At 44.1% G+C, this 72,089-nt stretch overlaps 1 protein-coding gene and 1 pseudogene across 1 annotated transcript; both read left to right on the top strand.

Annotated features, from left to right (window-relative positions):
* The first annotated feature begins 1,405 nt into the window (after positions 1–1,405).
* On the top strand, positions 1,406–38,954 carry LOC129865524 (ATP-sensitive inward rectifier potassium channel 10-like). The gene is made up of 6 exons (XM_055938387.1): positions 1,406–2,002; positions 7,494–7,865; positions 8,097–8,308; positions 9,089–9,220; positions 9,435–9,612; positions 31,826–38,954. Exons 2-6 carry the CDS (start codon positions 7,502–7,504, stop codon positions 32,239–32,241), a joined length of 1,302 nt encoding a protein of 433 aa, XP_055794362.1. The 5' UTR covers positions 1,406–2,002; positions 7,494–7,501; the 3' UTR covers positions 32,242–38,954.
* Positions 38,955–65,578: 26,624 nt separating this feature from the next.
* Positions 65,579–72,089, top strand: part of LOC129865525 (SLAM family member 9-like) — an 8,263-nt pseudogene continuing 1,752 nt past the window's right edge.

The raw sequence follows: 72,089 nt of genomic DNA on the forward strand, positions 1-72,089 counted from the left end.
ACAGCCGGGTGATACCAGTATGTTAGAAGGGATGGACACAGACTCCACCACTGAGCTGACCCCTGCATGTGAAGAACCAAAGGCTGAGGTCAAGTCAGAGACCATGAAGTTCATCCAGACGATCAGACAGACAGCTGAACAGCTACAGGAGAGCCTGGACGATCTGAGTGACATCATCTCATTCATTCCTTAGAGGACTGGTCCTTAGACAACTGAGACTACTCAGTTTTGTTGATCGTAAAAGACGCAGAAACAAGAAATAGAACAGAAACACAGGTATTGGCAGTGTGACTGACACCCTGATAGGCCCACAGCTTGTAATCACGAGCAAATTCCTTTTTCCATTCTCAAATTCTTGCACAATACATCCACAGGTACACCTCCAATTGACTCAAATTATGTCAATTAGCCTATCAGAAGCTTCTAAAGCCATGACATCATTTTCTGGAATTTTCCAAGCTGTTTAAAGGCACAGTCAACTTAGTGTATGTAAACTTCTGACCCACTGGAATTGTGATACAGTGAATTATAAGTGAAATAATCTGTCTGTAAACAATTGTTGGGAAAATTGCTTGTGTCATACACAAGGTAAATGTCCTAACCGACTTGGCAAAACTATAGTTTGCTAACAAGAAATTTGTGGAGTGGTTGAAAAACGAGTTTTAATGACTCCAACCTAAGTGTATGTAAACCCCCGACTTCAACTTTACACACAAGCACACTCTTTAGGGGCCCCCGTGCCCGGATGAGGGAGCCCCGCACTCAGCGGGATGTAGACTACAGGATGGAACAACACTTGTTGGCAGGTGGGTGGATCCATGAGAGTGATGCGCATGTGAAAAAGGTCCAGCCAGGGACGCTCAGCTGGGGCACGCGGTAAACTCAGCTCTCGCCGAAACAAACGTGTCCTTTTATTTTTCCGAGAAGCAGGATTCTATAAGAGAGGAGATCAATATGAGCATGTAATAGATATTTCACTGTTCTGGGTAGGCATAAGTGTCCAGTCGTCTTATTTGCTATGATGTCCTCGCAGTAGGAGCACGTGTAGGCAAGCGTTTCTCTCCTTGCAGGGCGGACATGACATGGCCTCACAGAGCGAAGCGAACATTTTTCAGTCAAACCATTGGCCAACTTTGCCGAACTAAAAAATTGCGAGGAACCAAGGCCACAATAAAGTGTATTTTGTTACTTCTGATTTGTAACTACCCGCATGCTTTCTAATAGTGTAATAACTTCCAGGCTTGTAATCTTAACCATCAGACATTTACATGAGAAAGTTGACAAAGGCTGAACAGTTGAGGAACCCTCAACAAGGGACCCATTTACAGTGTACAGTCAGGGAAGGAGAGAGAGAGAGAGAGAGAGTGAGAGATAGAGCGAGAGGGCGGGAGGAGAAACTGGGAGGAGAGTTGAATTAATGGATTAAAATGTCCTGAGTGCAGCTGAGTGACTGAATAGGCTACTTTTTCCTTTATAAAGAGAGACAGGAGAAAATGTCAGTGAAGAGAGACACTCCAACTTCTCCATGAACCCGAGAACCATCACAGCTTTAGATTCAACGGGGACATTGAAACTATTTTATTACATAATAACTCTGTAACATACGATCGGAACCGGTACCGACTGACAATTCAGCTTCAGAGCAACCGCTGACTTGTGTTTGGTAGCCTAAATTCGGTCTTAGCTCCTGAAACTTAATTTGATTTGAACTTTTTGTAACAACTGTAATGTGGTTAGGCCTATTCGAGTTACAATGGAAATATGTAGAACTGTAATCAGGAGCGAAATCTGTAGACAATGAACGTTGGGTCTTGTGAACATCCGTGTGAGAGAACTGTCAACAAGTGCGCATCGCTTCAATGCATGAGGTCGTACCGATAGACCAAAAAAGGCAAATAGCCAACTTGCTCATTCCGCTACATCAATTTCTTTTCATGGTTTTCGGGCGATACAAACAACTTTTTCCAAGTCTCAAAATTGCATTCAACAATTGCAACAAAAGGTGAGTGATGACCGGCACATTAATCAATAGATCTAAATTCCATTTGTTTCTACTACTAGATCATCATTCCCATATCTTAATGCATCGCCACGTCGTTATGATAGTGACAGAGCAACAGGATGTGGTGACTTCTCACATGAGCGACAGCAGGGATAGTTAGATATATGGCCTATATATAAAGGTCAGCACTCGCTTGATGAAGAGTTATTAAGTAAATTTTTTTTTATGTGTGCATGTTCCACCCTCTTCATGAGAAATAACCGTAGAATGAAGAAATAAACAATTGGAATGCTACTTTGGCTTGGTATTGCGAAGAGAACATAAGCAGAGAGAGCACAGGTGCATCCACACAGAGAGAACAGGATGAGCATATGAGCATGGTCCCGTGTGGCTCAGTTGGTAGCGCATGGCGCTTGCAACGCCAGGGTTGTGGGTTCAATTCCCACGGGGGGACCAGGGTTCAATTCCCACGGGGGGACCAGGATGAATATGTATGAACGTTCCAATTTGTAAGTCGCTCTGGATAAGAGTGTCTGCTAAATGATATAAAATGTAAAAAATGTAAATATCAGTGCTACAGATGTAGAATCTTAATTTGAGCCAGTTTGTTACAGAAGGAAAATAATCCTGCAGGAACAGTAAATATGAATTATTATGTGGGTTATAATGAATGGGCATTTTTTGTAGAGGTTGATACATTTTTGTTAGGGCAAATCAAAAAACGTAGAAGCTTTTTTTAAACCTTGAATACACTACAAGTTTGCATTTCCTGCCGTGCAGGAAAACTCTCAGCAACAAAAGAGTGATCAAATTAAGAGCCTACATCTGCACTGAGTCGGCTACAGGTGAGTGTTTTTTACAGTAGCCCACTGTGTCTGTGGCATTTATAAGAGGGGCTGCAGTTTGTGAACACCTGCATGCGTCTAAATGACCATTTGGATGCTGGAATCTTTTTTCTTCCTTCTCTCCATCACCCCTTAATAATAAGTCTGTCCGTTTTCTAGTCACCTTCGCAGCGTTGACTACACAGTCAATCCATAGAACGACGTATTTAGTGACACTATTTGATCTGAATGGGTCCTACAGGTGTTAAATGAATCATTTCTGTCGACTTGGTTGAATATGTTTAGGAATCAATCCTCACTTTGCTGGAGGCTGTTTCTGGAGTTTCGGTTAAAAACAGTCGCAGCATTACTGCAGCCTCGTGTCTAAAGGGGAAAAGAAAAGTGTTAGATACTGTCTTTTAGTGTAGACAGTACCCCCCCCCCCCCCAAAGATGCGGACTCCGGCGGCAAAACTAAACCTATAGGGGTGGGTCTGGGTGGGCATCTGTCCACGGTGGCGGCTCTGGCTCTGGACGTTTTCCCCACCCCACCATAGTCAATCCCCGCTTCCGTAGCCTCCTCCCAATGGCCACCCTCCGAATTAACCCACCTGGATTAAGGGACAGCACCGGACTAAGGGGCAACACCGGAATGAGGGGCAGCACCGGACTGAGAGGCAGCACCGGACTGTCTAACGGCTCTGGCTGGTCATGGCTTGCTGACGGCTCTGGCTGCTCATGGCTGGCTGATCGCTCTGGCTGCTCATGGCTGGCCGACGGCTCTGGCTGCTCATGGCTGGCCGACGGCTCTGGCTGCTCATGGCTGGCCGACGGCTCTGGCTGCTCATGGCTGGCCGACGGCTCTGGCTGCTCATGGCTGGCGGACGGCTCTGGCTGCTCATGGCTGGCGGACGGCTCTGGCTGCTCATGGCTGGCGGACGGCTCTGGCTGCTCATGGCTGGCGGGCGGCTCTGGCTGCTCATGTCTGTCGAACGGCTCTGGCTGCTCATGGCTGGCGGACGGCTCTGGCTGCTCATGGCTGGCGGACGGCTCTGGCTGCACGGAAGGCTCCTCACACTGCACCAGAGAATCCCAGACGGGCTCCGGCCTTGTCCCTGGGTCGATCGCCCACCTGTCGATCTCCTCCCACGTAGTGTAGTCCAGATTTTGCTCCTGCTTCCGTGCTGCCTCCTCATACCGCCGCCGCTCGGCTTTAGCTGCCTCCAGCTCTTCACGAGGGCGGCGATATTCTCAAGGTTGTGCCCATGGTCCTTTACCGTCCAGTATTTCCTCCCATGTCCAGAAATCCTGCGATCGCTGCTGCTGCTTTTTCCCACGCTGCTTGATCCTTGGTTGGTGGGTGATTCTGTAACGGTTGTTCTCCTCCTCGTCTGAGGAGGAGCATGGATTGGACCAAAACGCAGCTGGTGATGAATACATGTTGATTTATTAAACAAGACGAACACGAAGCACACTTGAATAACTACAAAACAACAAAACGACGTAGACAGACCTGAACATGAGAACTTATAGAACACAAAGGACGCACGAACAGGAACCGACTAAAACAAACAAAACAGTCCCGTGTGGTAACAACACTGACACGGAAGACAATCACCCACAAACAGACTGTGTGAACAGCCTACCTTTATATGGTTCTCAATCAGAGGAAACATCAAACACCTGCCCCTGATTGAGAACCATATAAGGCTAATTACCAATGAACCTAAACATAGAAACACATAACATAGACTGCCCACCCAGCTCACGTCCTGACCAACTAAACAAAGCTAAACAAAGGAAAATAAGGTCAGGAACGTGACAGAAGTAGGGGTGCTGATAAATCAGAATAAAAGCAGCTTTATTTTTCACAATATTAGTGTACTGGGCCTTTATTACTCCTGTATGAGCAGACAAAAATAGTTGTCAGCAGCGCGGGGGGAAAAAATGACTCTCCCCCCACTCCCCCATCGACAAAAAACAATCTTTAGGGTTTTCCAGGTGTCATATAGAGTGGTTGTTGAAAGCCTGTGGAGGGTAAATAAGACTCTCACAAACGTATCCTCATCAAACAGGCTGGTGCATAGTGCGGCACTAATCTCCACTTCTGGACAAGTTTTATTTTGGTTGGAGAAGTTGTTGTTCTGTTTGCATGGGTTGCTCGGAGGTCGTTGGAGTGTTGTGTACAGGTTGGGGATTTTGGTAAGGTGAACCCACAGGGGAAGGAAGGAGTGTGGTGAAGTGCACCGCTCAGGACTACTAATGAGCATCTTTTTGTCACCGATCTGTTTTAATACACCTTCTCTCGCTCTCTCATGGATTCTATCTCTCTCTCCACATATCTTTCTCTCCTTTGGATTCTCGCTCTTGCTCCCTCTCTCTCTCTCTCAATCCTCTTTCCCTTTCGCTGCCCCCTCACACTCTCAAACATTATACTCACATATGATCACACAGTCACACACACACACACACACACACACACACACACACACACACACACACACACACACACACACACACACACACACACACACACACACACACACACACACACACACACACACTTTCTCCCCCCCTCTCTCACTCAGTCGTATTTTTCAATGGTGGCTTTTGTCCCTTTCATCTACTCTCTAAACAAAGGATTCTTGTGCACACGGGACAGAGGGAGATAGAGAGAGGGAGGAAGAGAGATTATAGTCGAGAGGAAGACACAGAAGTGTTAAAAGGAATACTGAAGTGAGCGGAAATAATTGTAACAGTTTGGTCTATGACAATGATAAACACACACTCACATGATAAAGTGTCACAAACATTGTTTCGGGAAAAGTTAACGTTGGTATAGCCCATTGAGATGGCTGTGTAGTGTACGTCCCCATATATGTGAGTGTGTGTTTACTGTATGTGTGGGAGGGGCCTCAGTAAGGTTCAGAGGTCAGCTGTGAATGCACTTAGCCTATCACAAGTCACAAGTGCCTCCTCACCCCCCATCTTAGTATTCTGAGCACAGAAATTTAAACAGATCCCTATTCATACTCACAGTGAGCTCCAGCACCAGAGAGAAAGGGAGGGAGGGAGGGAGGGAGGGAGGAATAGAGTAAGCGAGTGGGGACACACAGAGAGAAAGGTCAGAAAGGAGAGTGTGTATCAGAGTGCCAGTTCTCTGGCTTTGCTATGGTTGGTTACTTTTTATTGGATCCGGAAAGCAGAGGCAGGAAGAGACAAAAGGACCGTTTAGCCAAGAAAGAGGGCGAGAGTGTGAGAGTAAATGAAAGAAGAAGAGAGAGAGAGAGAGAGAGAGAGAGAGAGAGAGAGAGAGAGAGAGAGAGAGAGAGAGAGAGAGAGAGAGAGAGAGAGAGAGAGAGAGAGAGAGAGGATACAGAAGGACGTCCAGAAGGATGCTCGGGCCAAAGTCACACACAAACAACAAGTATCCATATCCACAAGGAGAAAAACATGCCTCTTACTAGCCCTGATAACACACAAGCTATATTCTCCGGCTTCCACAAACCACACCACGTAATTAATTCTCTGACACAGAAACACATTTATTGGGAGGTGAAAATAAGCTCAATAAGTGACAGCTGTATAAGGACCTAATGAATGTCCCATTTGAGCTGCACATGGTAGTAGACTACCGGGGTAGTGTGGGTCTAATCCTCAAAGTAATCAACTATTATAGGCCCACGTTAGGGTAATTGTTTGAGGTCTTATGAAAGTCCACAACCACTAAAAGTGTAAAGCAGACGATTATTTATTTTTTATTTTAATCGCTAAAGAAGCGATAATGAAAGAGATGGGATTGAAGCACATTTGGGATTGAAACACATTTGGGATTAAAGCACATTTGGGATTGAAGCACATTTGTAAACGGTTGATCCAGCATCTCTCATTCATGGATATTTCTTTGTCTTTATTTGTTACTTTTATTTCTTATTCTTATTTTTTTTAGGTATATATTTTTTTTAAACTGCACTGTTGGTTAGGGTTTGTAAGTAAGCATTTCACTGTAAGGTCTAGTCCTGTTGTATTCGGCGCATGTGACAAATACAATTTGATTTGATTTGATACTACATGCTGCTTTTCTATTCCAGTTTTTGGATGGGGAATAAGTAAGCCTTGTTTCTGTTCCTCTCGATCCAGCCAGCCTGATGTGCTGCAGACACAGGAGTCCCTTAGCACTATATAGGGGTTTTTTTCATGTGAAAAGACAGCTGCAACTTCACTCTGAAAGGGGGATTTTACTTTGAAGGGGAGCTGCTGCTCCATCTGAAAAGAGAAGGACGAAGAGAACGAGTAAGAGAGAGTTTTAAATGGACCACCTTGGACAGCAACAGGCCTGCCTCTGTCCACTTGAAAAATGTTATTGTGTGTCACATTTATAATCTCTCTCTCTTTCTCTCTCCCCCTCTCCACGTCTTCCTCTCCCCCCTAAAATGTTCCACTCCTGTCATATCTTTCATTCATCCCCTTATCAACTTTTCTCCTCCTTTATTCCTTTCCTATTCTCCCCTTTCTCACAAACCCCATCTTTTCAACTTGTTTTTCATAAACTTTATCTCTTCGTCTTTCTGACCCCCTCGCCCTCTTCACCCCTCTCCCTCACACTCCTTTTCCTCCCACTTTGCCACTCAATCTCCCCCTCAACCATTTCCCTCTCCGCCCACAAAGCTGCAGCCATGACCTCGGCCACTCCCCCGTCCTCACGTGGCTCCTCCCCCGAGAAGGTGTGTCACTCAATGACGCAGACGGAGGTTCTGAAGCCGCTGCTGGGGTCGGTGGGGGTGGCGGCAGGGGAGGCAGCGACAACGGTCTGTGCGCTCCGACGGAGACGGCGTGTTCTCTCCAAGGACGGGCACAGCAACGTGCGCATCGAGCATGTGAGCGGGCGCGGGGCGCTGTACCTGCGTGACATCTGGACGACCTTCCTGGACATGCAGTGGCGCTACAAGCTCTTCCTGTTCTCGGCCACCTTCGCCGGGACCTGGTTCCTGTTCGGGGTTCTGTGGTACCTGGTGGCGCTGGTGCACGGAGACCTGCTAGGTGAGGATGGAGGGAGGGGAAAGGGGGAGCAGAGGGTGGAGAGAGCAGGGGCGGAGAAAGAGAGAGAAGGAGATAGAGAACGTAAGTCAAGAAGAGGAAGAATAAGAGCGGTCCTTAGTTTAGCCCTTTCTCGTGTCATATCAACAGTTTGTTCTTAAACCACCTTGTATATCAAACAGTCTGCTCAGAACCTCGCCTCTTTCCCTGTATCTCTGCTCTCCCTCCCTCCAGAGTTTGACCCGCCGTCCAACCACACCCCGTGTGTGATGCAGGTGCAGACCCTAACGGGGGCGTTCCTCTTCTCGCTGGAGTCCCAGACCACCATTGGCTACGGCTTCCGTTGCATCACAGAGGAATGTCCTGCTGCCATCATCCTCCTCATCCTCCAGCTTGTCATTACCATGGTTCTGGAGATCTTCATCACAGGAACCTTCCTCGCCAAGGTACCTCACCGTGTCCTGGGCATATCAATATCATGGTTACTATTACCATCCCATTCATTAATAAAGCCTAGCACCACACTACACTCAACAGTTTCTTGTGTACATCAAGAATGGTCCACCATCCAAAGGACATCCAGCCAACTTGACACAACTGTGGGACGCACTGGAGTCAACATGGGCCGGCATCCCTGTCGAACGCTTTCGACGCCTTGTAGTCCATGCCCCGGACGAACTGAGGCTGCTCTGAGGGCAAAATGGGGTGCAACTCAATATTAGGGGTTCCTAATATTTTGTACACTCAGCGTACAATACTATGAAACATTTGAACTTTGGATCGACACACATGACCAGTGTTCGGTAATATAGTCTAGCCCCCATATGCACTGCATCCATACGTCCAACACACAACAGTACAACTATATCCACTGGCCCCACTCAGCACTGGACTCCTGTGTTAACAACAGTGTTAATTATCCTCCCCTTTCCTCTCCTCTCCCCTCTTATCTACGAGGGTCAGGGTTATCATTCTGGCCCCTCAATAATAAGACGTACAAGCCCTTTCTTTATATTTCACTCTGTTATCTATGTGTGTGTGTTGGGGCTGGAGGTTAAAATGGGAAGTGCATGCCATAGACTGTATGTATTGGTAAGGAGACTGACGGCAGGTTGTTAACAGCCTAACAAATAAACAGGATATGTTACAGATAGCATTGTGGGTAGTGTAGTTCACCATGCTACACTGTGTGGCTCTGACACACTCTTCCCCCCCATCTTCCTCAGGTGGCACGGCCCAAGAAGAGAGGCGAGACAGTGAAGTTCAGCCAGCACGCCGTGGTGTCCAATCACGAGGGCCGACCCTGCCTCATGATCCGAGTGGCCAACATGCGCAAGAGCCTGTTACTGGGCTGCTCGGTAAAGACAGTGTGTGTGTGTGTGTGTGTGTGTGTGTGTGTGTGTGTGTGTGTGTGTGTGTGTTAGTGATTGAGTTTGAGTATTACAAACAGAAAAAATATTTCATGAAAAAATGGATCACCATGATAGATATAGGTTGTTGTCATGTTAAGCTTCTTCAGGATTCTCACTCATGTACCGCCACAATTTAATAGGACTCCATTTTGGCTCCCAGGTAACAGGGAAGTTGCTCCAGACATCCCAGACCAAGGAGGGGGATACGGTACGACTGGACCAGGGGAACGTTCACCGCCAGGTGGACATGTCCAGCGACAGCCCCTTCCTCATCCTCCCACTCACCTTCTACCACATCATTGATGCCAGCAGCCCGCTCAGAGCCTGGGCCGCCAAGGGTACGAGTCTCAATAACGTTGAAACTTTTACCGCAGTGGGCTAAATCAGGGTCACACAGAGTGTTTCTGGGTAGTCTTAAACACATCTACTGGGCCTCCCGGGTGGCGCAGTGGTCTAGGGCACTGCATCGCAGTGCTAACTGGGCCACCAGAGTCTCTGGGTTCGCGCCCAGGCTCTGTCGCAGCCGGCCGCGACCGGGATGTCCGTGGGGCGACGCACAATTGGCATAGCGTCGTCCGGGGTAGGGAGGGTTTGGCCGGTAGGGATATCCTTGTCTCATCGCGCTCCAGCGACTCCTGTGGCGGGCCGGGCGCAGTGCGTGCCAACCAAGGGGGCCAGGTACACGGTGTTTCCTCCGACACATTGTGCGGCTGGCTTCCGGGTTGGAGGCGCACTGTGTTAAGAAGCAGTACGGCTGGTTGGGTTGTGCTTCGGAGGACGCATGGCTTTCGACCTTCGTCTCTCCCGAGCCCGTACGGGAGTTGTAGCGATGAGACAAGGTAGTAATTACTAGTGATTGGATACCACGAAAATTGGGGAGAAAATGGGATAAAAAAAAATAATAATAAAAAAAAGAAAAACACATCTACTGGTGAAACAAAAGTACACACCTCACACACATGGTTATGGGCTTTAAAAAAAGAAGACACCTGTACCATGTCAGATATAGAGTTGAAATGTATTCAATTTTGAGTTTGCATCTCAATATTACACTTTATCTACATCGCAGAAGAGTGAACTATAACAAAACAGTTTGACATAGAAACACAGGATTTTAGACGTTTTCAAAAAAATAAAACCAAATCTTGATGAATTGTGAAAAATATGAATAACATTCAACACACAAGGCCAAGGAGTGGTCATTGACTGCAGGGAAAGGGCTACCATTATGGTTTCCTTAGTGCATGTTTGACGAGTAACCTTGCCTGAAACCTGAAGAGTTATTAGAGTTGTGTATTCTTGTTCTATAGGTCCCATTTTATGTCAAGTGTCCTTAAAGCCATGTCTTGGGAGTGCTATAGTAGGCAGGCGCATGGTGTAGTTACAGGTACAGTGTAGTGTTCTTGTTCCCAGGGTGCTGGTGTAGCAGTGGTTTTGGGTTTAGTGAACGACAGCACTGTACAGTCGGTGTAAAGCAGGTGAAGTTGTTACTATCGTTTCCATCTCACATGTCTTGATCCTCAATGGGAGGAGAGGGTCCGTTGGGGTGTGGGAACTGAAACCAACCTGTGTGGAGAGAAAGAGAAGGCTGAATTTAGGAGTTTAGAGTTTGGTGTTGTGCTGGAGAGAGAGTTCATGGCAGTAGAGGGATGGGGGAGCATGTTTGTGTGTGTGTGTCTGTGTGTGTGCATGCATTCTGTATGTGTGTATATGCGTACTGAATGTTTATGTGTGTATTCTTACATACTATGTGTGTGTTTTGAGGGACCGCATCGGGAGACGGTTCTCTCTGTGTGTGTGTGTGTGTGTGTGTGTGTTTGTGGAATGTGTGTGTAAGTGGGTGCCAGGGTGTCTCATTAGAAGACAATGGGGTACAGTCCGATACAGTGAGGGTTGGGGGATCCTGTTACAGGAGGACAGGCCTCTCATCACCACTAACCACAGGGTTATTACCGACCCACTCTGATTGCTGATCTACCTCTACACTGCTCTACCTCTCCACTACTACGCTGCTCTACCTCTCCACTACTACGCTGCTCCACCTCTCCACTACTACGCTGCTCTACCTCTCCACTCCTCTGATACTGACTCTCACTCCTATCTCTCCACTCCTTCCCTGCTCTACCTCTCCACTCCTCTCTCTCCATTCCTTCACTGCTCTACCTCTTCACTCCTCCCTGATACTGACTCTCACTCCTATCTCTCCACTCCTTCCCTGCTCTACCTCTCCACTCCTCTCGGATACTGACTCTCCTTCCTATCTCTCCACTCCTCTCTGATACTGACTCTCACTCCTATCTCTCCACTCCTTCACTGCTCTACCTCTCCACTCCTATCTCTCCACTCCTTCCCTGCTCTACCTCTCCACTCCTCTCGGATACTGACTCTCCTTCCTATCTCTCCACTCCTCTCTGATACTGACTCTCACTCCTATCTCTCCACTCCTTCCCTGCTCTACCTCTCCACTCCTCTCGGATACTGACTCTCCTTCCTATCTCTCCACTCCTCTCTGATACTGACTCTCACTCCTATCTCTCCACTCCTTCCCTGCTCTACCTCTCCACTCCTCTCTGATACTGACTCCTTCCTATCTCTCCACTCCTCTCTGATACTGACTCCTATCTCTCCACTCCTTCCCTGCTCTACCTCTCCACTCCTCTCCTTCACTGCTCTACCTCTCCACTCCTCCCTGATACCGACTCTCACTTCTATCTCTCCACTCCTTCACTGCTCTACCTCTCCACTCCTATCTCTCCACTCCTTCACTGCTCTACCTCTCCACTCCTCCCTGATACTGACTCTCACTCCTTTCTCTCCACTCCTTCACTGCTCTACCTCTCCACTCCTCTCTGATACTGACTCTCACTCCTATCTCTCCACTCCTTCCCTGCTCTACCTCTCAACTCCTCTCTGATACTGACTCTCACTCCTATCTCTCCACTCCTTCACTGCTCTACCTCTCCACTCCTCCCTGATACCGACTCTCACTCCTATCTCTCCACTCCTTCCCTGCTCTACCTCTCCACTCCTCCCTGATACTGACTCTCACTCCTATCTCTCCACTCCTTCACTGCTCTACCTCTCCACTCCTCTTATACTGACTCTCACTTCTCTGTTTTATCTGCAGCACTGTGTGGTATGTATGTATGCTTATCTCTCTACATCTCTCTTCCTGTGCACCCTATCCTTCTCTACTCATCAAAGCAGTTCTCTTTCTCTCTCTATTTCCTGTCTATCATGATTTTCTGTCTAGTTGAGCCGCCAGACTCCTCCTGTTAAATTGACTGTGCTCAGATTATATGGTATTGTATTACTGTACACTTAATAAGGCTTTTTAATGATGCCTGATCCCAGATAACACTCCACTTTGCTTTAGCTTCACGCGGTGTACCTTGAAAATGTAAGTAATATCTGAAAAAAATGTAATACTATATAAAAGTAGCATGCATAATACTACTATTAGAAGTATCATAATACTAATAGTACATAATACTACAGTCATTTCCCCTGCAGTATCTATGGATCTAGCTTCTAGTATGGCTTCCTCTCACAGTAGCTCTGCTCGCAACTCCCCATGGTGCATTTTTGTAGATATATCTGGACCTCTTTGCACTGGAAAGGAGTTACCATGAATTTGACAGTAATTTTCAGGCATCTCGGTGGCAAGTAAAATTCTCTGTTGGACCCTTGCCTGTCCTGACTCCGAGCCCGCCTGCCTGACCACTCTGCCAGCCCCTGAGCCTGCCTGCCGACCTGTACCTTTAACCCCCTCTGGATTATCGACCTCTGCCTTACCCTGACCCTGAGGCTGCCTGCCTGCCATCCGGTACCGTTGCCCCACCTCTGGTTTACTGACCCCTGCCTGCCTTGACCTGTCTATTGCCTGCCCCTGTTGGAATATTAAACTATTGTTTATTCGATGTAGTCTTACCGTCATACCTGATCGTACAAACTGGCCATGACTGACCCAGCAGACCCGGACCAGATGCGCAACGCCATCTCCTCCCAAAGAGCCTCCATTGGTAGGCACGAGGAATTTCTTTGTGGGCTGATGGATGGGGTCCAAACATTGGCTGAGCGCCATGACCTGGCGTTGGACATGCTGCTGGAGCAATTCCGCGGGCGTCTGGGTGGCAACCTGCCACGGTGGTAACCCCACCGCCCCTCAGCAACTCGGCGGTTAGCAGCACCACCCCACCGGCCACTCCACCTTCCCGGTAGCCTCGGTTACCTCCTCCGGAGCGCTTTAAGGGAGAGCCGAGCACCTGTCGGGCGTTTCTAGCTCGGTGTGCCCTCATTTTTGAGCTTCAGCCCTCCTCCTTCCCCTCGGATCGCTCCAAAATAGCCTACCTCAACATGCTGATGTCTGGAAGGGCTCTCGCCTGGGCTACCGTTCATATGGGAACCGGCTATATGCGCGAGCCTGGAGGGGTTCGTGGGAGAGGTGAGGAAGGTCTTTGATGCCCCGTTCTCTGCGAGAGAAAATGCCCAGAAGCTAATCCAGCTCTGGCAGGATGCCCGCACTGTGGCCGACTATGCGGTGGGTTTCCGTACTTTGGCAGCGGAGAGTGTGTGGAACTCGGAAGCACTGTTCGACATGTTCCTGCACGGCGTCTCGAGGAGGTTAAAGATAAGCTTGAGGCTCGGGAGATACCCACAGATTTTGACCACCCTCATCTCTTTGACCATCCACATCGATGGGCGATTGCAGGAACGACGGATGGAGAGGAAATTCGGAATCCCATGTCCAGGGATTCCACCTCGCCTCCGAGTCATCCCTGAAGTCCCCGATGGTCCCGTGGCCAAGAGAACCCAAGATTTCCCAACCTTCCTCGAGAGTCACCAAGGAGGGACGAGGCACTGTTTCCCGAGCCCGTGCAACTAGGAATGGCTGGGCTGTCGCCAGCGGAACGGCAACACCAGATCAGCACAAGGAGCTGTCTGGATTGCGAGAGTTTGTCATTTTGTGTCTTTCTACCTGATAAAAGACCAGGCTCATGGGTAGGAGTGAGTACTCTGGTGGGCCATATGGGGAAGTTTTCTGCTTCCCTTACTCGTACCCTGTCATTCTGCTGTGGGGAAACCAATCAGAAACTCTCCGGGTCCTTATTGACTCCGGGGCTGATGAGAGCTTTTTGGACACCGCACTGGCTTCTAAGCTGAACATCCCCATTCAGCTACTCTCCATTCCCGTGGATGTTAGAGCGTTGGTCGATCTATAGGTCGGATCACCCATAACACCACTCCCATCAAGCTACGTGTGTCAGGGAATCACAGCGAGACCATTCAGTTCCTGCTCATCAAGTCCCCCCAGATCTCAGTGGTTTTGTGATTCTCCTGGCTCCAGCGACACAACCCACTCATCAACAGGTCTACGGGTGCCATCATGGGCTGGAGTCTGTTCTGCCACGCCCATTGTCTGAAGTCAGTGCAACCTGCCCCGGGGACAAATTCCTGGGTCCTCAGAGGTGGTTCTTGATCTCTCAATTATTCCCACGGAGTACCAGGATCTCCGGGATGTGTTCAGCAAGACTAGGGCCACTTCCCTTCCGGCGCACCGCCCGTATGACTGCGGGATTGACCTTCTCCCTAGCACCATGCCCTCCCGGAGGAGTCTGTACGGAGGACTACATTGGGGACTCCCTAGCTACTGGATTTATCTGTTCCTCTTCCTCTTCCTCTCCCACTGACGCAGGGTTCTTCTTCATGGAGAGGAGAAGACCCTGTGCCCATGCATTGACTACCTGGGACTCAGTGACATCACTGTAAAGAACCGTTATCCGCTACCACTAATTTCCTCGGCCTTCGAGTCGCTCCATGGGGCCACTGTGTTCTCCAAGCTGGATCTACGTAACGCCTACCACCTGTTGTGGATACGAGAGGGGGACGAGTGGAAGACCGCGTTCAACACGGCCAGCGGCCACTACGAATATCTGGTCATGCCCTTAAGCCTCAGCAACACCCCTGCCGTGTTCCAGGCTCTGGTGAATGATGTTCTCCGCAACATGGTGAACCGTTTTGTCTTTGTCTACATTGATGACATCCTCATCTTCTCCCGCTCCCCCCAAGAACACGTGCTCTATGTCCGGCAGGTTCTCCAGCGCCTTCTGAAGAACCAGTTGTTTGTTAAGGCGGAAAAGTGCAAGTTTCATCGCTCCACCATTCCCTTTCTGGGCTACATCATCTCTGCTGGGTGCGTCAAGATGGATCCCAAGAAGGTGAAAGTGGTGGTGGATTGGCCTCAGCCTATGTCTAGGGTGCAGCTGCAACACTTCCTGTGGTTCGCCAACTTTTATCACCCTTTTATCTGGGGTTACAGCACCCAGGCCTCCCCCCTGTCTGCCCTCACCTCTACTAAGTTTCCGTTCACGTTGTGCATGGCTGCGAACCGGGCATTAAGCTGCATCCCTGTGCTTTCTTCTCCCACCGCCTCACCACCACGGAGAGGAATTACGATGTGGGGAATCGGGAGCTTCTCGCGATGAAGATGGCATTTGGAGGAATGGATGCACTGGCTTGAAGGGGCGGAACATCCGTTCATTGTGTTGGACCGACCACAAAACCTGGAGTATCTCCGCACTGCTAAGCGCCTCAACTCCAGGCAGGTGAGATGGGCCCTGCTCTTTACCCGGTTCAATTTTTCCCTTTCCTACCGGCCGGGGTCCAAAAACATCAAGCCGGATGCCCTGTCTCGCTGCTATAACCCCATAGCTACCACCCCGGAGCCCGAGACAATCCTTCCCACCTCGTGCCTGGCGACGGCACTCAGCTGAGGTATCGGGAAACAGGTCTGGGAGGCGCAGCGGTCCCAGTGAACCCTGGGGGGTCCAGATAACCGGAAGTTTGTGCCTGACGCTGTCCACTCCGCGGTCCTGGACTGGGCCCATTCCTCCAGGCTTGCCTGCCAGCCGGGCTCCCGGCAGACCCTGGCCTTTGTGCGACAATGCTTTTGGTGGCCTACCATGGTTCCCGACGTTGCCGCCGCCTGCACGGTCTGTGCGCGAAACAAAACTCCTCGCCTAATTCCAGCTGGCCTCTTCCAACCTCTGCCTGTCCCTCATCGCCCCTGGTCTCACATCTCTTGGACGTTGTCACAGGTCTTCCACCATCTGCTGGCAACACCGCCATCCTGACCGTGGTGGATCGTTTTTCCATGGCTGCCCACTTAATTCCTCTCCCCAAGTTACCCTCTGCCAAGGAGATGGCCCAGCTCATGGTGCAGCACGTCTCCGCCAACACCACCACCTGGAGCGCAGCAGCTGGTGTGGGTGGAATATGCCCGCAACACACTCACCTGATCAGCCACGGGCCTATCACCGTTTGAGTGTTACCTGGGGTCACAGCGCCCGCTCTTCCCTGAGCAGGAACAGGAGGTCGGCATACCTTTTGCCAAGATGTTCGTCCGTTGCTGTCGTCGTATCTGGAGGAGAGCCCGGTCGGTCCTCCTCAAGACCACCTCCAGGTATCTACGATAAGCGGGTCACCATCAGCCGGGTCCCCGGTATTATCTCGGGCAGAAGGTATGGCTATCCACCCGGGATCTGCCCCTCCCGCAAACTCTCCCCCCAGTTTATCGGCCCGTTCCCAATCACCAAGATCATTAGCCCCTCTGCTGTTCGTCTTCTGTTGCCCCGTACCCTTCGTATACATTCCACCTTTCATGTGTCCATAGTCAAATCCTCGTCTCACAGCCCTTTGTCTCCCGTTTTTCCAGTCTATCTTTTCTCGCCCTCCTGGATTTTGACCCTTGCCTGTCCTGACTCAGAGTCCGCCTGCCTGACCACTCTGCCTTACCCTGACCCTGAGTCAGCCTGCCTTCCGGTACCGTTGCCCCACCTCTGGTTTACTGACCCCTGCCTGCCTTGACCTGTCTATTGTCTGCCCCTGCTGGAATATTAAACTATTGTTTACTTGACGTGGTCTGCATTTGGGTCTTACCTTCATACCTGATAGACACGCTCTATGTTTGAATAAAATCACCTGGCAGTGGCTGGGTGGAGGTGGCAGTTGTGGTAGCCACTGCTCTGTCCAGGGTTGGCAAAGGGGTTGTTGCTGGGAAAACTGGGAACCGTGCAGATGCTGGGGCCGGGACTGTAAACCATGGATTGGTGCTGGGACTGGGAAATAGGAACCGAGATCCAGGAACAAGGATTTGGTGCAGGAGACGGGTCCGGATCTGTAGAGGGGAGGAAGGACAACCTGAGGAGCAAGCAGACACACAAGCAAGCCCTAAACCCGGAGGTCAGTGGTGGTACTCCCTTGTGGCCTGCTCGCTCCGGCTGAAGATCTGATGTTTGGTTTTTCCTCGCACCTTTTCCATGTTCTGGTGTTGGGACAAGTGCTAGTGATGGGTTGCTGGCGCTGCTTTGACCATTTCAATGCAGAGGTGCGGGTCATTTGTGTTGTTGGGTGCTTCTTGGCTGTTGACAGGTCTTGGCATGCCTCCCACTGACTGCCTGGGGGAGGGTGATGCAGTATGAGGGGTGAAGGCAGCTCCGTGTCCGGGAGATCTGGGGCAGTAAGGGGATGGGAGGAGGGATCTGGGCCTGTAAGGTCAATAGGGACAAGGGGGTAGGGGGTAGGTCAGGTACAGTAAGGACCAGGGGGGATGGATCAGGGATGGTAAAGAGTGGAGGGAGGTAGGGGGAATGGAGACAGGTATTAGAGGGGAAGCCGGTTTCTTTGAAGGGATAACCTGTTTGGGATAGGGGGCAGCATTTTCACGTTCGGATGAAAAGCGTGGCCAGAGTAAACTTCCTGCTACTCAGGCCCAGAAACGAATATATGCATATTATAGTAGATTTGGATAGAAAACACTCTGAAGTTTCTAAAACTGTTTGAATGATGTCTGTGAGTATAACAGAACTCATATGGCAGGCAAAAACCTGAGAAAAATCCAACCAGGAAGTGGGAAATCTGAGGTTTGTAGTTTTTCAACTCATTGCCTTTCTAATATACAGTGTCTATGGGGTCATATTGCACTTCCTAAGGCTTTCACTAGATGTCAACAGTCTTTAAAACCTTGTTTGAGGCTTCTACTGTGAAGGAGGAGATAATGAGAGCTGTTTCAACCAGATGTCTGGCAGAGTGCCATGAGCTGGTCACACGCATGGCCGTGAGAGCGACCTGCATTCCATTGCATTTCTAAAGACAAAGGAATTCTCCGGTTGAAAGATTATTGAAGATTTATGTTAAAAACATCCTAAAGATTGATTCTATACATCAAAAACAAATGAGGACCAAGGCAATCTTCATATAATTAATTTAGTCATTCTTTTTGATGACCAATTTACCCCTTTTACCAAAGAGCACCTTCTGTCTACCAAATGTACTATTGTGTACTTTAATAGCGCTTCCCTTCCACCTCTTTCTACTGATTCTATACATCGTTTGACATGTTTCTACGAATATAACTGAACTGTTATATAACTTTTTGGACTTTTTGTCTGAACTTTCAGCTGGACTTGCCCGCGCCTCCTGAGTTTGGATTGTGAACTGAACGCGCTAACAAAAAGGAGGTATTTGGACATAAATGATGTACTTTATCGAACAAAACAAACATTTATTGTGTAACTGGGATTCCTTTGAGTGCATTCTGATGAAGGTCATCAAAGGCAAGTGAATATTTATAATGCTATTTCTGACTTCTGTTGACTCCACAACATGGCGGGTACCTGTATGGCTTGTTTTTGTGTCTGAGCGCCTTACTCAGATTATCGCATGGTGTGCTTTTTCCGTATTTTTGAAATCTGACACAGCGGTTGCATTAAGGAGAAGTATATATTTAATTCTGTGCATAACAGTTTTATATTTTATCAAAGTTTATGATGAGTATTTCTGTAAATTCATGTGGCTCTGAAAATTTGGCGGATGTTTTCGAGGCACAACATTACTGACCATAACGCGCCAATGTAAACTGAGATTTCTGGATATAAATATGAACTTTATCGAACAAAACATAAATTTATTGTGTAACATGAAGTCCTATGAGTGCCATCTGATGAAGATCAAAGGTTAGTGATGAATTTGATCTCTATTTCTGCTTTTTGTGACTCCTCTCTTTGGCTGGAAAATGGCTGTATGTGTTTTCGTGACTAGGCTCTGACCTAACATAATCATATGGTGTGCTTTCGCTGTAAAGTATTTTTGAAATCGGACACGATGGGTAGATTAACAAGAAGTTAAGCTTTAATTTGGTGTATTGCACTTGTGAATGTATGAAAGTGAAAAATGTCAAAAAATATTTTTGAATTTCGCGCTCTGCCTTTTCAGCGGAATGTTGTCGAGGGGTTCCAAGAAGAAAAGGAGCTTTGGGGGTTGGGTTTGTTGGAGTTTGGGTTCTAGTGTGGTCTTCTTGTCTGGTATCTTGTTGGTGTTTGGTTTTGTTGTTTTCTTCCTCTTGCTTTTGGTGACTTGTGTCCAGTTTGGATGGCTCCGTTGGGGATGGCCGCCGTTTTAGCTGTACTATTCTTTGTGTTCTTTTGCACTGTTTTAAACTTTTTTGTACATAATGTTTCCATCATTTCCTATGACTGAAAAAAGCTTTTTGACATTAGAACAGTTATTACTCACCTCGGTCTGGACAAAGATTTTTTCTTTAATGAGGCGGACGCGAAGGATATACTGCTCTTCCCAGACCAGGCCCAAATGAGGAGACACAGCTACAGGGGTCGGCAAGCCAGATGCCTGGCGAGAGTATTTAAAAAAATATATATTTCACCTTTATTTAACCAGGTAGGCCAGTTGAGAACAAGTTGAGACCTGGCCAAGATAAAGCAAAGCATTGCGACAAAAACAACAACACAGAGTTACACATAAACAAACGTACAGTCAATAACACAGTATGTGGATAATCCGCCTCTACCCCCATTCGACTGGCGAACGTGCAATCACTGGAGAATAAACTGGATGCGTGCCGTTCGAGATAATTGTATCAACAGGACATTACAAATGGTAAAATCCTGTTTCACCGCGTCGTGGCTGAACAAGGACATAGATAATATACAGTTAGCTGGGTTTTCTGTGCATTGGCAAAACAGAACAGCAGCCTCCAGTAAGATCAGGGGGGTGGTCTGTGTCTCTTTATTAACAACAGCTGGTGCACTCTTTCTAAAAACTGCACTCCATGATCTGTAAAAGGCCACAAACAAGAAATTGCTCACCTAGAGGCTGAGCTCCTAGTGGTCGGGGACTTTAATGCAGGAAAATTGAAATCCGTTTAATCTAATTTCTACCAGCATGTCAAATAAATCTCTAACTCATCTTTACCCCACACAGAGACGCGTACAAAGCTCTCCCTTGCCCTCCATTTGTCAAATCAGACCATAACTCTATCCTCCTGATTCTTGCTTACAAGCAAAAACTCAAACAGGTAGTACCAGTTATGCGCTAAATATGTAAGTGGTCCGATGAAGTGGATGCTAAGCTACAGAACTGTTTTGCTGACACTGACTGGAATATGTTCCGGGATTCATCTGATAGCATTGAGGAGTATACCACATCAGTCACCGGGTTCATTAATAAGTGCATCGACGTCGGCAACACAGTGACCGTACGTACATATCCCAACCAGAAGCCATGGATTACAGGCAACATTCGCACTGAGCTAAAGGATAGAGCTACCGATTTCAACGAGTGGGACACTAACCTGGACGCTTATAATTAATCCTGCTACGCCCTATGATGAACCATCAAACAGGCAAAGCATCAATACAGGACTAAGATCAAATTCTACTACACTGGCTCTGATGCTCGTCGGATGTGGCAGGGCTTGCAAACTATCGCTGACTACAAGTAGAAACACAGCCGTGAGCTGCCCAGTGACAAGCCTATCAGACGAGCTAAATGCCTTCTATTCTCGCTTCGAGGTAAGCAACACTGAACCATGCATGAGAGCATCGGCTGTTCTGGACAACTGTGTGATCTCGCTCTTCGTAGCCGATGTGAGTAAGCAGGTTAAACTGGGTAACATTCACGAGGCCGCAGGGCCAGATGGATTACCAGGACGCATACTCAGAGCATTCGTTGACCAGCCAGCAAGTGTCTTCACTGACATTTTCAATACCTACATGTTTCAAGCTGACCACCGTAGTCCCTGTGCCCAAGAACATCAAGGTAACCTGCCTAAATGACTACTGTCCCGTAGCACTCACTTCTGTAGCCATGAAATGCTTTGAAACTGGTCATGGCTCACATCAACAACTATCATCCCAGAAACCCTGGACCCACTCCAATTTGCATACCGCCCCAACAGATCCACAGACAACGCAATCTCTATTGCACTTCACACAGCCCTTTCCCACCTGGACAAAAGGAACACCTATGTGAGAATGCTGTTCATTGACTACAGCTCAGCCTTCAACACCATAGTGCCCTCCAAGCTCATCACTAAGCCAAGGACCCTGGGATGAACACCTCCCTCTGCAACTGGATCCTGGACTTCCTGATGGGCCGCCCCCAGGTGGTGAGGGTAGTCAACAACACATCCGCCACAAAGCCTCTCAACACAAGGGCCTCTCAGGGGTGCGTGCTTAACCCCCTCTTGTACTTCCTGTTCACCCACGACTGCGTGGCCATGCACGACTCCAACACCATCATTAAGTTTTCAGATGACACGACGGTGGTAGGCCTGATCACCGACAACGGTGAGACAACCTATAGGGATGAGGTCAGAGACCTGGCAGTGTGGTGCGAGGACAACAATTTCTTCCTCAATGTGAGCAAGACAAAGGAGCTGATTGTGGACTACGAGAAAAGGAGGGCAGAGCATGGCCCCATTTACATGGAGGTCAAGATCTTCAAGTTCCTTGGGGCCCACATCACTAAGTACTTATCATGGTCCAAACACACTAACACAGTCATGAGGAAGAGGGCACGACAACGTCTATTCCCCATCAGGAGGCTGAAAGGATTTGCCTTAGGCCCTCAGATTCCCCAAAATTTCTTTCGCACCATCGAAAGCATCCTGACTGGTTGCATCACCGCTTGATATCCGACTGCAAGGCGCTACAGTGCGTTCGGTCCAGTACATCACTGGGATTGAGATCTGCCATCCAGGACCTCTATACCAGGCTGTGTCAGAAGAAGGCCCTAAAAATTGTCATAGACTCCAGCCACCAATGTCATAGACTGTTCTCTCTGCAACCATGCGTCAAGCAGTACCAGAGCGCCAAGTCTAGGAAAAAAGGCTCCTTAACAGCTTCTACCCCCAAGCCATAAGACTGCTGAACAGTTAATCAAAGGGCTACCAGGACTATTTTCATTGACCCCCTTATTTTATTCTTATCTACTATCATTTAATTTGCACTGTTTCTCTTGCACAGGCTCGATGTACACTCACTGTACTCTAACCACACACCCACGTATACTACACTGACAATCCAACACACACACACACACACTGCTGCTACTTTCTGTTTATTATCTATGCAGTGTCACTTTGCCTCTTCAACTACCTCATACCCCTGCACATTGACTCGGTACTGGTACCCCTTGTACTCGATATAGCCTCATTATAGTTATAGTTATTTTTATTGTGTTACTATTTTTTCCTTTAGTTTATTTATTTTTTTGAAACTCTGGATTTTTGGTTAAGGAGCTCGGAAGTAAGCATTTCACAGTATTCGGTGCATGTGACAAATAAAATTTGATTTGAGGTTGGGTCGTCATCACCGTCTGAAAAAGGGGGTTGTGAGGTGAGGCGTTCTTCCGGCTCACCATTGTCTAGGAGTTTGGAAGGGTTGGAGGCAGGGCCATAACCAGGGTTAACCAGGGTTTGAGTTATAGTGAGGTCTCGAAGGGGGGAAGGTGGCATTTTTTTGGAAAAGCTAATTTCCTGCATTTCTTTACAATAAAGAAACGCTAAAATGCTACATGGAGAACAGCAAAAACAAGCAAAAATGACCCCAGCAGTTATCACCTTGGCTGCTGTATGTTCATTCACCTCAGTCGATCTACAAACACATAGCTTATTATCTATACAATTAGAATGTTATCTTCTACTGCCTCTGAAACCCGGATCCGGGATCCCCCCCACACACTGATTAGCATAGCTAGCATAGCTTCACAAGTAGATAGTAGCATCTAAATATCATTAAATCACAAGTCCAAGACACCAGATGAAAAATACAGATCTTGTGAATAAAGCCACCATTTCAGATTTTTAAAATGTTTTACAGGGAAGACAAAATATGTAAATCTATTAGCTAAACACGTTAGCAAAATACACCACTTTTCTAACTCCATCAGTTTCTTACTACTTCAGGTGCTATCACCAATTCGGCTAAACTAAGATATTGATAGCCACTAACCAAGAAAAAAACTCTTCAGATGACAGTCTGATAACATATTCATGGTATAGGATAGTTTTTGTTAGAAAAAAGTGCATATTTCAGGTAGAAATCACAGTTCTACATTGCAGCTGCAATCTGAAATAGTGTTGGAAGCAGCCGGAATAATTACTGAGACCGACGTCAATTACCAAAAGAATCTTCCTAAAACACTTCAGAAAAATAGACAGCCTACAGCAATCGAAAGACACAGATCTTGTGAATCCAGAGAATATTTCAGATTTTCTAAGTGTTTTACAGCGAAAACACAATATAGCATTATATGAGCGTACCACAATAGCCAGAATCACAACCGCATTTACCAGCTGTAAATGTTAGCGATCGTAACAACCCAACAAAAGATATATAATTTGACTAACCTTGATATAACTCATCAGATGACAGACCTGTAACATCATATTACACAATGCATATAGCTTTTGTTCGAAAATGTGGATATTTAGCAGCACAAATCGTGGTTATACTATGTAATCACTACAAACATTGCATGTATTCTGGCCGGCGCCATTTTGGATTAGCGCCTATTCTTATAAAAATACTATTCATAAACTTGACTAAAAAATATAAGTTGGACAACAATCGAAAGATAAATTAGTTCTTAATGCAATCGCTATGTTAGATTTTTAAAATTAACGTTACTAGACATATAGTGTGCGTTGCAGCCAGACCAGTGCCTGCAAAAGTGGCGCGCAAACACTATGACATTTTTCCAAATAAATACATAATAACATCATAAATAGTTCCTACTTTTGGACGAGCTTCCATCAGTATCTTGGGCAATGTGTCTTTTCTTCAAAAGAATAGTTGCTTTGTTGTAAAACGTCCTCTTCACCTTTGGAACTAGCTGCTACCATTAGCTATGTCGCACACACATGCCCAAATCCTCAAACTAGATACAAAGGAAATTCAGAAAAATAGCACTATACTCGCATAAACTGATATAAATCGGTTTCAAATAACATCGTTATGATGTTTCTAACACCTATATTTAATTAAATTACAGACGGATACATCTCTGGTCGATAACTGAGCGTTCCAAAATTTCATCCTGAGTTCTTGCCCTGCGCCACGACGAACGAGACAAAGAAAGGTACTCTCGTTCCATCCGGCTTTATAACCTCGGACAGCTACGTAGACAGACCATTCCACTTCTCATTGGTTACTGACATCCAGGGGAAGGCGGGTGCAGTTCAATTCCAGCCATAGGATATACACAGGCTTTAAAACTGAACCCAGATCAGAGGATAATTCTCAGACCTTCGCAAGTCATGTCAGGATTTTTGCTGTAGAGGGCGTTCTGGGTCACCCACAGACATAATTAAAACGGTTTTAGAAACTAGGCAGTGTTTTCTATCCAATATTAGTAAGGATATGCATATTGTACGATCAAGAATTGAGCAATAGGCCGTTTAATTTGGAGACTAAAATATGCTAATGCAGAACAGCACCCCCTATAGTTGCAAGAAGTTATACCCCTGTACGGGGGGAAATATGAGAAATGATTCAGCGACTGTTCAGTCAGTTGTAATGATGAATTGCATAAAATCCTCAACTCTTTACATAGATATCTCTTTTCTCAAATTACATAGCATTGACATTTGTTTTCCTAGGCATTACTAATCAAGCGCTGCACAAACAGACATCAATGGAGCACACAAATTGTCGTATTATTACATTCACATTAATTATTCGAATATTACTTATGATTCTGAATTAATATCAGTGATTTAGTGGTAAAAAAAGTGGCTAATGGATAAGACGAACAACAACCGATATAAACTAAAACGTACACATTTTTAGGACTGTATTGTGTACAAGATGGCACCGGAGGAGATGGCCGCCGTTTTACGGTCTCATAACCAATTGTGCTATTATGTGTTTTTTTTTGCGAAATTTGTAAATTATTTTGTACATAATGTTTCTGCTACCGTATCTTACGGCAGAAAAGAGCTTCTGGATATCAGGACAGCGATCACTCACCTCGGATTAGACAAAGATTTTTCAACAACAACAACAAGCAGGACTCACAGGATATCCTCCAAACACCCCACAGGGCCGACATCCCAATTATTCGCAAAAGGAAGCGACGCAGAGGACGAAGAGACGGATGCCTCGTCCGGACCCGCAGAAGGCGAGTGGGAAAGCTGCCGTTACCGTCAATACAACTCGCCAACGTGGATCATTGGACAATAAACTAGACGAGGTACGATCACGAATATCCTACCAACGGGACAACAAAAACTGTAATATCCTATGTTTCACGGAATCGTGGCTGAATGACGACATGGATATTCAGCTAGCGGGTTATATGCTGCACCGGCAAGATAGAAGAGCACACTCCGGTAAGACGAGGGGATGTGGTCTGTGCATATTTGTAAACAACAGCTGGTGCACGAAATCTAAGGAAGTCTCTAGATTTTGCTTGCCTGAAGTAGAGTATATTGTGATAAATTGCAGGCCACACTACTTGCCTAGAGAGTTCTCAACTATACTTTTCGTGGCTGTTTATTTACCACCACAAACAGATGCTGGCACTAAGACCGCACTCAGTCAGCTGTATAAGGAAATAAGCAAACAGGAAACCACTCACCCAGAGGCGGCGCTCCTAGTGGCCTGAGACTTTAATGCAGGGAAACATAAATCAGTTCTACCAAATCTCTATCAACATGTTAAATGTGCAACCAGAGGGGAAAAAATTCTAGATCACCTGTACTCCACACACAGAGATGCGTACAAAGCTCTCCCTCGCCCTCCATTTGGCAAATCCGACCACAATTCTATCCTCCTGATTCCTGCTTACAAGCAAAAAAGTAAAGCTGGAAGCACAAGTGTCTCGGTCTATAAAAAAATGGTCAGATGAAGCAGATGCTAAACTACAGGACTGTTTTGCTATCACAGACTGGAACATGTTCCGGGATTCTTCTGATGACATTGAGGAATACACCACATCAGTCACGGGCTTTACCAATAAGTGCATTGAGGACGTTGTCCCCACAGTGACTGTATGTACGTACCCCAAACAGAAGCCATGGATTACAGGCAACATTCACACTGAGCTAAAGGGTAGAGCTGCCGCTTTCCAGGTACGGGACTCAAACCCGGAAGCTTACAAGAAATCCCACTATGCCCTGCGACGAACCATCAAACAGGCAAAGCGTCAGTACAGGGCTAAGATTGAATCAAACTACACCGGCTCTGACGCTCGTCGGATGTGGCAGGGCTTGCAAACTATTACAGACTACAAAGGAAGCACAGCCGCGAGCTGCCCAGTGACACGAGCCTACCAGACGAGCTAAACCACTTCTATACTCGCTTCGAGTCAAGCAACACTGAGGCATGCATGAGAGCATCAGCTGTTCCGGATGGCTGTGTGATCACGCTCTCAGTAGCCGACGTGAGTAAGACCCTTAAACAGGTCAACATACACAAGGCTGCGGGGCCAGACGGATTACCAGGACATGTGCTCCGGGCATGTGCTGACCAACTGGCAGGTGTCTTCACTGACATTTTCAACATGTCCCTGATTGAGTCTGTAATACCAACATGCTTCAAGCAGACCACCATTGTCCCTGTGCCCAAGAACACAAAGGCAACCTGCCTAAATGACTACAGACCCGTAGCCCTCACGTCCGTAGCCATGAAGTGCTTTGAAAGGCTGGTAATGGCTCACATCAACACCATTATCCCAGAAACCATAGACCAACTCCAATTTGCATACCGCCCAAACAGATCCACAGATGATGCCATCTCTATTGCACTCCACACTGCCCTTTCCCACCTGGACAAAAGGAACACCTATGTGAGAATGCTATTCATTGACTACAGCTCAGCGTTCAACAGCATAGTACCCTCAAAGCTCATCACTAAGCTAAGGAACCTGGGACTAAACACCTCCCTCTGCAACTGGATCCTGGACTTCCTGACGGGCCGCCCCCAGGTGGTGAGGGTTGGTAGCAACACATCTGCTACGCTGATCCTCAACACTGGCTCTCAGGTTGAGAGCGTCAAATTCCTTGGTGTCCACATCAATAACAAACTAGAATGGTCCAAAACACACCAAGACAGTCGTGAAGAGGGCACGACAAAGCCTATTCCCCCCCAGGAAACTAAAAAGATTTGGCATGGGTCGTGAGATCCTCAAAAGGTTCTACAGCTGCAACATCGAGAGCATCCTGACCGGTTGCATCACTGCCTGGTATGGCAATTGCTCGGCCTCCGACCGCAAGGCACTTCAGATGGTAGTGCGTACGGCCCAGTACATCACTGGGGCAAAGCTGCCTGCCATCCAGGACCTCTACATCATGCGGTGTCAGAGGAAGGCCCTAAAAATTGTCAAAGACCCCAGCCACCCCAGTCATAGACTGTTCTCTCTACTACCGCATGGCAAGCGGTACCGGAGTGGCAAGTCTAGGACAAAAAGGCTTCTCAACAGTTTTTACCCCCAAGCTATAAGACTCCTGAACAGGTAACCAAATGGTTACCCGGAATATTTGCATTGTGTGCCCCTCCCAACCCCTCTTTTACACTGCTGCTACTCTCTGTTTATCTTATATGTATAGTCACTTTAACTATACATTCATGTACGTACTACCTCAATTGGCCCGACCAACCAGTGCTCCCGCACATTGGCTAACCAGGCTATCTGCATTGTGTCCCACCACCCGCCAACCCCTCTTTTTACGCTACTGCTACTCTCTGTTCATCATATATGCATAGTCACTTTAACCATACCTCAATAAGCCTGACTAACCGGTGTCTGTATTTAGCCTTGCTACTCTTATTTTCAAATGTCTTTTTACTGTTGATTTATTTCTTTACTTACCTACACACACACTCACACACAACACACACACACATTTTTCGCACTATTGGTTAGAGCATGTAAGTAAGCATTTCACTGTAAGGTCTACACCTGTTGTATTCGGCGCACGTGACAAATACACTTTGATTTGATTTTGATTTGAAGATAGGCCATGTGGAGATGTTCATATTGAAACACATTGTTCTATAAGATTAGTACAGATTTTCTCAGTGACCCCACATGGGGCACCGACCCCAAGTTTGGGAACCACTGTACTAACCTCTTTCTCTGCTTTCTCCCTCTCTCTGTCTCCTCTGCTTCCTCCTGCTTGCATGGCAGCCTGCCTCAGCCTCACCACTGAGCACCACATCACTGTCTGTCTCAGTAGCCTACTTTGTTATGCAAAGTAATTATGAGAACTTAGTAACCAATTTATTTATCCTGCTGAGGCAGGCTCTGTTTCAAGTTAGCTTCTTACTTCATCCTTCTAGCTAGCTAAGTAATACTCGCCAGAGCCTTTGCCGGCAGCTAGCCATCTGACTGACATACAGTTGAAGTCGGAAGTTTACATACACCTCAGCCAAATACATTTCAACTCAGTTTTTCACAATTCCTGACATTTAATCCTAATAAAAATGCCCTCTCTTAGGTCAGTTAGGCTCACCACTTTATTTAAGAATGTAAAATGTCAGAATAATAGTAGAGAGAATGATTTCTCTCAGCTTTTATTTCTATCATCACATTCCCAGTGGGTCAGAAGTTTACATACACTCAATTAGTATTTGGTAGCATTGCCTTTAAATTGTTTAACTTGGGTCAAACGTTTTGGGTAGCCTTCCACAAGCTTCCCACAATAAGTTGGGTGAATTTTGGCCCATTCCTCCTGACAGAGCTGGTGTAACTGAGTCAGGTTTGTAGGCCTCCTTGCTCGCACATGCATTTTCAGGTCTGCCCACACATTTTCTATAGGATTGAGGTCAGGGGTTTGTGATGGCCACTCCAATACCTTGACTTGTTGTCCTTAAGCCATTTTGCCACAACTTTGGAAGTTTGCTTGGGGACATTGTCTATTTGGAAGATCCATTTGCGACCAAGCTCTAACTTCCTGACTGATATCTTGAGATGTTGCTTCAATTTATCCACATAATTGTCCTCCCCCATGATGCCATCTATTTTGTGAAGTGCACCAGTCCCTCCTGCAGGAAAGCACCCCCACAACATGATGCTGCCACCCCTGTGCTTCACGGTTGGGATGGTGTTCTTCAGATTGCAAGCCTCTCCATTTTTCCTCCAAACATAACAATGGTCATTATGGCCAAACAGTTCTATTTTTGTTTCATCATACCAGAGGACATTTCTCCAAAAAGTACGATCTTTGTCCCCATGTGCAGTTGCAAACCGTAGTCTGGCTTTTTTATGGCGGTTTTGGAGCAGTGGCTTCTTCCTTGCTGAGCGGCCTTTCAGGTTATGTCGATATAGGACTAATTTTACTGTGGATATAGATACTTTTGTACCTGTTTCCTCCAGCATCTTCACAAGGTCCTTTGCTGTTGTTCTGGGATTGATTTGCACTTTTCACACCAAAGTACGTTCATCTCTAGGAGACCGAACGCGTCTCCTTCCTGAGCGGTATGACGGCTGCGTGGTCCCATGGTGTTTATACTTGCGTACTGTTTGTACAGATGAACGTGGTACCGTCAGGCATTTGGAAATTGCTCCCAAGAATGAACCAGACTTGTGGAGGTCTACAATTCTTTTCCTGAGGTCTTGGCTGATTTCTTTAGATTTTCCCATGTCAAGCAAAGAGGCACTGAGTTTGAAGGTAGGCCTTGAAATACATCCACAGGTATACCTCCAATTGACTCAGGCTAATTGACATAATTTATCAGAACCTTCTAAAGCCATGACATAATTTTCTAGAATTTTCCAAGCTGTTTAAAGGCACAGTCAACTTAATGTATGTAAACTTCTGACCACTGGAATAGTGATACTGTGAATTATAATTGACTTGTGTCATGCACAAAGTAGATGTCCTAACCGACTTGCCAAAACTATAGTTTGTTAACAAGAACTTTGTGGAGTGGTTAAAAAACAAGTTTTAATGACTCCAACCTAAGTATACGTAAAATTCCAACTTCAACTGTATAAGTGACTACCAGTTGTGCACTCATTCTCCGTTTTTTGTTTGTTTGGGGGAATTGGAAACACCGTCAGCAGCGTCTCAAGTTTTGCCTACTTCTCTAGTGAAACGGCTCCGACCTGGGGTAATTTGTTTCACTTCTCAGGCCCTCAGGCCTTAGGCCTGTGCCAAGAGAGGGCGGAGTTAGCCGTTTGAGAGAGTGGTGTTATGGTGTTGGCCCTTACCCTGCTGGCGTAGGAACTGGGGCAGGTTCTGAAGAAATAGCTCCTCTGACTAACTAGACTGTCTACCACATACCATGCATTGTGTACTGTATGTATGTATGTATGTATGTATGTATGTATGTATGTATGTATGTATGTATGTATGTATGAATGTATGCATGCGTGCTTGCCACAGGAGGTTGGTGGCACCTTAATTGGGGAGGATGGGCTTGTGGTAATGGCTGGAGTGGAATGGTATCAAATACATGGTTTCCATGTGTTTGATGCCGTTCACGCCGTTCCAGCCATTATTGTGAGCCGTCCTCCCCTCAGCAGCCTCCACTGGTGCATGCGTACATGTGTGTGTGCTTGTGCGTTCGTGCATGGGCATGTGTGTGTGTTACGAAACACTGTTTTTGCCTCAGTGAGATCAGTACTGGGTTCAGGTTAGGATAAGGGCTGTTTTCACAGATGACGGAACATCTCTGAGTGTGGGCTGTTGACGCAGGTGTGTGCTTGTTGGGTGTGTATATGCCTTGTAGCGTACTATTTGTGTAATGGTGGTTGGGTGTTAGTGAAAGGTGATGCGTGTGTTAATGGTATCATTGTGTACATGTTTTCTTTAATGGGTATTTGTATGAATGTGTGATCGGATTTCAGGAACAACTGCTTGAACAGGGCGCTGTGTTTGTGTTCTTGATGTTCTTTATGAGTTTAGTCATTTGTGTTTACAGTAAGTGTGTGTTTTTGTGAGTAGCTGTGTGGGTTTTATGTTTTGGAGCAGGCTTGTAGAAAGAGAGTGTGTATGGTAAGCGGCCACACTCTAACTTCTCTCAATGGACTGTGTTTATATCGCAGTCGCCATGGTGCACTTTAGCTTTGGTTTTACGCAAGGAAGTCCCACACCCTTTAGTCCATATATTTTGTGATCTGGATTCAGCAGAGAAATCAGATGGTAAGTTAAGATAACATTTAGCCTTTTATTGTTACAGCCCATTCTGGCGTATGCATATTTAGTGCTAAAGAGTTTGTATCTTTCTTTCATTCTCTCTGTCGTAGGAGGGGGATGGACGGATCCGGATCTGGCAGACTTTGAGCTGCTGGTGATCATGAGTGCCACGGTAGAGCCCACCTCCGCCACCTGCCAGGTGCGCACCTCCTACCTTCCTGACGAGATCCTGTGGGGTTACGAGTTCCCCCCCGTTGTCTCTCTGTCCCCCTCGGGGAAGTATGTGGCCGACTTCGCCTTCTTCGACAAGGTGGCCAAAACAAAGACCACCCCTCTCTTCAAACCGGCCTCGCCCCCAAGCCCAGCTATGCGCTCCTCCCGTTACCATGGCAGCAGCAGAGGGAGCGAGGAGGAAGGGGCAGACCCGGAGAAGATCAAACTGGAGGAGAGCTATAGAGGGGAGGAGAGGGGGAGGGGCAGGGGGAGAGATAGTAGTCTTCTCAGTGTCCGTATCAGCAATGTCTAGAGAGAGAGAGAGCACGAGTAGGATGCAATGAGAGAGCAAGGAGAAAGGAGAAATGATTTGTATGGAGATTGAACAATTATCAAGTGAGAAAACATTATGGAATGCAATAGAGATGAACTGCTCCCCTGTTGGGAAACGTGAACACAAAACATACACTTACACACATGCGCTTGTGTTTTGGATTTTATGGGAATATATCACCCCTTGTGGTTGATAAGGATTTCCACAACCTGGAAAGGGACAACATACTGTACATCCCATCTGGGTTTACTGTACTGTAATCAAAGATGGACTAAGGGGGCTTGTTAAACTTCACATGTCTGTATTTTTTAATGGAAGTACTTGTGTAACTATAAAGGTTGACTGGTTTATGTGAACATAACATGGTTTACTTGGACATAATCACAGAATCATGGTACTGATTCTGTTTTTTTACACAAAAAGGTACTCTGTCCGCAGGAGATGGGAGTGGAAGCACTGGAAAACACTGGAAAACAAAACAATTTTTCTTTAAGGATTTTTACTGAATATATCATATTGTATGTATGCGTATTTGTCCCTATCGATGCAACCAATGGCAGTACTCATTCTTCTGAATATATGTTCAGCAGGGCTGGGGTAAATTATATTTCAATTCCAGTCAAAAAAGTAAAGTAAACCAAATTCCAAATCCAAATGTTCCTTCTTGAAAAGCATTGAAAATAATTGTAATTTCAATGTACTTCCTCAATCGTCTGGCATTGAAATGGAATTGACACCAACCCTGATGTTTAGAGTTTGTTCTTTTATGTTTTCTTTTCACTGGAATATATGCATTGAAGATGTATGTTAACAATACTAAAAGCACTTTAACTTGGCGGAAAATTGTACTTTACACAATGGAGTGTAACTAACTTCCTAATTTCATGCGCTGTGTGTGTGCAAGCATGTTTATATGAGTCAATGTGAGTGCAATTCTGAATGTGTAGGTTCTTCTTATTCATACGGCACTTCAAAACCTGAACAATTCCGTGGCCATTCTAAAACGTGCCACTTAACTAAGCCTTTTGATATGCCAATGTAATTTTTACAGTACAGTCGTGGCCAAAAGTTTTGAGAATGACACAAATATTAATTTTCACAAAGTCTGCCGCCTCAGTTCGTATGATGGCAATTTGCATATACTCCAGAATTTTATGAAGAGTGATCAGATGAATTGCAATTAATTGCAAAGTCCCTCTTTGGAGAGCGATTCAATGGTTGTGAAGAAGGCTTCAGGGCGCCCAAGAAAGTCCAGCAAGCGCCAGAACCGTCTCCTAAAGTTGATTCAGCTGCGGGATCGGGGCACCTCCAGTACAGAGCTTGCTCAGGAATGGCAGTAGGCAGGTGTGAGTGCATCTGCCGCACAGTGAGGCGAAGACTTTTGGAGGATGGCCTGGTGTCAAGAATGGCAGCAAAGAAGCCACTTCTCTCCATGAAAAACATCAGGGACAGACTGCTATTCTGCAAAAGGTACAGGGATTGGATTGCTGAGGACTGGGGTAAAGTCATTTTCTCTGATGAATCCCCTTTCCGATTGTTTGGGGCATCCGGAAAAAAAGCTTGTCCGGAGAAGACAAGGTGAGCGCTACCATCAGTCCTGTGTCATGCCAACAGTAAAGCATCCTGAGACCATTCATGTGTGAGGTTGCTTCTCAACCAAGGGAGTGGGCTCACTCACAATTTTGCCTAAGAACACAGCCATGAATAAAGAATGGTACCAACACATTCTTCGAGAGCAACTTCTCCCAACCATCCAGGAACAGTTTGGTGACGAACAATGCCTTTTCCAGCATGATGGAGCACCTTGCCATAAGAAACAATTGATAAATAAGTGGCTCGGGGAACAAAACATTGATATTTTGGGTCCATAGCCAGGAAACTGCCCAGACCTTAATCCCATTGAGAACTTGTGGTCAATCCTCAAGAGGCCGGTGGACAAACAAAAACCCACAAATTCTGACAAACTTCAAGCATTGATTATGCAAGAATGGGCTGCCATCAGTCAGGATGTGGCCCAGAAGTTTAATTGACAGCATGCCAGGGCGGATTGCAGAGGTCTTGAAAAAGAAGGGCCAACACTGCAAATATTGACTCTTTGCATCAACTTCATGTACTTCATGTAAAAAGCCTTTGACACTTATGAAATGCTTGTAATTATACTTCAGTATTCCATAGTAACATCTGACAAAAATATCTAGAGACACTGAAGCAGCAAACTTTGTGGAAATTAATATTTGTGTCATTCTCAAAACTTTTGGCCACGACTGTCCATTACACCAACTCCTCTCTATTATGATATCATTAGAATTGCCATTCAGAGGATATTGAAATCCTTTTCTATGGTGCCAGTAAATGTATTTTGTAACGCCTGTCAGAGCTGTGTAGGTCAGAGGGTTTTTCTTCACCAGGGCCACATTAAGTAGCCAAACGTTGTCAAACGTTGCAGATAGAAATACCAAGAATAGAGCTGACCTGATTCCTTATTCTACATGTCAGACAGAGATGTTTGTTTTACATAGCATATTTTTTACATGCTATGTCCTGCTGAACGTGCCCCATGTCTGTGATTGTTTATAATGTGTTGCCAGGCCAGGGCCCATCTCTAATAATGGAACATCATCACCCTACACCGTAAAACAAAGTGTTTAGGATCTGAATTTGGATTTAAACGAGTCAAATAATTCCGATGAAAACACGTCACAGTATTTATATTGTAAACACCGCAACATTTTTATTCGCTGTAACACTTTTTAGTCACATAAACACGTTTATTCAGCACAAGGCATTTCGGTTTTAAACACTGAGGATTTTTGAACACTGCCCTATTTGCATACTGTACAACCCAGCATGCCTTTTGAGTGAATGTGAGCGATACCCACCCATGACTGTATTTGTTAGTGACGGTGAAATGGTTGTTTTGCGTTCAATGAAGCGTTCACCAAGCGCCTGCCTAAGTTAATGCCTTTCAATTTAAAGTAAACCCTCTATGACCACAAATTATACATTTCATAAGGCCTTTAGTTATGGCTTAGTTATCATTGACATTAAAGTCTGATCCTGGCTCATGGACCACATCAGACCTGCAAGTCAAAAAAGGCTGGTTTGTGAAGTGATTAGTAATTCCTTCGGAATACAGCCAGAAAATTATTAGCTAACCATTTGAATCTTTTAACACCCAAAACCTGCACTCAGAATGACTGCTATGGTGAAGGACTTCTTGTGAATTTCCAGCAGACTAGATGCTTATGATATTTCTGCCTTTCTCAGTTCCCCTAAAAAAAGTATTATAAAAAATTTAAAAAAGTAGGAAACCTTAAATTGCACCACCATCTAAACCTGCAGCTATACACTATCCCCTCCAAAAATCCACCCCATCACATTACTTGGCCCTTAACAATCTTACACCAGGCTGCATGGGCACCCCCATAGTTGACACAGTGCTTTCTCTATCCCAACTGTACACTCAATCTGACTGTTCCTTCCTGCACATTTCTCACATCGTCGAATCTCCCTTCTACACACTGCTGCAACATGTTAGAATCATTGGCACCTAAAGCACCGAAGTGGGTTCGGAACATAGGCCCTCACAGAACAGCAAATACAGTTCCTTCAGAAAGTATTCATACCTCTGGACTTAATCCACATTTTGTTGTGTTGCTGCTTAAATTTCTCAGCCATCTACACACAATACCCCATAATGATAAAGTAAAAGTTTTTTTTTTTAATTGGGGTAAATGTATTGAAAATGAAATACAGAAATATCTAGTATTCACACCCCTGAGTCCATGCTTTCTACACCTGCATTGCGCAACATTTGCCCATTATTATTTTCTAAATTCTTCAAGCTCAGTCAAATTGGTTGTTGATCATTTTCAGTTCTTGCCATATATCTTCAAGTAGATTTAAGTCAAAACTGTAACTCAGCCACTCAGAAACATTCACTGTCTTCTTGGTAAGCAACTCCAATGTAGATTTGGCCTTATGTTTTAGGTTATTGTCCTGCTGAAAGGTGAATGCATCTCCCAGTGTCTGGTGGAAGCGGACAGAACCAGGTTTTCCTGTAGGATTTTGCCTGTGCTAAGCTCCATTACGTTTATTTTTATCCTGAAAAACTCCCCAGTCCATAACGATTGCAAGCATAGCCATAACACGATGCAGCCACCACTAAAAATGGACAGTGGTACTCAGTAATGTGTTGTATTGGATTTGCCCAAAACATTACATTTGTATTCAGGGCAAAAAGTGAATTGCTTTGCCACATTTTTTGCAGTATTACTTCAGTGCCTTGTTGCAAACAGGATGCATGTTTTTATTCTATAAGGGCTTCTTTCTTTTCACTCTGTTCAATTAGGTTAGTATTGTGGAGTAACTACAATGTTGTTGATTCATTCTTAGTTTTCCCCTATCACCGCCATGTGACTGTTTTAAAGTGACCATTGATTGGCCCCATGATGAAATCCCTGAGCGGTTTGCTTCCTCCACGGCAACCGAGTTAGGAAGGATGCCTGTATCTTTGTAGTGACTGGGTGTATTGATACACCATCCAAAGTGTCATTAATAACTTGCCAGCAAGAACCCTACTGTTATTCCCCACACTTAAAGTATTTAATTGTTCCGCTTCTTCACAATTTTGCCAGTGTCTGACATGCCTACGTGTGTCTTTGAACATTATTTATATGTGACTATGTATTTTTTAAGCCATTCACGGACAGTTTTGAATAACTCCTACAAATACACATTGGATATTAAATGCTCCGTGACAATTTGGTATAGTGCACATGCTAGGCAACGATGGTAGAGGGGGACTCACAAACGCATCATATATTTTGTCTATGTAGATTAAGAGGAGGGCATGAGTTTTCAGCTAGTATGAATAAACCAACTGAATATTAATATACAGTACATTTTGGAAGTAATCAGACACATGGACTTGATTGGAGTCCACCTGTGGTAAATTCACTTGATTGGACATGATTTGGAAAGGCACACATCTGTCTATATAAGGTCCCACAGTTAACAGCGCATGTCAGAGCAAAAACAAGCCATGAAGTCGAGGGAATTGTCCGTAGTGCTCCGAGACAGGATTGTGTCGAGGCACAGATCTGGGGAAGGGTACCAAAACATTTCGGCAGCATTGAAGGTCCCCAAGAACACCGTGGCCTCCATCATTCTTAAATGGAAGTAGTTTGGAACCACCAAGACTCTTACTAGAGCTGGCCGCCCGGCCAAACTGAGCAATCGGGGAAGAAGGACCTTGGTCAGGGAGTTGACCAAGAACCAAATGGTCACTCTGACAGGGCTCCAGAGTTCCTCTGTGGAGATGGGAGAACCTTCCAGAAGGACAACCATCTCTGCAGCACTCCAATCAGGCCATTATGGTAGAATGGCCAAACGGAAGCTACTCCGCAGTAGAAGGCACATGACAGCCCACTTGGAGTTTGCCAAAAGGCACCTAAAGGACTCTAACCATGAGACACAAGATTCTCTGGTCTGATGAAACTAAGATTGAACTCTGGCCTGAACGCCAGAGTCACGTCAGGAGGAAACCTGGCACCATTCCCGCGGTGAAGCATGGTGGTGGAAGCATCATGCTGTGGGGATGTTTTTTCAGCGGCAGGGACCAGGAGACTAGTCAGGATCGAGGCAACGTACAGAGAGTTTCTTGATGAAAACTTGCTCCAGAGAGATCAGGACCTGACTGGGGCGAAGGTTCACTTTCCAACAGGACAACAACCCTATGCACACAGCAAAGACAATGCAGGAGTGGCTTAGGGGGAAATCTATGAAAGTTCTTGAGTGGCCCAGCCAGAGCCCAATCGAACATCTCTGGAGAGACCTGAAAATAGCTGCACAGTGACACTCCCCATCCAACCTGACAGAGCTTGAGAGGATCTGCAGAGAAGAATGGGAGAAACTCCCCAAATACAGGTGTGCCAAGTTTGTAGTGTCATACCCAAGAAGACTTGAGGCTGTAATCACTTCCAAAGATGCTTCAACAAAGTAATGAGTAAAGGGTCTGGATACTTATGTAAATGTGATATTTAGCCCTATTTTAAAGAGATTACAAAATGTTTGAAAGCAGTCTATGGACAAGGAAACCGCAATCTATGATTTGATTACCCACTGCCATCAACCATTAATATTAGTATTTCTTGTGCAGAGAATTCCCACTGACAATCCCACTGTTCTCACATTTGCCTGTCTCCCCATCTAATTTCATTACTGTCTGAATAAAGTGTCAAACCACCCCAAAAATATGTTGAACAAAATATTAGCTTACTTTTAAATGTCATCCCCCACAAATCTCAAATTAACAAAGTCGTTCAATTTTGTGTTCATTTAATGTTCAAATTATTCCGAATACACCTGACCTGTGTTTTTTCCCCACCCTGTTCATAGGCCTGAGCCATATAGAAATACAGCTTTCTTCAAAAGTTGCCAGCCCTGGTGTAGTAATATTATTTGTATCCTAGAAAACCAGTTGCAATGCTAGCCTGGTTGGTTAGCTTTAGCTACCTGCAGATCCATGCATGGTGCATGGGAGTATGAGTTGGGATTATGGTTCATTGTCTAGCTAGCTAGCTAGCTAGAAGTCGAAACAAAATACTCCACTATGCAAGTAACCATTCTACTGTACCATTTACACCTTCTGTATCCTGTGCATGTGACAAATAAACTTTGATTTGATTTGATATAGCGTGTGTTTACCAGAGATGGTAATGTGAAGAACAACATGACCTGCACCAAAGTCAGTTTAGGATATAGGCCAAGGACTAGATCAAATGTATTTTTATGACTACTTTCACCACTTTTAGTCTTGTAATCTTTGGTTGTTTACCACAATACCTTACTCACTCTGTTTAGCACATGGCCTCACATGTGAATCCTTAAAGAGATGGGTGGGGCTAAGGCATAAGAGGGTGTGAGCGATGCTGAATGGGTGCAGACAAAGAAGAGTTCTCCAGTAGATGTACCAAAATATTCACCGGCCATTTTCTCAAAAGTGGGGTTACAAGTTTAGCAACTTTCAAAGCAAACTTATTTTCCCCATTGTTCCTCAACTGCAGTGTATGATATACCATTTTCTAGCTCTAAGTCTACTTTTATCCAATGTAAAAACACAATTTAAAATGTTACATCGGACCAAATCGGGGTGGTGGGTCACATAATAACATAGTATAATGTTACTGTTATACCAAAAACACCACCTAATTTTAGGATGGTTTGTTGAATAGTCCCCCCCAAAATTATAATGCGGTCAAAACTCAACTGCCCGTGCCATTATACAGAATGTGTCTAACATTGTTTTTCATGTAGGCTACACTGTCCCGCAAATGTTCCGCAAAATCATCCTGTTGTCCCACATAAAAAAAAAAAAATGCAGACCTGATGGCGAGCGCAATACTGAGAAGACCCTGTCTGTCCTTCTGAGTTTTGATGCAGAGTGTTTGCGGATAAAGTCATGCTAGGGTGTATAAGTTGTTGTTCTGAACACACTACGGTGTTTCGGGTTTATGGTCATGTTGCAACAGTATGTAGGAGGGAGATGGAGGGAGATGGAGGGAGATTCCAAGATCTGAGAAGTGTGCAGGAGGGCATGCGACAAAGGAGTGTGACGTTTCAGTGGAAAAAGTGGAGTGTTTCAATTGTGGGGGTGGCCATGTTGTTTTGGATCAGAGAGGTCCTGTGCGAGTGAGTCAGGTAGAAGTTTCCAGGTTGAGTGCAATGCAAAAACTGTCATATGCTGAGGGAGTGAGGAAAATAGAGAATGGTAGGCAAAGGGTGAGGGAGCCTGAGAGGATCCTTGTGAGTAGTAGGCCGGTACAGAGTGACCCGAACATTTTGTGCTTTAGGAAGGTTGGCTTATTGGCGTTTATTGCTATTGTCATTAATTGTACCGCGCAGATGGAAAGGAAATCCCAGAAGATTGAGTTGGTAGCAGCAGCAGCAGAGAAGTCTTGGAGATCAGACATTTTAGTACAGAAGAACTGCAGGGGGTTTTGAGAGAAGGGGTTCCAGCCTGATGTAGGATCTGTTGGGACCAAAGTAGTGGGAAGGGGTTGTGGGGTGTATAGGGGATAGTGGTATGTATGTACAGTATGTATGTATGTATGTATGTATGTATGTATGTATGTATGTATGTATGTATGTATGTATGCATGTATGTATGTATGTTATAAACAAATGTGCAATGCAGTTTCTGAACAGTGAAAAGCAGCATTACACAACAAAGCGTCTAGTCTGCCGAAAACCATATGAAGAATCCAACGTTACGAGTCCTCAAACTGCCTATAACAAATGACATTTTCTTTGTTGATGCGTAGCATATTGAAAACTTCATAGCCCATTGTTTTAATCCTTCGTAAAACAATAATTGTCCACCTCGCGGTTCAACTGTGGTAAATGCATCAGGGCATTGCATGCATATAGGCCTACAGTATGACGTAAATATTTCCAAAAATAAATAGAAAGGAAGAGAAGCTTAGGCCTACAATGTAAGACTTTCTGTCATTTCAACAGTCGTAAAAAAAAGTAGAATGCACAGTAGAAAACCGTAAATGTGTCTTACAGCACACTGAAATAATTTCCTGTAAGTTCTACAGTAAAACACTGTAGAATACGAGGTTGAAAATGACTGATTATGCCTGCCAGCTGTTCTGTCCCTAGTGGCGAGTTGTGTTGATGGAAATTGGGCATCGTGTGTCTTAACGACGCAGAGTTGAAATCGACGGCAAACAGAGAAGCAGCCTCTGGATGTAAGTTTTTCTGCTTGGTTATTGTCACGGCAGTCGTAATCCTCTTCCTCGGACGAGGAGAGGCGAGAAGGATCGGACCAATACGCAGAGTGGTTAGTTTCCATAGTGATTTAATAATTAACAAAAACAATATGCGATACAAAATAACTACCGTGAAAGTCCTGTGTGGCGAAACACTGACACAAGAACAAACACCCACAAATACACACGTGAACCCCGGCTGCCTAAGTATGATTCTCAATCAGGGACAACGATTGACAGCTGCCTCTGATTGAAAATCATACCAGGCCGAACACAAAACCCCAACATAGAAAATAACACATAGACAACCCACCCCAACTCACGCCCTGACCAACTAGATAAATACAAGAAAAAGGAAAAACAGGTCAGGAACGTGACATAACCCCCCCCTTATGGTGCGAACTCAGGGCGCACCAGCATAAAGTCTAGGGGAGGGTCTGGGTGGGCGTCTGTCCACGGTGGTGGCTCTGGCACTGGTCGTGGTCCCCACCCCACCATAGTCAAACCCCGCTTCCTTGGCCTCCTTCCAATGGCCACCCTCCATATAAACCCCATTGGATTAAGGGGCAGCTCCGGAATGAGGGGCAGCACCGGACTGAGGGGCGGATCCTGGCTGGCTGGCTCTGGCGGATCCTGGCTGGCTGGCTCTGGCGGATCCTGGTTGGCTGGCTCTGGCTGGTCCTGGCTGGACTGCTCTGGCTGGTCCTGGCTGGACGGCTCTGGCTGGTCCTGGCTGGACGGCTCTGGATGATCCTGTCTGGTGGAAGGCTCTGGAAGATCCTGTCTGGCGGAAGGCTCTGGCTGCTCCTGTCTGGCGGAAGGCTCTAGCGGCTCCTGTCTGGCGGAAGGCTCTAGTGGCTCCTGTCTGGCGGAAGGCTCTAGCAGCTCCTGTCTGGCGGACTGCTCTAGCGGCTCCTGTCTGGCAGACAAATGGAGCATGTAATGAGCATCATCACGCGCACAGTTAACTTTATCAGAGCCAAAGGTTTGAATCACCGCCAGTTCAAGGCATTTCTGACGGAGTTAGAAACGGAGCATGGTGATTTGCCTTATCACACAGAGGTGCGATGGCTAAGCCAGGGAAAGGTGCTTCAAAGATGTTTCGAGCTTCGTGAGGAGATTTGTCTGTTCTTGGACAGCAAAGGGAAAGACACAACACAACTCCGAGACGAAATGTTTCTGTGTGAAATGGCTTTTCTGTGTGACATTACGAGTCATCTGAATGCAATGAACTTGCAGCTGCAGGGTCGGGATCATGTCATCTCTGATATGTACAGTACAGTGAAGGCATTTAAAACCAAACTGACTCTGTGGGAGACGCAGATGCGGAAAGAAAATTTGAGCCACTTTCCCAGCTGCCAGACCATGAAAGAGAAGCTCTCTACCAGTGCGTTCCCGAGCGCACAGTTGGCTGATAAAATAGGTATGCTTGCCGCTGACTTTCGACGCCGATTTGCTGACTTTGAAGCACAAAAAAGCAGGTTGGAACTGCTCGGTAACCCATTTGCTGTTGACGTGGAAAGCTCACCACCAAACCTCCAAATGGAGTTGATTGACCTCCAATGCAATGATGCACTGAGGGCAAAATATGCGGCAGTGGGTGCTGCGGAGTTCGCCCGTTTCCTCCCCGACACAATGCCCCAGCTGCGCATCCAGGCTGCTCAAACGTTGTCTATGTTTGGCAGCACATACCTGTGTGAACAACTGTTTTCTTTGATGAACCTGAACAAAACATCACACAGAAGTCGACTTACTGCTGAACACCTCCACTCAATTCTGAGGATTTCCTCAGCTCAGAGCCTTACCCCGAACATTGATGAACTTGTGGAAAAGATGGGACACCACCAAGTATCACCCTCAACCTCAAACAAGTGAACATTACTGTGCAATCACATATTTAGAGTTTTTACTCAGTTCAAGTTTAAAAGTTAAAGTTTAATATTTGTTTTCACTGCATGTTACTTCTCCTTAAACAAAGTGTTGTTTTTGCACTTTATTTTATTGTATTTCAATCCAATTATATTTTAAAAATATTTCAGTTGAGTGGATGATAGAAAATTGCTATTATTGTTTTTTTCTTTGAAGTAAATTTAGCCCACTTTTGCTAAAATAGAAAATATAGGCTACTGATGGTGCCTTGAATACCGGTTTCTTTCATTTAATGTTCATGTTATGGGGATTTTTATATAAAGGAAATTTGTCTTTTGTGTCTGTTGAAAATATTGCTTTATTTATCTGATCATATTGGAATATTTTGTTAGGTTTTCAGTAGGTTCAATTAGGTTCACTAGACTATATGCGTCATTTAAAAATTTTTCAATGAACATTCGAACAGTCCGGCCCTCGGCTTGTAGCTAAATTTTTTATTTGGCCCTCCGTCCATTTGACTTTGACACCCCTGCTCTAGTGGCTCCTGTCTGGCGGAAGGCTCTAGCAGCTCCTGTCTGGCGGACTGCTCTAGCGGCTCCTGTCTGGCAGACGGCTCTGAAGGCTCAGGACAGACGGGCGGCTTTGAAGACTCAGTACAGACGGGCGGCTTTGAAGGCTCGGGACAGACAGACAGCGCTGGGCAGGCAGACAGTTCAGTCAGCGCTGGGGCAGGCAGACAGTTCAGACAGCGTTGGGCAGGCAGACAGTTCAGACAGCGCTAGGCAGGCAGGCAGCTCAGACAGCGCTGGGCAGGCAGACAGTTCAGACAGCGCTGGGCAGGCAGGCAGCTCAGACAGCGCTTGGCAGGCAGGCAGCTCAGACAGCGCTGGGCAGGCAGACAGTTCAGACACTGGCTGCGCTGGAGAGGAGGAAGGCTCTGACAGCGCTGGACAGGTGGGAGCAACTGGAGAGAGAAGACGGAGAGACAGCCTGGTGCGGGGAGCTGCCACCGGAGGGCTGGTACGTGGAGGTGGCACCGGAAAAACCGGACCATGAAGGAGGACACGCGCTCTTGAGCACCGAGCCTGCCCAACCTTACCAGGTTGAATGGTCCCCGTAGCCCTGCCAGTGCGGCGAGGTGGAATAGCCCGCACTGGGCTATGCTGGCGAACCGGGGACACCATTTGTAAGGCTGGTGCCATGTATGCCGGCCCGAGGAGACGCACTGGAGGCCAGATGCGTTTGGCCGGCTTCATGACATCCGGCTCGATGCCCAACCTAGCCCTACCAGTGCGGCGAGGTGGAATAGCCCGCACTGGACTAAGCACGCGTACTGGGGACATCGTGCGCTTCACCGCATAACACGGTGTCTGACCAGTACGATGCCCTCTCACTCCACGGTAAGCACAGGGAGTTGGCTCAGGTATCCTACCCGGCTTTGCCACACTCCGCGTGTGCCACCCCCCCCAAGAAATGTTTGGGTCTGACTCTCGGGCTCCCAACCGCGTCGCCGCGCTGCCTCCTCATACCAGCGCCTCTCTGCCTTTGCTGCCTCTAACTCCGCCTTGGGACGGCGATATTCCCCTGGCTGAGCCCAGGGTCCTTTGCCGTCCAGGATCTCCTCCCAAGTCCATGAGTCCTGTGTCCCCTGTTGCTGCTGTCGCTGCCCTTTACCACTCCGCTTGATCCTTTGGTGGTGGGTGTTTCTGTCACGGCAGTCGTAATCCTCCTCCTCGGACGAGGAGAGGCGAGAAGGATCGGACCAATACGCAGAGTGGTTAGTTTCCATAGTGATTTAATAATTAACAAAAACAATATGCGATACAAAATAACTACTGTGACAGTCCTGTGTGGCGAAACACTGACACAAGAACAAACACCCACAAACACACACGTGAACCCCGGCTGCCTAAGTATGATTCTCAATCAGGGACAACGATTGACAGCTGCCTCTGATTGAGAATTATACCAGGCCGAACACAAAACCCCAACATAGAAAATAACACATAGACAACCCACCCCAACTCACGCCCTGACCAACTAAATAAATACAAGAAAAAGGAAAAACAGGTCAGGAACGTGACAGTTATAGCCTCGTACAGTTCGTTAAGTGCCAGCTTGTTATTTTTCTTGTCCTGAGGTAGAATGTATACAACAGTCACGATAACAGCTGAAAACTCCCTCGGGAGGTAGAATGGTACACTTCCACCGCGCACAAGTCAATTTCCTGACTCTACTGTCCTGTCTGCACCATGAATGGAGAATCCATTGACTTAGATAGCCATGTGGGGTATCTTGTCCGAGAGCTATGTTTCAGAAAAGCAGGGAATATTGCAGTTTTGAGAGTCCCATTGGTACCAAATGCGCGATCGGAGGTCCTCCATCTTATCATCAAGTGACTGTACATTGGCCAGTAGAATGGAGGGAAGAGGTTGCCGGTTCTCCCTTCACCCTAATCTCGCCAGTATCCACCCTCTCTTGCCTGTGTAACATTGACATTTCCTCTTGGGTACCCTAAGAATTGGGTCGGAATTACAGGAAGAGCCCAGGGCAGATGAGTTGGGAGTCGAAGTCAAAGTCGAAGTTGAAGCCGGAATTGAGGTAAGTAACTGCCGATCTGATGTTCAAAAGTTTCATGAAAAGAAAGTAAAAATAAACTACAAAAGAATCACAACAAAGCTAAGTTGGGTTGGAGCTTGCAAAAAGGTGGCCATCCAGTACAGCGTCATGTTAGTGGAGCGCAAAAAAACATTTGAACACTAGTGGGTGAATGGTATTGTTGTTTCTGACTCATTAACATATTTAGAAATGTATTGCAAAAGGAAATAACAAAATAGCATTAAACTGGGAAAGATGGGTTAATCTGTGGACACTGGAGGGTAGGAGTTAAGATAGCAATGAATGGTGAATTGGCAGCTGTGGGTGAAAATTCAGCACTTGAAGAAAAAGGAAATTAGGAATATATGAATAGTTATTTAACTACAGGTACAATAGATGTGAGCGAAAATAGTTGTAAGTAGCAGTATTGTTGTCTGTTAGTTTACTTCAATCACGGTAGGGATGGTCGAGTATGGGGGGAAAAAGTAAAGAGAAAAATATTAAAATAAGGGGGATTAGAATTGATGCAAACAATGAAAATGATCCTACAATCTATCTGCAATATTAAAGCTGATCTATCCCCCAGAAGAAAACTCTCTCGTGCTCAAGGTCGCCAGGCTGCTCATCATTACGCACACCTGTCACCATCGTTACGCGCACCAGCGCTTCATCAGATTCAACTGGACTCCATCACGTCCTTGATTGCCTCCCCTATATCTGTCACTTCCTCAGTTTCATTCCCGTGTCTGCGTTGATATTGTTTTGTTTCTCTTGTCCAGATGCTGTTCTTGTTGAGTTTCATGTCTATTTATTAAATCCTCACCCTGTACTTGCTTCCTGTCTCCCGGCGTCTGTGGTTACAGAACCGTTACAGAATTTAACTGATATATTGTAGTGGTTCCCTAACAATTTAATTTATATAGGGAACAGATCAGTAGCAGCAAGTCTAAAACCTTTAATGGTTGAACGGCTGGCTAGACATGCCCTTTTCATCTGTTTTGGCCTGTAGTCACTGTCAGTTTAGAAGCCTTTAAGGCAGGGGTGTCAAACTCATTTCGCATCGTGGGCCACATACGGCCTAGGGAGATGTCAAGTGGGCCGGACCATTAAAATTATACCATACTCTGCTATAAATAACCAAAATATCATGTCTTTCCTTTGTTTTGGTGTAAAGAAGCACAAGAACATTAGGAAAATATTGAAATTTAATGAACTATCCTTTTACAAAATATTTCATGAAACACCTCATATTTCCTTAGACAAATGTGCAATTTACTTTTATCATTCACAAATATGCATTGCAACAAAACAGCATATAAAATCTAAATGTAATCCCTGCGTACACCGTACAAACTAAGGAGAGTGACCATAATTTGCTAATAAATTCATTATAAATACTACAATGTGATTTTCTGGATTTGTTTTCCTCATTTTGTTTGTCATAGTTGAAGTGTACCTATGATGAAAATTACAGGCCTCTCTCATCTTTTTAAGTGGGAGAACTTGCACAATTGGTGGCTGACTAAATACTTTTTTACCCCACTGTATATCAGACCCGACCCAGAGCCGAGACAAAACTCTAAATTTAGGAACCGGACCTGCTAGGGTCCTAAATTCTAATTAGATATAGGAAAGATCATTTTCTAAATTAAGCACCTATGAGTCAATATCAGCCAGGAAATGATTCATATCTTTTTCCAAGTTATATGAAAAGTGGGCCTGATAAAGTTGATTCTTCTTGCCATGGAAAAACAAATGCAGAACACAAAGTATATTCACACCAGAGAACTTCCGAACAGGTGTTCATCATACAACTCAATAAACAGGAAGTGTGCTTTGTGGTTTTTAGCTTCCTTTCGCAGTCAGTTTCACTCTCACACCTACAAAGGTACCTACACCCCCTCATCCTAACGATTTTAATGTCTTATTAACTGTTTAGACACAGCCCACTGATGTCAGTTTAACGTCTAGTTTTGATATACATGTGGTTGAGCTGTCAACTAACGTAAATTCTATGTGAAATCAACAAAAAATGTCACCATGTCAATTGATTTAGGTTAAAAGTTGGGTGAAAAAACAGACAAAATAATGCCCTCACGTTGTATAATGATAGGAGACAGGTGCAATAATACGAAATTTATCTTTTTTTTCTCCACCCAAAATAGAGTATGTCATGAACATGATGGGGACGAAGCCCAACACAAACACGTATATATATATATACAGTGGGGCAAAAAAGTATTTAGTCAGCCACCAATTGTGCAAGTTCTCCCACTTAAAAAGATGAAAATTACAGGCCTCTCTCATCTTTTAAAACTTCTTATGGCTGCAGCCCGACGCCGGTACACTTATGACAACAGCCAGCTCAAAGTGCAGGGCGCGAAATTCAAAATATATTTTTTTAATATTTAACTTTCACACATTAACAAGTCCAAGACACCAGATGAAAGGTACACATCTTGTGAATCAAGCCAACATGTCCGATTTTTTAAATGTTTTACAGGGAAGACACAATATGTAAATCTATTAGCTAACCACGTTAGCAAAAGACACCACTTTTTTTACTCCATCAGTTTTTTACTCCATCAGTAGCTATCACAAATTCGACCAAATAAAGATATAAATAGCCACTAACCAAGAAACAACTTCATCAGATGACAGTCTGATAACATATTTATTGTATAGCATATGTTTTGTTAGAAAAATGTGCATATTTCAGGTATAAATCATAGTTTACATTGCAGCTACAGTCAGAAATTGCACCGAAAGCAGACAGAAAAATTACAGACACCAATGCCAAATAACTAAATACTCATCATAAAACATGTATGAAAAATACATAGTGTACAGCAATTGAAAGACAGGCATCTTGTGATTCCAGACAATATTTCCGATTTATCAAGTGTTTTACAGCGAAAACACAATATAGCGTTATATTAGCTTAGCACAATAGCCAGAAACACTTGGGCGCCGGCGACTACGACAGATATATGAAATAACATCATAAAATGGGTCTTACTTTTGCTGATCTTTCATCAGAATGTTGGACAAGGTGTCCTTTGTCCAGAACAGTCGTTGTTTGGATTCAGAACAGACACTTTCCCTCTTCATTTAGAAAGCGCGCTAGCCGGGTGGCACGACACTCTCCATGTCAACAAACGGAAGAGAACGGAACACGGCAAAACTCCCGAAAAAAATTCTATAATCTGATGAAACCATATTGAAAAAACATACTTTACGATGATATGGTGACATGTATCAAATAAAATCAAAGCCAGAGATTGTAGTCGCCTATAACGGCAGCTAAACAAAAGGCAATTCCACTGTCCAGCTTGCGCACTTCAGAGTACCGAAAATGTTGGACACATCATTCCAAGATCATGTGTTCCAACTCAGACCAAGATATTCAACTCATTTCTTCTCTCACAGCCTCTTGACACCCAGAGGAAGGTGTATGACGTGCATGTATACTAATAAGTCTTGTGCCCATTTATAGGCAGGAAGAAGAACAGAGCATCGATTTCAGACTTTCCACTTCCGGGTCAGGAAATGTGCTGCAGAATGAGTTCTGTTTCACTCAGAGAAATAATTCAAACGGTTTTAGAAATTAGAGAGTGTTTTCTATCCAATAGTAATAATAATATGCATATTGTACGAGCAAGAATTGAGTACGAGGCCGTTTGAAATGGGCACATTTTATCTGGCTACTCAATACTGCCCCTTGCAGCCCAAACAGGTTAAGTGGGAGAACTTGCACAATTGGTGGCTGACTAAATACCTTTTTGCCCCACTGTATATACACATACTAATCAGGGGGATTGGGAGCCAGGTGTGCATAATGAGACAAGATAGTCTGGGGTTGGTGGTAATGATCCAGTTCAGTGACTCCTAGAAGGCCGGTGACTAAGACCTCCGGAGCTGGTGAACGGAATAAGCAGCAGTACCGGGGGAATCCGTGACACACGTTGATGACTCTTGCAAATTTCCACGTTAAATTCAATGTCATCACATAGATTTTCTTGGTTGAAATTATGTGGTAACTGGTTGGCTTTCTGTGTGACTACCACCCACTACCGCAAGAGCTGGTCCGAAACCCAACCACAGTCTTGTAATGTTATTTTAGGCATATGTGACGCTGCTCACTTGGCCTCCTCCCACATTCCACTGAAAAGGCAGAGGGCGAAATTCAAAATATATATTTTTGAAATATTTAACTTTCACACATTAACAAGTCCAATACAGCAAATGAAAGGTACACATCTTGTGAATCCAGCCAACATGTCCGATTTTTAAAATGTTATACAGCGAAAATAGCACGTATATTTATGTTAGCTCACCACCAAATACAAAGAAGGACAGACATTTTTCACAGCACAGGTAGCATGCACAAAGCCAACCTAACTAACCAAGAACCAACCAAACTAACCAAGAAACAACTTCATCAGATGACAGTCTTATAACATGTTATACAATAAATCTGTGTTTTGTTCGAAAAATGTGCATATTTGAGGTATAAATCAGTTTTACATTGCAGCTACCATCACAGCTACCGTCAAAAATAGCACCGAAGCAGCCAGAGTAATTATAGAGACCAACGTGGAATAACTAAATACTCATCATAAAACATTTCTGAAAAATGCATCGTGTACAGCAAATGAAAGACAAGCATCTTGTGAATCCAGCAAATATTTCAGATTTCTTAAGTGTTTTACAGTGAAAACACAATATAGCATTATATTAGCTTACTACAATAGCCTACCACACAACCGCATTCATTCATCAAGGCACGTTAGCGATAGCAATAGGCACGTTAGCGAAAAACCAGCAATATATATTAATTTTCACTAACCTTCATAAACCTTCCTCAGATGACAGTCCTATAACATCAGGTTATACATACACTTATGTTTTGTTCGAAAATGTGCATATTTAGAGCTGAAATCAGTGGTTATCCATTATGCTAACGTAGCTTCTTTTTCCCAGAATGTGCGGATATTTCTTAGACTCTCACCTATTCTGACCAAATAGCTATTCATAAACATTACAAAAAAATACATGTTGTATAGGAAATGATAGATACACTAGTTCTTAATGCAATCGCAGTGTTAGAATTCTAAAAAATATGTTCATTACGACATAAGGCTTATGTTATAGCGAGAGAGTGGCCAAAACCTGGGCGCAAAACTACTAGTACACAGTTCGACAGATATATGAAATAGCATCACAAAATGGGACCTACTTTTGGTGATCTTCCATCAGAATGTTGGACAAGGGGTCCTTTGTCCAGAACAGTCGTTGTTTGGATTTAGAACATCGTTTTTCCCTCTTGAATTAGCAAGCACACTGGCCAAGTGGCGCGAAGCTTTCCATCGTCAACACACACAGACAACGCAACACGCCTAACGTCACGAAGAAAATTCAATAATCTAATAAAACTATATTGAAAAAACATAGTTTACGATGATATTGTGACATGTATCAAATAAAATCAAAGCCGGAGATAGTAGTCGCCTATAACGACAGCTTTTCAGAAGGCAATTCCAGGTCCATCTTCACGCTTTCCAGAAAACAGGAAATGGATGACTCGTCGTGCCAAGAGGATTAATTCCACCTCAGACCAAGATAAACACTTAATTTCTTCTCTCACTTCCTCTTGACATCTAGGGGAAGGTGTATGACGTGCATGTATACTCATATATATCATGCCCATTTATAGGCAGGCCCTTGACCAGAGCATAATTTTCAGACTTTCCACTTCCTGTTCAGAAAGTGTGCTGCCAAATGAGTTGTGTTTTACTCACAGACAAAATTCAAACGGTTTTAGAAACTAGAGAGTGTTTTCTATCCAATAGTAATAATAATATGCATATTGTACGAGCAAGAATTGAGTACGAGGCCGTTTAAATTGGGCAAGTTTTTCCCCCAAAGTGAAAACAGCGCCCTCTGTCCGCATCAGGTTAAAGCACGTTTGACAGTGATTACAGCCTCGCGTCTTCTTGGGAATGACTTTACAAGCTTGGCACACCTATATTTGGGGAGTTTCTCCCATTCTTCTCTGCAGTTCCTGAGTGGGCTCCCGAGTGGTGCAGTGGTCTAATGCACTGCATCTCAGTGCAAGAGTTGTCACTATAGTACTTGGTTCAAATCCAGGATGTATCACAACCAGCTGTGGTTGGGAGTCCCATAGGGCTGTGCACAATAGGCTGGAGTAGTCTGTCCTTATAAATAAGAAGTTGTTCTTAACTGACTTGCCTAGTTAAATAAAGGTTACATTATTTTGTATATCCTCTCTAGCTCTGTCAGGTTGGATGGGGAACGACACTACATAGCTAATTTCAGGTTTCTCCAGGGATGTTAGATTGGGTTCAAGTCCGTGCTCTGGCTGGGCCACTAAAGGACATTCAGAGACTTGTCCCTGAAGCCACTCCTGCGCTGTATTGGCTGTGTGCTTAGGGTCGTTGTCCTGTTGGAAGGGTGAACCTTCGGCCCAGTCTGAGGTCCTGAGCAGGTTTTCATCTCCCTGTACTTTGCTCCATTCATCTTTCCCTCGATCCTGGCTAGTCTCCCAATCCCTGCCGCTGAAAAACATCCCCACAGCATGATGCTGCCACAAGCATGCTTCACTGTTGGGATGGTGCAAACGGACAATTCCTTCGACCTCATGGCTTGGTTTTTGCTCTGACATGCACTGTCAACCGTGGGACCTTTTATAGACAGGTGTGTGCCTTTCCAAATCATGTCCAGTCAATTGGTTTTTACCACAGGTGGACTCCAATCAAGTTGTAGAAACATCTTAAGGATGATCAGTGGAAACAGGATGCACTTGAGCTCATTTTCGAGTCTCATAGCAAACGGTCGGAATACTTATGTAGATAAGGTATTTCTGTTTTTTTCTTTCTCATAAAAACCTGTTTTCGCTTTGTCATTATGGGGTATTGTGTGTAGATTGACGAGGATTTGTATTTATTTAATCCATTTTAGAATAAGGCTGTATCGTAACGAAATGTGGAAAAAGGGAAGGGGTCTGAATACTTTCCGAATGCACTGTAGGCCATTGCCTACTCTATTTAATTGAGACTACACACGCACCTGATCTCGCAGGTATGGCTACTGAACTGGAAGAAGCAAGAACGTTGACAGCGACACTTCTTACATTTTGCATAGTCCTATAGGATATAGCCTACCATTTAGGAGGTTGATTTGCAGGCAGAAACACATTAATGGGTGACCCATACTTATTGAAAATGAAAAGGCGCAATGCTCGCTCACCATAGTAGCCTAACCTGTGTGTGTGTTGTGTCTTTTCCTTTTCAATGATTACTACACCCCCCCCCCCCCCACTTCGACTCACTTTGGTTGTCCGCCTTCCACATCTTTTCATTATCAATATTTATTTACAGATACTGTAGTAAACTACAGTCTAATCGTATTTAAGTGAATTTCCTATTCACATGATTCTCCGCCTATGTAGGCAGCCTACTTTCTTTCAATGAGACCACACATACTAGGCACACTTGAACTCTCACGCCCAACCAGGAGAGGTTCTGAGTGTGTGAATAATGTGAAAAATATGTGCTTTTATATGTGCTTTTAGGCTAACGCATACAAAGCAGAAAGAGGACCGTTTCAGAATATTCTGTGCGGGCCTCCCGAGTGGCACAGCAGTCAAAGACACTGCATTGCGGTGCTTTGAGGAATCACCACAGATCAGGGTTCGTTCCCGGGCTGTATCACAGCTGACTGGGAGACCCATGAGGCGGTGCACAATTGGCCCAGCGTCGTCCAGGTTAGTGGAGGGTTTGGCTGGCTGGGATGTCCTTGTCCCATCGCGCTCTAGCAACTACTTGTGGCGGTCGGGCGCATGCATGCTGACGTTCCTCAGACACATTGGTGCGACTGGCTTCCGGGTTAAAAAATATGAAAAGGAATTGGAGTTTAAACAGGACTTGGAGCGTGCTCAAATCAAGCTGCAACAAGAGCGGCTAGAGCTGGTTAGGGAAGGAAAGCTCTCAGGGGAGAGTTTGCTCTGGGAAGGACACCCAGATCTACCTAGGGGTCGTTCCTCTTTTGGTTGTGCCCCGGACACATTTGATATTGTTGGGAACTTACTGTTGTTGCCTAATTTTTATGAAAATGACCCTGAGACATTTCGTTGTCATTTTCGTTGTTTGAGAGTGTTTTCTGACGCTAGGAGTTGGCCTGATTCTGACCGCACTTTAATGTTGCAGTGTGTGCTGACTGGTAAAGCGCAGGAAGCATATTCAGCTCTTAGTGTAGACGACAGTGTCAGTTATGTTAAGGTTAAAACGGCTGTGTTACATATTTATGAATTTGTTCCTGAGGCTTACCGCCAACGATTTAGAACTTTAAAAAGGGATAATCAACAGACTCATGTTGAGTTTGCGCGAGAGTTATCTTCACAGTTTAATCGCTGGTGTTCCGCCTCTGCATTTATGACTTTCCAAGGGCTGTGTGATCTGATTATGCTAGAGCAATTGAAAGACACAATCCCTGATCATATAGCTACGTCCATTAACGAACGAAAAGTAAAGACTTTCGCTGAAGCTGCGGTTTTGGCGGGCGAGTATGTTTTGACTCACAAAAGTATCTTTGTAGAGCCCCGTATTCGGAGTGAGTGGGGGCGTTCGGAGAGATTTGGGCCTCGCTCACCGAGATACTTTGGTTTACGGGCAGAGTTTCATTCAACTAGGGTTGAGCCTGACTCCCGTGGTAAAGCTGACTTTGGTCAAGAGTGTCACTACTGTCAAGGTTCAGGTCATTGGATAAACAAATGTCCAGTTCTCAGGGCTAGGGGCAAATTCAGTACGCATGCTTACGTTAAATCTAAGCCTACGGCGTTAGCTGCGCCTGTTCCACATCAGTTCACTCCTGACACATTGTCTCAGGCCTAGGAGCATGTGAAAGTCCATATTGACCCAGACTATTTACCTTTCATTACGTCGGGTTTAGTGTCTATGTCAGGAAGTAAGGACCTAGTGCCAGTGAAGATCCTGAGAGACACAGGTGCCTCTGAATGCATAAAGATTGTGGACTGGTGAAAGGTGAGTGTCAGGCGTGTGCGTACTTGTGGTGAAGTCAGGTGCAGGAGAGCAGAGAATTGTGAACAGGCGCACACTTTATTTCGGCAGGAGAGATATACAGATGGACACAGCTGCGTCAAAAAAAACTCCAGCCAACAAGGCAAAGTGTAAAGCGCGCAAAGCAGTCACAAAACATCAAATGTATAACAATACAAACAGGCTTCGTGAAATAACACGGAAAAAACGTATGCAAGCCTAGTGCGTACAAAACACGTAACACACAAACAATCTCGCACACAGACATGAGGGGGAACAGGGGAATAAATACATGTAGTGTGATTGGGGAATGAAAACCAGGTGTGCAGGGAACAAGAAAAAACAAATGGATACATGAAAAATGGAGCGGCGATGGCTAGAAAGCCGGTGACATGCTTAAAACCTTTTCTCAATAGGGGGTGCTGTTTTCACTTTGTAAAAATGTTCTGAAAAAAAAAATGTTCCCAAATTAAACTGCCTCGTACTCAATTCTTGCTCGTACAATATGCATATTATTATTACTATTGGATAGACAACACTCTCTAGTTTCTAAAACTGTTTGAATTATATCTGTGAGTAAAACAGAACTCAAGTTGGAGCAATTTTCCTGTGAGGAAGTGAGAAATCTGAAATAAGGCAGCCTGTTCTGAGGTCAGTTTATTAATTTGCATGTCTTCTATTGGTCGAGATGCACTGCATACGCCTTCCCCTAGATGTCAGCAAATAGTGAGAATTGGAATGGAGTTGCTAGGCAGATCTGAGGCCATATAAATGGGCTTGGAACATGTGGTGCAGTCTTTTCACCATTTGCCATGACGCAAGACAGACCTCAGGATAGCGTTTTGGGAAGCTCCCGTTATAGGCCTTAGATATATCCGGCTCTGATTTTATTCGATATAGGTGTTAAAGAATCATAATGTTGTTTCTTTTAACCGAGTTATATCAGTTTATATCAGTATATTGCGATTTTCGGATATTTCTTAGTGCTGCGTTATAGTGAGTTGGACACGTCTTCGCCACATGGCAAATGTTTACTGCTAATTCCAAAGTTGAAGGTGACAATCTACAACCGAGCAACGATTCCTCTGGACAAAGGACAACTTGCCCAAGATTCTGATGGGAGCTCATCAAAAAGTAAGAAGTATTTATGATGTTAATTCGTTGTTCTGTTGGAAAATGTAAAAATACTATTCCGCCATTAATTTCGGTGCGGTCTCGCTTTAACGCACGCTGTATGTCGTAGTAACGTTAATTTTAAAAATCTAACACAGCGGTTGCATTAAGAACTAATGTATCTTTCATTTGCTGTCCAACCTGTATTTTTTTGTCAAATTTATGATTAGTTACTGATTAGATTAGGTGCCTCTCCCAAGATTTCTCCCGACATATTGTTGGCAGCTTGGCTACTATTCTCATTGTATAACCACGATTTGTGCCGCTAAATATGCACATTTTCGAACAAACTCTATATGTATTGTGTAATATGATGTTATAGGACTGTCATCTAAAGAAGTTTGAGAAGGTTAGTGAAAAAATTGATATCTTTTGCTGGTTTATTCGTTATCGCTATTGTTGGCTTGAATCAATGCTGTTGTGTGGTTGGCTATTGTAGTAAGCTAATATAATGCTATATTGTGTTTTCACTGTAAAACACTTAAAAAATCTGAAATATTGGCTGGATTCACAAGATCTTTGTCTTTCATTTGCTGTACGCTGTGTATTTTTCATAAATGTTTTATGATGAGTATTTAGGTAATTCACGTTGGTCTCTGTAGTTATTCTAGTTGCTTTGGTGAGAGTTGTGATGGTGGCTGCAATGGTAAACTATGATTTATACCTGAAATATGCACATTTTTCTAACAAAACATATGCTATACAATAAATATGTTATCAGACTGTCATCTGATGAAGTTGTTTCTTGGTTAGTGACTATTTATATCTTTATTTTGTCGAATTTGTGATAGCTACCTATGCAGGAAAAAAATGGTGGGAAAAAAAGTTGTCTTTTGCTATCGTGGTTAGCTAATAGAAATACATAGTGTCTTCCCTGTAAAACATTTTAAAAATCAGAAATGATGGCTGGATTCACAAGATGTGTATCTTTCATCTGGTGTCTTGGACTTGTGATTTAATGATATTTAGATGCTACTATTTACTTGTGACGCTATGCTAGGCTATGCTAGTCAGCTTTTTTACTGATGGGGGTGCTCCCGGATCCGGGATTGTGACCAAGTAGAAGTTTTAAGACACTTATTTTGGCCTAGGTTAAAGAGGGATGTTTCTGAGTTCATCAAAACTTGTCACACCTGTCAATTAACTGGTAAACCTAATCAAGCTATTAAGCCGGTACCACTGTTTCCTATTTCTGTACTCAGCCAACCTTTTGCGTATCTGATTATTGACTGTTGGTCCTCTGCCTCGTTCTAAAAAGGGTAGTAGTTACCTGTTCACTGTGATGTGTCAGACCACTAGGTTTCCTGCTGCCTATCCTCTCATGTCTATCACGACTAAGTCTGTGTTAAAAGCTTTGACTCAGTAGTTCTCACTGTTTGGAATCCCTAAGGTCATTCAGAGTGATCAAGGATCTAATTTAACCTCTAATCTGTTTGGTCAGGTTCTCCAACAGCTCCATATTAAACACAATTTGTCTAGTGACTATCACGCACAAAGTCAAGGAGCACTGGAACGTTTCCATCAAACACTTAAGTCTTTGTTGAGAGCCTATTGTACTGAGATGGATAAGGATTGTGAGGAGGGGTTGCCTTGGTTACTGTTAGCCGCTAAGGATGTTTCTCAGGAGATCACGGATTTCAGTCCAAATGACCTTGTGTTTGGACATAAGGTGCGCAGACTTCTATCTGTTCTCCAGGATGACTGGAAGTCTCCCGAGCCCCCTCAGTCCCTGTTATCGTATGTGTGTGATTTCTGGCGATGCCTGTACGCCGCGGGTGAGGCTAAATCTGAGTTTGAACAGGCAACTTTTACATACGTTGGAAAGGTGGTTGGGCAGGGTGAAGTGCGTCCTGTTCGGCGTAAGGTGGTAGGTATTGATGCTTTTCCACCACCAACTACTAAAAAGGAAATTATGCGTTTCTTGGGAATGATTGTTTATTACCGTAGTTTTTGTAGGAGCTTCTCTACTGTGGTCGCGCCCTTGACAGATTTGCTGAAAGCTAAGGCTGGTTATGTATGGTCTTCTCGTTGTCAACAGGCTTTTGAAGATGCAAAGAGGTTGCTTACCTCAACTCCGGTGCTGGCTGCTCCTCGCGTGGATTTGTCATTTACCTTGCAGGTGGATGCTAGTCATGTGGGGGCAGGTGCAGTTTTGCTTGAATGTTCTTTTGTGTTTGGTATTGTTCTTTTCTGTCGCTCCTGTCTGTTCCCTTCTCGTCTCGTTTTCTTCTTCCTCTTAAAGGTTGCTTTCTCTTCGCAAAGGTTGCTGAGGTCTGGGGAGGACGAGGTTGGCTTGGGCAAATGGACGCAAAGTCTGGGTCAACTTGTTTTTGTGACTGGTATGGTGTTCCGGGGTCCTTTTTGGTCCCCGGTTTTATTGGGGGGGGGGGGGGGGGGTTGTGGCTATTTGGTTTGTTTGCGTTGGCACCTTTCAACACCCCTCATTATCACACGTATACACGTGACCACTCACTTACACTACTGCCTAAACACACACCATTGTTAATTATGTTTACTTTACTTTAGTTAATAAATATATTTTGTTTTTCTTTATCTCCACGTTGTCTCCCTTTTTGTTATGGGCTTTGAGCTGGTTTGTGACACAGGCGAGGCAGTCATTTGAGAAACAAAGACTGTTGAGTCTGCCAATAAGAATGTTGTGATTGACGGACTCGAAAGCCTTAGCCAGATCAATGAATAGGGCTGCACAGTAATGTCTCTTATCGATGGCGGTTATGCTATTGTTTAGGACCTTGAGCGTGGCTGAGGTGCAACCATGACCAGCTCTGAAACCAGATTCCATAGCGGAGATGGTACAGTGTGATTCGAAATGGTCGGTAATCTGTTTGTTAACTTGGCTTTTGAGGACCTTAGAAAGGCAGGGTAGAATAGATAAGTTCTGTAGCAGTTTGGGTCTAGAGTGTCTCCCCCTTGGAAGAGGGAGATGACAGTGGATACGAAAGAGAGGTTGAACAAGCTAGTAATAGGGGTTGCAACAATTTCGGCAGATCATTTTAGAAAGAGAGGGTCCAGATTGTCTAGCCAGGCTGATTTATAGGTGTCCAGATTTTGCAGCTCTTTCAGAACATCAGCTATCTGGATTTGGGTGAAGGAGAATTGGGAGAGGTTTGGGCGCAACTTGTGAGTGAAGAGCACTTTTTGCCAGTCCTGTCTGGTCCAGCGACGTTGGGTTGGTGCCCATAGGCAACATTGTTGCCAGTGATGTCTGGTGAGGACCTACCTTACAACAGGCCTACAAGCCCTCAGTCCAGCCTCTCTCGGCCTATTGTGGACAGTCTGAGCACTGATGGAGGGATTGTGCATTCCTGGTGTAACTCGGGCAGTTGTTGCCATCCTGTGCCTGTCCCACAGGTGTGATGTTCGGATGTACCAATCCTGTGCAGGTGTTGCTACACGTGGTCTGCCACTGCGAGGACTTTACAATTTATTGCCCTGGCCACATCTGCAGTCCTCATGCCTCCTTGCAGCATGCCTAAGGCACGTTCACGCAGATGAGCAGGGACCCAGGGGATCTTTCTTTTGGTGTTTTTCAGAGTCAGTAGAAAGGCCTCTTTAGTGTCCTAAGTTCTGTGACCTTAATTGCCTACTGTTTGTAAGCTGTTATTGTCGTAACGACCGTTCCACAGGTGCATGTTCATTAATTGTTTATGGTTCATTGAACAAGCATGGGAAACAGTGTTTAAACCCTTTACAATGAAGATCTGTAAAGTTATTTGAATTTTTGCAAATTATCTTTGAAAGACAAGGTACTGAAAAAGGGCGTTTATATAGAGGGTGCACTGTTTCTGTGTGTTAATGTGAAGGTGTATGTGTGTTGTCATTCAACTCTTGTTTTCCAAACCGTTCCCTTGAGACCCGTGGCGATTTTAGCATGCAAATCTTGGTGGGGCAAAAAAAACATAATATGTGGATGCATGCCAGCAAAGCTTCAAAACAACACAAAACAATACATTAATTGCACTATAACGGTGACAAACGGTGCCCACAAACTGTTAGGGCGTACATAAAGCTGTCCCAACAGCAGTCCCAACAACTTACCATTACTACACCTGGCTATCAGCGGAGCCTTGTCTGGCAGGAAAACAGTTCATTCAGCCTCATTTACTGCCTTTTAAAAAAACATTGCTGATACGGCAGACTTACTTAAACAAATGTGGTTTCTACTGACAATTGAGATGGACAAACTATGGCATAAGGGGACGACAAGCGGATAAGAGGCAATCCCTAATTTTGATGAAGACATTAATGAGCTAGCTTGAATGGCTGGAATCAATATACCTATTTGTTTAGCACTTTTGAAATGTGCAAAGACAGAATTCAAAACATGGGCCATTTTTAGAGTGTTCTCCCTGTACACCAAGTCAGAACAGTAGGATAAATAGAGGGGGCATATAAGCAGACATTGAAAGCTCTTACAATATTCGATTACATTTCTCAAAAACAAGTTATAGGCTACATGTGCACCACCAAGTCAGAACAGTATGTGAAATTAAGAGGGGAAAATATACCAAATTAATAGGCTGAGGCACATAGGCTACTAACAGTTTACTACACAACATATACCTAGTTTTACTTTTTTAGCTACAGTATACATATGTCCCTGGCATATTACATAATTTATGCAGCAGCATACAAGCCATTTTTGGACTCACCTTGTTGTGCTGTGCTCACTTGAACAGGAAGGTTGCACGGCGGTCTTTCGTGGCCAATTTTCGTCATCAAACTTTGTCATCAAAGTCTGGCATTCTCTGGAATAATGGCGCTTTCAAGACAACTTGGAACTCAGAAATAAACCAGGTCACCTTTCCAATCACATCAGTGATCTTTAGGTCGTAGCTCTAGAAAGAGGTTAGAGTTCCCGACTTACAATTCCTAGTTGGATGACCGTTCAAAACAAGTTCTCAGTTATCTTGAACTCACTGTAGTCAGATTTCCCACTTCGGAGATAACAGTTGTTTTGAGCGCAGCAGCAATCATGTTCGATCGACAGTAAAGAAAATGTTAAAAAATGTAAGTAGAAGCCTAAATGTTGTTGTCCATTAGTTTACTCCAATTACGGGAGGGATTGTAGGGTTAGGGGAAAATAATGAAGGAAAATATATAAAAAATTATATATATTATATATATATATATATATATATATATATATATATATATATATATATATATATATATATATATATATATATATATATACACACACAGTGGCTTGCGAAAGTATTCACGCCTATTGGCATTTTTCCTATTTTGTTGCCTTACAACCTGGAGAGTTTTGTATCATTTGATTTACACAACATACCTACCACTTTGAAGATGCTAAATATTTTTTACTGTGAAACAAACAAGAAATAAGACAAGAATAAACAGAAAACTTTAGCGTGCATAACTATTAACACCCCCAAAGTCAATACTTTTCAGAGCCATCTTTTGCAGCAATTACAGCTGCAAGTCTCTTGCGGTATGTCTCTATAAGCTTGGCACATCTAGCCACTGGGATTTTTGCCCACTCATCAAGGCAAAACAGCTCTAGCTCCTTCAAGTTAGACGGGTTCCGCTGGTGTACAGCAATCTTTAAGTCATACCACAGATTCTCAATTGTATTGAGGTCTGGGCTTTGACTAGGCCATTCCAAGACATTTAAATGTTTCCCCTTAAACCACTCGAGTGTTACTTTAGCAGTATGCTTAGGGTCATTGTCCTGCTGGAAGGCGAACCTCCGTCCCAGTCTCAAATCTCTGAACGACTGAAACGGGTTTCCCTCAAGGATTTTCCTGTATTTAGCGCCATCCATCATTTCTTCAATTCTGACCAGTTTCCCAGTCCCTGCCGATGAAAAACATCCACACAACATGATGCTGCCACCACCATGCTTCACTGTGGGGATGATGTTCTCGGGATGATGAGAGATGTTGGGTTTACGCCAGACATAGAATTTGATCAATTTTAGTCTCATCTGACTAGAGTACCTTCTTCCATATGTTTGGGGAGTCTCCCACATGCCTTTTGGCAATGGATTTTTTCTGGCCACACTTCCGTAAAGCCCAGCTCTATGGAGTATACGGCTTAACTTCTTTGGGCTGCAAGCCCGAAGCCGGGCACAATATGACAACAGCCACTTCAAGTGCAGGGCGCAAAATTCAAAATATATTTTTTTGAAATATTTCACTTTCACACATTAACAAGTCCAAGACAGCATATGAAAGATAAACATCTTCTGAATCCAGTCAATATGGCCGATTTTTTAAATGTTTTACAGCGAAAACACCACATATATTTATGTTAGCTCACCACCAAATACAAAAAAGGACAGACATTTTTCACAGCACAGGTAGCATGCACAAAGCCAAGCTAACTAACCAAGAACCAACCAAGAAACAACTTCAGATGACAGTCTTATAACATGTTATACAATAAATCTATGTTTTGTTCAAAAAATGTGCATATTTGAGGTATAAATCAGTTTTACATTGCAGCTACCATCACAGCTACCGTCACAAATAGGACCGAAGCAGCCAGAGTAATTACAGACACCAACGTCAAATACCTAAATACTCATCATAAAACATTTATGAAAAATCGATGGTGTACAGCAAATTAAAGACAAACATCTTGTGAATCCAGCCAATATTTCCGATTTTTTAAGTGTTTTACAGCGAAAACACAATATAGCATTATATTAGCTTACTACAATAGCCTACCACACTACCGCATTCATTCATCAAGGCACGTTAGCGATAGCAATAGGCACGTTAGCGATAGCGAATAAACCAGCAAAAGATATATAATTTTTGACTAACCTTGATAAGCGTCATCAGATGACAGTTCTATAACATCAGGTTATACATACACTTATGTTTTGTTCGAAAATGTGCGTATTTAGAGTTGAAATCAGTGGTTATACATTGTGCTAACGTAGCATCTTTTTCCCAGAATGTGCGGATATTTTCATAACACTCAACTATTCTGACCAAATAACTATACATAAACGTTACTAAAAAATACATGTTGTATAGGAAATGATAGATACACTAGTTCTTAATGCAATCGCTGTGTTAGAATTCTAAAAATAACTTCATTACGACATCCAGCTTAGTTATAGCGAGAGAGTGCCCAAACTCTGTGCGCAAACTACTAGTACAACATGTTCGACAGATATATGAAATAGCATCATAAAATGGGTCTGTCACGTAGAGTAGGCCAGAAGGCTAAACTGGAAAACCTAACCTCTATCAAAATAAAAAGATGGCGGAACCGCAAAAGTTCTTCTGTGCAAAGGTGTTTATTTACAAGGTGATTCCGGAACAAAAAACAACAGTACTGCCATCAAACGTCTACCTTATGGGACAGCTTAAAACAATGCTGCCCCATCCACAGCTCAATCCAAAATGCCTCCCCATGAACTGGAAGAGAGGCTCCTTTTGTAGCGCTAGCCCCTCCCCTCAGAACAATTAACACTAATTAATTAAGCAATTAACCATACAAACCTACATTTTCCATTAACTAAACATACTAAAGGATATACATTGCAACACATTTTTAAACAATATCACAACATAACATTTACATCATTACATCACTACTGACAATATCTTTCAATATGCCCATATGCATTACTGAGCCATTTGGGACAGGCACTATAAAGCCAGCCCAATTCCCTTAGCTCGGGTCCTTTTCCAGCATACCCAGAAGCTACAGAGATGGAGAGAGAGAGGAACAGAACGAACAAACAAACCGCTTATCCACAACATTGATAAGTATAATAAATATTGCATATCTTAAATATGAACACTGACAAGTATGAAATGTATGTACTAAGACAGAAGTTAATTTGTGTGTCGACCCACATTGTTAACTTATCTGATAACGGAGCAGGGAGGAGTGATGAATGTGTGCGTGCGTTAAAGAACCAAATGCTGCCCGCGGCCAGTGACGGACTTCTACGTCACAGGTTCCTACTTTTGACGATATTTCATCAGAATGTTGTACAAGGGTTCCTTTGTCGGGAACAATCGTTGTTTGGATTTAGAATGTCCTCTTCTCCAGTCAATTAGCACGGAAAGCTAGCAAAGTGGCGCGAAGCTCTCCTTCCTGAACAAAGGCACACAACGCAACACGCCTAACGTCCCGAAAATTTCAATAATCTAATAAAACTATATTGAAAAAACATACTTTACGATGATATTGTCACATGTATCAAATAAAATCAAAGCCGGAGATATTAGTCGTCTATAACGACAGCTGTACAGAAGGCAAAACCAGGTCCCTTCACGCGCTCTCCAGAAAACAGGAAACTGGTGACACGTCATACAAAGACCTTTTGTTCGACCCCAGATCAAGTTATACACTCCATTTCTTCTCTCACTGCCTGTCAACATTTAGTGGAAGACGTATGAAGTGCATGTATACTGATATATATCAAGGACATTTATAGGCAGGCCCTAGAACAGAGCATCGATTTCAGATTTTCCACTTCCTGTCAGGAAGTTTGCTGCCAAATGAGTTCTGTTTTACTCACAGATATAATTAAAACGGTTTTAGAAACTAGAGAGTGTTTTCTATCCAATAATAATAATAATATGCATATTGTACGAGCAAGAATTGAGTACGAGGCCGTTTGAAATGGGCACCTTTTATCCGGCTACTCAATACTGCCCCTGCAGCCCAAACAGGTTAAAGTGGTCCTATGGACACATACTTCAATCTCCGCTGTGGAGCTTTGCAGCTCCTTCAGGGTTACCTTTGGTCTCTTTGATGCCTCTCTGATTTATGCCCTCCTTGCCTGGTCCGTGAGTTTTTTGGTGGGTGGCCCTCTCTTGGCAGGTTTGTTGTGGTGCCATATTCTTTACATTTTTGAATCATGGGTTTAATGGTGCTCTGCGGGATGTTCAAAGTTTCTGATATTTTTTTATAACCCAACCCTGATCTGTACTTCTCCACAACTTTGTCCCTGACCTGTTTGGAGAGCTCCTTGGTCTTCATGGTGCTGCTTGCTTGGTAGTGCCCCTTGATTAATGGTGTTGCAGACTCTGGGGCCTTTCAGAAGAGTTATATATATACTGAAATCATGTGACACTTAAATAAAGTCCACCTGTGTGCAATCTAACTAATTATGTGACTTCTGAAGGTAATTGGTTGCACCAGATCTTATTTAGGGGCTTCATAGCAAATGGGGGTGAATACATATGCTCGCACGCAAGTTATTTTTTCCATTTCACTTCACCAATTTGGACTATTTTGTGTATGTCCATTACATGAAATCTATCAAGGCACAAGGTGAGACCCAAATGCAGACAAGAGGCAGATGGTTGGAGTCTTACAATGTTTAATAATCCTAAGGGGTAGGCAAGAGAATGGTCGTGGACAGGCAAAAGGTCAAAACCAGATCAGAGTCCAGGAGATACAGAGTGGCAGACAGGCTCATGGTCAAGGCAGACAGAATGGTCAGGCAGGCGGGTACAAAGTCCAGAAACAGGCAAATGTCAAAACCGGGAAGACTAGAAAAAGAGAATAGCAAAAGGAGTATGGGAAAAACACGCTGGTTGACTTGACTAAAACATACAAGACAAACTGGCACAGAGAGACAGTAAACACAGGGATAAATACACTGGGGAAAATAAGCGACACCTGGAGGGGGTGGAGACAATCACAGGAACAGGTGAAACAGATCAGGTGTGACATAAATCAAAATCCATTTAACTTCTTATGGCTGCAAGGGGCAGTATTGAGTAGCCTGATAAAATGTGTCCATTTCAAACGGCCTCGTACTCAATTCTTGCTCGTACAATATGCATATTATTATTACTATTGGATAGAAAACACTCTCTAGTTTCTAAAACCGTTTGAATTATTTCTCTGAGTGAAACAGAACTCATTCTGCAGCACTTTTCCTGACCCGGAAGTTCAAAGTCTGAAATCGATGCTCTCTTCCTCTTCCTGCCTATAAATGGGCACAAGAGCTATTAGTAAACATGCACGTCTTACACCTTCCTCTGGGTGTCAAGAAGGCTGTGAGAGAAGAAATTAGGTGATTATCTCGATCTAGGATGGAATAAATCCTCTTGGAATGACGTGTACCCTATTTCCGGTACTCTGAAGAACGCGATTTGGACAGTGGGGTTGCCTTTTGTTTTGCTGACGTTATAGGCGACTATTATTTCCGGCTTTGATTTTATTTGATACATGTCACCATATCATCGTAAAGTATGTTTTTTCAATATAGTTTCATCAGATTATTGAATTTTTTTCGGGAGTTTTGCCGTGTTCCGTTCTCTTCCGTTTGTTTACATGGAGAGATCCGTGCAACCCGGCTAGCGCGCTTGCTAAATGGAGAGAGAAAGTTGCCATTCTGAATCCAAACAACGACTCATCTGGACAAAGGACACCTTGTTCAACATTCTGATGAAAGATCAGCAAAAGTAAGACCCATTTGCTGTACACTATGTATTTTTCAGAAATGTTTTATGATGAGTAATTAGGTATTTGACGTTGGTGTCTGTAAATATTATGGCTGCTTTCGGTGCAATTTCTGAATGTAGCTGCAATGTAAACTATGATTTATACCTGAAATATGCACCTTTTTCGAAAAAAACATATGCTATACAATAAATATGTTATCAGACTGTCATCTGATGAGGTTGTTTCTTGGTTAGTGGCTATTTATATCTTTATTTGGCCGAATTTGTGATAGCTACTGATGGAGTCAAAAACTGATGGAGTAATAAAAGTGGAGTCTTTTGCTAACGTGGTTAGCTAATAGATTTACATATTTTGTCTTCCCTGTAAAACATTTTAAAAATCGGACATGTTGGCTGGATTCACGAGATGTGTACCTTTCATATGCTGTATTGGACTTGTTAATGTGTGAAAGTTAAATTATTTAAAAAAAAAATATCTTTTGAATTTCACACCCTGCACTTGAGGTGGCTGTTGTCATAAATGTACCGACGTCGGGCTTGCACGCCAAACAGGTTAAATTACAGGTTGTAATGCAACAAAATAGGAAAAACGCCAAGGGGGATGAATACCTTTGCAAGGCACATTACAGTATATTTACAAAAAAATATATGGGGGATTGGAAATGATGCAGACAATTACATTGATGGAAGCCATAATCTATCTACAATGTTAAAGCTGATCTACCCCCTAAAATAAGTTTTACAAGTGAGCATTTAACACTACAGCTTAAACTAAGGGGGCGGGAAGTTGTGAGAATCGTATTTAGGGCAGGGAACTGCCATCACCTACTTAGTTTGTTTTGAGTAACTCAACCTTGACAGAGATCAGAGAACGATGCCAGACTTCATCACTTACACAATGAACATTTTATGGTTTCTACTCATCCTCACAGGTAACCTATACCAAAAAAATGTTTTCAAGATAGTTAAAAAGGTTTCGAGGTGACTTATAGAAACAGATTTAATAAACGGTGCACATGTATTTTCCAACGGGAATTAAGCTTTTAGGACAAAAGAAAAATGTCAAATAACAGTCAGGATTAGAAAAAATATTAGGGTAAATAGTTAGCCTGGTATGCTATTCGTGTTTTATCCCTTGCTGAAAAAAACGTTGCACCCAGTGAACCTTTTCCTTTTTCTTTAGGGACCTGGGCTGAAGTTCCGTCAATAGACAAGTACGGGTTGAAGGGAGGTTTGGTGTGTCTGGCTGTTGCTGAATCCCCTGGGGAACATGAAGAACTGAAATGGAAATTCAAAATGGATATAATAGTCGATAATAAAGAGATCTCTCCTCAATACAAGGAGAAGGTGCATTATAACCCAGTTAACCACTCTCTGTGCATTAAGAATCTGAAGGAAACTGACAGTGGGATTTACTATTCAACTGTTGGAAAATGGAAATTAGAAACTATTATTGAGTACAAAGTAACAATACAGGGTGAGTATAATTCAACATTTAACTGAGGGCCACCAAAAAGGCTATTGCCAGCTCTGACTGGGTGTGTGGGTATGGAGGTTAGTAAGCAGACCGAGAAAACCACGTGGGTCCCTCATGATGAGTTCAGATGTTTTTGTAGCCCCCACCACCATCAAAGTTGCTCATCCTTGGTCTAGGGAAGGGGTCTCCAACAGGTCGATTAGGAGCTACCAGTAGCTCGCATACCACCTATGAGTAGCTCACCAAATAATTCTGAAAGTACATGCAATTTAAGTGTTCAACCGCTAGCCGTCAAAAACAAATCTTACAATTGCAACTTTAACATTATCACACCCCTGGCTAGCCATTATCGGCTTAAAAAGCCAAACCTTACACAATATCTGACAATTAATTTCCAGCAATATTGTCCGTTTGTCTGTGTGGTGCGGGCGTTTGTCTAGCACTCCGTGTGTAGCTAGTTGATGTGATAACCGTCTTGTGGGTAGACTGAAATATGTCCCCCAAAACCTTCTCAATTATATGTTAATTGCAAAGTAGGCTTACCTGGCAGAAGTATATCATGAGTAGTATATCATTTGTATCTGATATTTGTTATTTGCAAACATTGCCATGAAATTAGCAGCAGTAGTACAGAACCATCAGGAGAACAGCAAATTAGAAGGCACATTCCTCACTCACTAGCTGCACAATTAAAGGGCCAGATGCGCAATTAATCTAAATGTGTTCGTTTTCTTCCAGACCTAAAAAAAAAGTTATTTAACCATTGACATGGACTTAGAACCTCAAATTCTGTTGTTTCTTTATGAACAATTGTAATTTTAAGAGAGGAAAACAAAAACAAAAATCTAAAACCAGGAAAAATGAAACAGAACATAATTTGGGAAAATGTATAACATCATTTGGGGAGAAAATCGCAGATTTTATAGGGCCCCCCTTAGAGTTATTTATTAACCATTATTTGACCATGTATTATGACAGAAAACATAGTGCACCCACTTTCTCTTGTAGACTAAAGACACTGGGAAGAATTGCAGGGTAGAGAAGAATGTGCCTGTTTGAAACCTAGAAAAAAACGAGTAGCTCGCAACATTTTAGATTTTTTAAAGCAGCTCTCATTCTAGAAAAGGACCCCTGGTCCTGATGATAATACATTTTTTATATTTCTGTAGAGTGGAGATTGATTTATTTCAGTTTGACCTTTCATACCTACTTACATTTTCAACTGTGCATGTTGCTGGTTATTATTACAGTATAATAACTATTATAAGTTGAGAATATTACAGTACATTTCAAACCATACCCTATGTAGAGCAGCAGAAGTAAAATTCCTGACTTAGGGAAAGCGAGAAAAATACTAGGAAATTAATCATTCTGAATACCAAATGGCTGTTTAATTGAATACACTATACATACAAAAGTATGTAGACACCCCTTCAAATTAGTGGATTCGGCTCTTTCAGCCACACCTGTTGCTGACATATCGAGCACACTGCCATGCAATCTCTATAAACAAACATTGGCAGTAGAATGGCCTTACTGAAGATCTCAGTGACTTTCAACATGGAATCGTTATAGGATGCCACCTTTCCAACAAGTCAGTTTGTCAAATTTCTGCCATGCTAGAGCTGCCTCGGTCAACTGTAAGTGCTGTATTGTGAAATGGAAATGTCTAGGAGCAAGGCTCAGCCTCGAAGTGGTAGGTCGCACATGCTCACGGAAGGGAACTGCTGAAGTGCGTAGCGCGTAAAAGTTGTCTGTCCTCAGTTGCAACACTCACTAACGAGTTCCAAACTGCCTCTGGTAGCAACATCAGCACAAGAACTGTTTGTCAGGAGCTTCATGAAATGGGTTTCCATGGCAGAGCAGCCACACACAAGCCTAAGATCATTGTGCGCAATGGAGTGGTGTAAGCTCGCCGCCATTGGTTGGCTCTGGGTTTGGCGGGTGCCAGAAGAATTCTATTTGCCCGAATGCAAAGTGCCAACTGTAATGTTTGGTGGAAGAGGAATAATGGTCTGGGGCTGTTTTTCATGGTTCGGGCTTGGCCCCTTAGTTCCAGTGAAGGGAAATCTTAAAACTACTGCATACAATTACATTCTAGATGATTCTGTAATTCCAACTTTGTGGCAACAGTTTGGGGAAGGCCCTTTCCTGTTTCAGCATGACAATTCCCTTGTGCACAAAGCGAGGTCTATACAGAAATGGTTTGTCGAGATCGGTGTGGAAGAACTTGACTGCCCTGACCTCAACTCCATCGAACACCTTTGGGATAAATTGGAACGCAGACTGCGAGCCAGGCCTAATCCCCTAACATCAGTGCCCAACCACACTAATGTTCTTGTGGCTGAATAGAAGCAAGTCCCTGCAGTAATATTCCAACATCTAGTGTAAAGCTTTCCCAGAAGAGTGGAGGCTGTTATAGTAGCAAAGGGGGGACCAACTCAATATTAATAACCATGATTTTGGAATGAGATGTTCGACGAGCAGGTGTCCACATACTTTGTCATATAGTGTATATCCACATTAACAATCACTCTGGTATTCAGTAAAATATGAATAGCCCTGCCCCTAAGACTGATTGATCAGAGTAGGTGCCCCTCTGCTATGCCCCACTTAGCCTTGTACATTTTTCACATTTGTAAGTTAATATTTGTCTGTATCATTTTTTCAAAAGTTACTAGAAATTACCATTTAAAACATGTTTCAAAAATATATAATCCAGGTGCATACCCCCGGATCCCCGTAGAAAAATGTCCCCTCCCCCAATTTCAGAGTCAAGCCTATGTCCCATGCACAAAATATAAACATTCCTGCAAATGTTTTCCCACAACTACGGTCATTACTTTCTACGGTATAACCAGTGGCGTGTATTCATGGATGCCAAGGGAAGCCAGGCTTCCCCAAAAAACGTACACAAAAACCTAACAAAAAAAACACTTTTTTTTGTCTCTCAGTGTTTCATAATTTTCCTTCAATTTGCAAGAGGCTTAATGTATCTCACCGGAGAAAGCATCCTAGAGAGTGAAACAGCTCCCCTCTGTCTCTGTATATGTAGGCCTTTTATCTGATGCTTTCTGGTCCAAAAGAGTATGACATTTTTGCCACCCGTAGCATTGAATGCAAGGGAAGCCAGAGAGCATTTGGCTTCCCTTGATAATTTTTTTAATCAAATAATAGCCACTCAGTGTTGAGCTAAACTGAGAGAGCTCAACTGTGAATGGTCCTGGTGCACCAAAACAAAGTGTCAAGGGAAGCCAGTTTGGATTTGGCTTCACTCCAGTCACACCAAGAGCATTAGTCATTGACAGAAACTCGTTGTGCATCTCGTTGTGTTGATGTCATCCAGTGGCTAGTTACACTATAGCTAGCTAAAATTGTCCCTTTCCTAAATAAGCCATGACTGGAGATAGGGATTTAGACTTGTGGTTTTACTTAATTCTCTGTACTGGCCAATGATTATAATGGCGATTCTGAAACAACCACAAATTCATATATTGTGCCCCTGGCCTGAGAGGATGGAAGTTCAATATGTAGCTAGATGTAGAAGGCTAATGTTACTTAGCTAATGTTGCCCATGAAAGAAAGTTAGGCTAGCAAGCAAGCATTTCAGCCAGGTAGCCTAGGACAACAAAAAAGAAAGTGTGTACTACTTACTGTATGACAGAGTGATAGACCGCTTTGTCAACATGAAAGAGATGATGGCATTGACATTTCTTTACAAGTAGGGTGAGTCAAAATGTTTTTTCTACTTGCACGAAAATGAACACGCGCTTGTGCACACGCACACACACACACACACACACACACACACACACACACACACACACACACACACACACACACACACACACACACACACACACACACACACACACACAGAGAAATGAGAACCATGGACAGCCACATCATATTTAGCTTGATTGGACAAAATTATTTTTGGTATCTTTTAGTTGTCACTGTTTTAGACTAAGCATAGGTGATTTGATGATGTTGAAATGTTGAAGTTGAAATGGTACTGCAAGAGTGGAGGGCAGCTGCTGTTTTCTTTGCGACTTGCGTTAACTCCATGTGCTTCTAAATCAATAGTTGTTTATTGGTCCCAAAATATTGGAAACATTAATTTGCTTGACCATGCTGTAGGTCATGTAACTGTTTTTTTACATGCAATATCCTTTGAGGACTTCACCGGACAGAGGTTGCTCTCTGGTTTTGGGACGAAACAAAGGTGTGGTTGAATTTATTCTGCCACTGTGTCTTCTTAATGTTTCAGCCTTAGGCCTATATAACACACAAGTTGTAAGATGGCTTGTTTCTGGCTTTGCTTTCCCAGCGATTTTACCCACACACTGGTTACAACTGGTTTATGCACAATCATAATTTTGTTTTACAGTAGGATTAATTTATCGGAGATTCATCACAC

The sequence above is a fragment of the Salvelinus fontinalis genome, chromosome 11, assembly GCF_029448725.1.
Source record: "Salvelinus fontinalis isolate EN_2023a chromosome 11, ASM2944872v1, whole genome shotgun sequence".
Taxonomy (NCBI): domain Eukaryota; kingdom Metazoa; phylum Chordata; class Actinopteri; order Salmoniformes; family Salmonidae; genus Salvelinus; species Salvelinus fontinalis.

Bases quoted from the DNA above. Each gene is read 5' to 3' on its own strand.
- LOC129865524 (XM_055938387.1), top strand. From the start codon at position 7,502: ATGACCTCGGCCACTCCCCCGTCCTCACGTGGCTCCTCCCCCGAGAAG. The intron at 8,309-9,088 runs GTACCTCACCGT...CATCTTCCTCAG, and splicing joins CAGGAACCTTCCTCGCCAAG to GTGGCACGGCCCAAGAAGAG. The intron at 9,613-31,825 runs GTACGAGTCTCA...TCTCTGTCGTAG, and splicing joins CAGAGCCTGGGCCGCCAAGG to GAGGGGGATGGACGGATCCG.